Below are 71,442 nucleotides of genomic sequence, written 5' to 3'. Positions count from 1 at the left end.
CTGCAGCTCCTCTTCATCACCGTGCGGGTTGTGAGGACTTGAAGTGAGATGTCATCTGCACGTTCGCAGCTCTCTGCACGCGGCTCCACGCTGGTTGCCAAGTTACAAACTGCAGAGAGACAGTGGATTCCAGTCGCTGTCGGTGGAGACCAGAGACTTTTACATTAGACTTTACCTTCATGATCACTTTATTAGGAACATGTGCCCAGGCTGAATCAGTCCAACATCAATTTACCCAATAATTCTGCTTCTAAGGATTTGCTGAATACTCAGTTTAAAGTTTAAAACCAGCAGCTTCGTTGTTCTTCTGATGTGTGAAGGTGAAGACTCAGAAAGTCGTCTCTGCAAAAGACCACGATAACATGGACCTGACAGAAATGAGAGGCGACAGAGCTGAAACGCAGTCTGACCGAAGGCACTTTGACGCCTGCACTGAACTTGCCTCGTCCCTTTTTGCTCCACGATGCGCTGACGCAAGCGGCTGCATCGCGGTGGAAATGAAGATGAGTCATGTGTCTAATTGCGGCAGAGATCCGACCGACACGTCTCACAAAAAGTTGGCAAAGCCGCTTCATGATAACATAATGAAAAGGCGTTCGCCGCTTCCTCGCCGCGTTTTCATATTCGACGGCGACTGCTCACACGTCGCCCGGTGGAGGTGCGTGTGGGCGGAGGCCGACACCGTGTGCACGTCTCAGGTCTCTCATGCAGCTGATGAGGCTGTTTTAGACGTAACACAGCTGATTTCTGCACAGAAAAGACGTTAAGCTGCATCCAGTTCATTAATAATTAGCTGAAGATGTAAAAGGGGGATGTTTTAGTGGGTGGTGCTTGTCCATCTACACCCCCCCCCTCGCAGGCCATATGTCACGGCTCCGCTTCCTGCACTCTCACACTCAGCACAGTTACGTGCTGCAGCACATATCACCCACAGGTTTCCAGAACGAGCACCAGATGGTGGAGGAGCACGAGGAGCCGCATCTGAGTCTCACTTCTCTGCTTTCCCTCAGTCCTCTCAGCCTCTCACACTACATGTTTTTTCTTGCTGAACATTTTATATTAAACATTTATTTTCTACCGACCGACAGTAAACTGATTCTAAGTAATTTATGTGTACATGTACTAAACGTGTTTTAATAGGACATGCTGTTAAAAGTTAATTGATTTTTCTCCGGCAGCAGCACGAACCTTTTAGTTTCTTTCTCTACTTCTTTGCCGTCTTGTTGTCGGATGAGGAAATTGCAGTTAATTGCATCCCTGGCTGTTCATTAATGTCGTGAAAACTCACCTGGAGCTTTTTAACTCAAGTGAAGTTTAATCAGCTCGGTTTTATTTATGATACATATCAAAAGTCTCATTGAGCTTAATGAGTCTCTGCTCAGCAAAATGTCAGGTTTATTAAATGAATGAAACTCATTAAGCCGAGTGAATTAAATTGGTATTTATTTAAAGCAGCTAAACAGTTTGAAGGGTCCACGTTGCACATTAAGCGCTAACAGCTATCGTTTTTCACCCAAACATTAGAAGGCGGCTGAAGCCACTCAACAACAACCTTCTACCACGCGACGAGATGAAAACGTTTGATCCGATGCTAAACTCACATCATTTGAATTCACAGCTCTCTGTCAGACGCAGCGCGGGCCCAGTTTAACAACAAGCAGTGTCTCAGCGCAGCTGTTCTGTTGGAGCCATTGTCCAGGAAATGATAAACAAGCAGCAGAAAGTCCGAATGTCTGAATACGACGGAGGATTTGAGCGGCACACAAAGGAAAAGCATTGGTTCACAATCACACAGGCAGAATGTAAATGAGTCGCATGCTGGACCTCAGTGGTTAAAGAAGAACAACTACACTGCAGATCCACTTCATGAACGGATTCTAGAAGTTACTTTGCACCTCATATCAGGCACATTATCTATTTATTGATGCAGGTGGACGTGACAATTGATGTCAGATTTGGCGTTTTAGCATTATTAAAGTTCATAAATTTTACTGCCATGACAGTTGATACAAACGGCTTCAAAATGTCATTGACTTTTTCTGAACCCTTTAAACTTTTTTGCTTCCTACAAATGTCAACCAAAATCCACGGCTGAAGGACGTACGAGCAGGAAACACAACACTTTTAGTGATGTAGCAGTAAACGCGCCAACTCAGGTAACGTTTGAGTAAGAAAAAGGCAGAAACAAGTCAAACCTTGAGTGGAAGCTGCGTGTGTGCGTTGGTGACTGTGCTTCTTCACTGTCTTCTCACGACCGCGGCGCCGTTCGGGCCTCCTGAACCTGCAGAGCGACGCCGGCCGAGCCCTAGAAAAGGCCAGTGACACCAGTGAGGGGAGGCGAAGTTAATGTCAATATAGCGAATAGATGGGATTCCAGCAAAACACACACTTTGAGCCGCAGGTACGACGCAGAGCCCACTTTGGGCGATAATTGCATATTGGCTGTGGACGGGAAGGAAGTGGCACGCTGTGAATGGCCGCCTTTAAGGAGGTTGACAGAGCAATCTCCTCTGAAATGCGCTGGCGCGGCGCCGAAGCACGCGCCCGCAGACGCGGGGAGGGAGGACGGGCGCACAACAGCTTGCGAGTGTTGCAGATCAGTTGTGTATTTCCCAGGGCATCGAGTCCCTGCTGTTCTGCTATTGTGCTTCCAGATTAGATCTTGTGAAACAGTTCCTAATGTTTTCTTATTACAAGAACAGAGACTCTCTGCTGCACGTGGATTTGTGGCAATCAAAAGAATTTTGTGGATGAATCTTGGGACTTGAAGCTGCACTAACACACTTCATCCTGTGACTAACAGAAATCCTGCATCACCCGCACAGCATGAGCTGAATCTTTGACAATAATGGCATAATGCAGTAAAAGCATCAAATCCATCTTTAGCACAAACAACTGGGCCTGAACACAAGCGAGACTGCTCCTCTTGCAGCATCACAGGCACAAGTCTAGTAAATAAATGTTCACTTTCCTTTAATGCAAATTGGGAAAGCGAGTTTCAACTTTTCATCTCGATTTCTGTTTTCATGTTTGCATTTCATTAGACTGATCCCATTTCGTAGCTACGATATTAAAACATTGCAGCGACCCAGAACCATCTCAGGACCGGGAGCACTTTCCAGCCGTGAGAGCATTTGGGATGTTTCATTTCACCTCTCGCATCACTGCATGAGCTGCGTGAAGCTGCGGCTCAGGTTTTAGTGGAAGTCTTTAGGGCTGATTAGAGCAGTTGTGACTGTCACAGACTGTGACGGTGTCAGGTACAGAACCAGAACCAGCCTCTGCGGTGTCGGGGAGTCTCAGCTGTTAATCTAAGTCTTTATGATGCATGTTGCAGATTCTATCCTGCTACGTATCAGCGATTAGTCAACAAACGCGTCCAAATGGAGGAGGGCGAAGACAAGTGAAGAGGCTCTGCTAATAGTGTGGTGACCTCTGATCCCTTTGGTCATTGCACACATGCGTGAGTGTGACTGTGTGTGACAGCGAGGGGTTAGGCAAAGAATGCATGAAGTCTGCCGCTGCCTCGGATAATTGAGCCATTTGTTGCAAGGTCACTGCAGAGCGGAGCGCCCCACCCCCAGAACCGGGCTCCTCGGCAGCAGGAACCTCCCCACCATCACTCCCAGTGCAGCGAGCGCTGGTCTCAGCTTCCAGACGAGCATGAAGCAGCCGTAAAGCGCCGGCGGAGCGTTGGTGGGACGGAGGCCCCAGAGCTGCACATGTGTGAAACACATCTGTTACAGCAAAGTCCAACACAGGAACCACACGTTTATTAGACATTATCTTTTGATACGGAAAACCCCTTATTTACACAGATTTTTTCTGCATCCGTCCAATAAATCCTGTTCTACTTCACTCTGGGATTTAACCCACTTTGGATGAAACTATCTGTAATTTCTCCATTTTAGTTTTAACCTGTTTAATTTTGTGCCATGTTGTCAAATTAATAATAGAAACTTTTGTCATTCTCATTCTCAATTTAGGAAAAAAAAACTGAAAACATTTTGGATGAATTTAGGATCAAATGACTTGTTGACAGATGAGTGGGTGAGTTTGGCAACAGTCAATTATCTCCATGAATCTAACAAGTACATTTAGATTTCAGATCTAAACATTACACCATTCATCCTTTAACAGGGGTCTGAACATTGTTCCCACCTTTAGACAAACCAGCAGCTCCGTGAGCTGCTAAATGTTGCGCTCACTAACTAGTCACAAAGTTCAACATAGGAGACACAGCCTCAAGCGTCTGCTCGGTCTGTAGTTCACACCCAGTTTCTACGTTTAGCAGAAAGCAAAGACATGTGGCGTTAAAATGTGCCGTTAGCAGATAAAGCTGTGACATTTTGATGAAATCCAGTTTGTGAGCTGAGGCCTGTTACATGTTTCCATGTGACGGTTACATAACTGAAACAACAGGGAGATATTTTTAAACTCCACCCTGAGCTGAGGAACAGACACCACACACCTCGCTCACCTGCATCTCCTTCACGAGTCGACATCAGTGACTCACTCACTGAGGTGTTCACCTGCTCATGAGTCCACGTCCATGTCCTGGATGTGCTGCTGACATGTAACTGTCAGAAACCTCTCGTCAGAGATCGTTTCTGCATTGTCTGTCAGCTGCTCCACGTTTCTGTTCTTCTCCCAGTTCAGCACCTCAGGGCTCACAGGAAGAGTCCAGTTCTCTCTGCCTCTGACTGCATCCAGGCTCATCGGGTTCAGACAGTGTGTGTTTCACTGTGGATGCCCACGTGACAGCTCAGCTTTTGGAGAGTGCAGTAATTAACATAAGGGCCAGATTAGAATAAGTTTTAATAAATTTCCCTTTTTAATCAAGAACAGACCTCTGAAACTGTCTATGAACATTCATAGAGATGCTCAGAGAGAATCTCACCAAGATGATGATGTCCGGAGGGACTCACGATTCGTTTACCCGACACACTCACTAGTCGAGGAAGTAAAGGTATCGTTGACAGAGACGACGAAGGAAACGACCCCCAGGCGCACGAGGAGGAGCCTCTCCTTTAATGCTCTGCACATATTCACTGTGCTTTTACACACACACACACACACACACACACACACACACACACACACACACACACACACACACACACACACACACACACACACACACACACACACACACACACACACACACACGTTGTCTCTCTCCAGGGAACATAAATATTTCAGAGTTGTTGTTAGTTCCAGTCTGTTGGACTGGAGGTACAGTCGAGTCTGTGCAGAGCAAAGACACGGGTTCATGACCCATATAAGCAAAACAACTCAATATAAGCAATGTAACACAATGATTCTATAGTTTGGTGTGAAATAAAAACCACCAGCCTCCAGTCGGTCGTGTATGAGAACTAATTAACAAATTTTTCCCTTATAGACAAAACGTCTCTTTACTTAAACTTCAAAGAGAAAATATGGCTAAAACGTCTAATTAGTTCTCACAGGTCAAGTTATACGACCTGAAAACACAGTCTTCACCACAGATATCTGTAGAAGGAAACCACAGAGGACAGAGCTTTATACAGGCCAGCGGTTAGTTTTTATGTTAGTTCCTATTCACAGACATTCAGACTAGTCCTTGACTCTTACAGATGCCCTACACTTTTCCTTGACCCTGAACACATCACACGCAGCTTCCCTGCAGAGTCTGCTGGTGTCATCTTAATGGCAGACTTTTGTACACTGGTGAATGACGTCTCTCGGTGGTGATTTCTTCCTGTTGTCTGACCTCTTATTTGGGCCTCTGTGTAACTTTCCTCCCTCGACTATTCAACCAGTTACTCCTCAGTAGACAGGAAGTTCGTCTCTATTCAATCTTTTTCAGATATTTCCTGGGGCTAATGTATCATTAATGCTTGTCGGCCATTTTGTCTAGTTCCAAACACCCCTCCACCATTTTGTCAGGGCTACAGGTCGCTGGTCGCTGGAGTCATATTTGAGCTAACTTTCTCTTAATCCACCTGTAGTTTCCAGTTGCTTCCTCCTTAAAACGTAAACCTTCACACTGACAAGAAGAAAAAAAATCTGAACTGCTGTTGGTTTAATTTGAAATTCACTGAAACTACAAGTTGCTTTTTACTTTCGGTGATTTCTTGAACGTCAACATGTCAATTCATGGAGGAGGATTTAAACCAACTGTAGAAGTTAATAAAAGCATTTCCGAATGCTGATTTATTCATCTTAAATTAAGCGTCAGATCCTAAAAATGCTGAGATTCTTTTCCAGTCCTATTTGTTTCAGAATTCAATTTGTTGAATTGACAAGTAGAATCAATATGAATGCGTAGTCTTCTACTAAAATTGATCAGTCGTGTTTGACTTAAAAGGAAGATTGATGGACGGTTTTGCAAATGGTCTGGTTTCTAATTTAAAAAGCTTGAGCTGCTGAGTTCTGACAGTTTATTTTTCTGCCTTTTCTACCAAAAGTTAAATTGTATCCCAAACTCCTGATATATTTATTCCCACATGTCTCTGATATGAAGAAAGCAGTGCTGTGAAACACAACGCAATTTTCTGCTCTCAAACGCCACGCAGCCTCCAACCTGCCAAGTGTGATCCCTCATTTTCCGAGGGGTCACTCATCTGAATCACGCAGTTCGCCTGTCAACCGCCCGCGTACGAGCCCGAGGATATGGAGCAGGAAAGGCTTGTCCGGTCTGACAGGGAAAAAGAAAATCTCTATTTACCCAAACAGCTCTGGGCTTCAAAGACAAGCAGCACATTCTGGAAACGGACAGGAGCAGAATGAACGGCAACAGGAAGCAGACGTCCTGTATTTAATAACAGAGAAGAAAAGAATGAGTGTAATGAAAACATCGGGACGTGATGGTGTGGACGTCCAGGTTCTATTAGAGCTGGATGATTTGCATGGGTGGAGCTGACAAAGGTGTCAGCTCCCTCACAAATGTCTAAGGCAATAAAAGAAAAGTGCTGAATATGTGTCTGAAGAGCTGGTCGTTCACAAAGAAGAGGTGTTAAAACTGGGCTCAGGTTGATGAGGTCCATCTGTAAAGATATGGGAATGAACTACTGTCAATGCTGCTGAGGCGCATGTCAGGTTTCTCCATTTTCATCCAATTGAACATCTGAACTATTTGAAAACGTCATCACACACACACGCACACACACGCGCACACACGCACGCACACACACGCACACACACACACACACGCACACACGCGCACGCGCACACACACTCACACACACACACACACACACACACACACACACACACACACACACACACACACACACACACACACACACACACACACAGAAAAGAAAAAGTCTTGTGTGATTGCAAATGAGCGATTACAGGCCGGTGGCTCCGGGTTCAGTGATTGCCAATTACGTTTTACTCAGCCTCTATTCAGAGCCTGAATGAAGTGCGGTTGTAACGCCAGCGCGCTCATTGTTCATTTTTACTACATTATAATTCTGAGAGGTGAAATATTGATTATGCATGTCACCGTAGAGAAGCTGTTCTCGTAAATACATCGCACTGTTTGTTCTGCAGGTGTGTGTGTGTGTGTGTGTGTGTGCGGGGGGTGCATTTTTAAAAAGCAGCCCATCCCCCAGCTGTTTGTCCACTCCCCTCGTCTGACAGTCATCAAATGAAACGAGCAGGACCCACACGCTGCTTCCTCACATTTATGCACAGACACACGTAGGCGCCTTTAAATCTCACTATGCTGGTACTGCATTCATTGTATTTTAACCTGCACTGGGTTACGCTACCTCCACCTTTTGTAAGCCACCATTCACCAGTCTCTCTCTCTCTGTTGCCAGAAGTAACAACAATCTTTAAGCCAGTGCTGTAATTTGCAGTGTTAACATGACTACACAAAGACTTAAAGACTTTCAATCGGCGAGTTATTGGTGCTGCTGTTGTGGCTTGTATTTATTGAACACAGACGCCCAGTAGAACCATCTTCAAATGAGCACATTTATTGCTTTAATTATAATCAATAATACCAAACGCATCTTCTTTGCTACAAACAACTGAATTAATTTTAATGAAATAACTAAACTGTTATTTTTAGCTTCTGCTTATTAAAAACACTAAAGCCAATAAGTCGAAGACATAGTTTCCTTATTACACCACCACAGCAGCCAAACCCAGAGAGACAAAGCAGCGACGGCGTCAATTAGACAAACTCGATTGTCTAAAGCAAAGTCAGTTTTCCAAACCCCAAATGTGCGTCATCACAGAAATCACAGTGTGGACTTTATTTCTGATTAGTAAGAAACAGGGTATGATCATGCAGATTCTGCTTCCTGACAACTATGATTTGGGCGAGTTGATATTCAGTTGGCAACGAAGACGAAAAGAAAAATCTACGATTACGTCTGTGTGACTGGGAGTGAATACACAGCAGACAGAGCAACACGGTGCTCAGCTTCTTTCTGTGGGGAGTAATGAGCTTGTGACTTGGCTTCTGCTAATATTAAAGCAGCAGGCACATTGGAGACGCTTTGTGTTTTACTGAGTACGTTTTAACAAGTGGTCACATATGTACAACTGGTATAAAACGCAGCTACGATGCTAGAAGCGTTTGACTCGTTCTGAGTCTGGCACCTTCAAAAACACTGGAGGCGTCATGATCAGGACTGGGACTCGTCCCCGGAAATAAGTAGCAGACACAAGCAAAAATACGAAAGCTGAATTGACTTCAACTGTGTTGCTGCAGTCTGTGGCTTTTGATAATGGAAAACCCGTTGAATGGAAAACCAACCAAATAAGTAGCTGAAGCTTTAAGTAGTACAAGGAATTGACAGAAATGTGAAGAGCAACACTTTGTACTTTACAGACTACTTCTTTTCTCTGTGTATAGTAGAACATGTTTTGATCTGTTGAATATGTAAAAAGTCGTTTATACATCTATTCATCCTTTTAGTGAAACCTGCTAATCTTGTACTTGGCTGCATTGATGATGGAACTTAACATACCTGACAATGGAGTAGGTGAGATACACAATCTGGAAAATTTATTTCCTTTGTTGAGGGGCAGGTAAGAGTCAGTGTTTGTCATATCTATAAAGGGCAGTTCAATATATGGATTTAACATCCTTTCTTTTAGGAGGAAACCTTGACGCTTGAACACATTAAGGCTCATTTTTTATGAAAGATGTTCACGTTCAAATCATGTTTCTTCTGGAGTTCCTCAGAGCTCTGTTCTTGGCCCTCTGCCCTTCTCTGTTTATATTTCATTACTGTATGTCTGCAAATCTGAATTATGCTTTTCTAAGTCTTTTAATGAGAGGACGTTTGAGAGAAGCTCAAAATACTAAAGTCACAAATAATTGAGATTCTGGTCATTAACATTAAAGACAACAGCTCCGTCAAGTTATCTCAGCCAAAAATAATTGTGCTTCATCGAACCTCTCTTTTGGTCAGCGCAGTAAATGTTCAACCCCAGGAAGCTTCTCTTTGTTGCGTCTGCCTGACTCTGAATCTGCATTTCCTGCTGCTTCGTTCTGTAAAATATCAGCCACATTGTAGAACAACGTTTAGGCTCATTGTAAAAGCTCTGTTGGGAATCAGGCTTTGATTGATTATGATTCTTACAGACTTGACAGCAAACAGCTCACATGTACACAGGATTTTGTTGATTCAGACGACTTCCTACTGTTATAATGGTGTTTTCACATCACTGCTATTATCTCTACAGAACTGTTTGCGTTTTGATGAAGCAAAAAACACTTATTTTTTTATATTTCACAAACATTCAGGTCTGTACATGTAGCAATATTGGGGTAATAGATTGTAATTATAGATGCGGTAACAAATGTATCTGACAAGCAAGCGTTTTATATTTTTAGGAAAACTGACTGAAATCAAAGCATAGAGTTCAGCCCTTGAAAGTGAAAATAACACAATTATCTTCAAGCAAACACACACAACATCAGCCAAGTTCAACCTGCTGCTGCTCGAGCACAAAGAACTAGTCTGAGGCAATTCTTCAGGGAGCGATAAATAAGTTGTAAGAGCAGTCTAGAGTTGGATCGACCTGAGAGGCCCACGTGCATCAACACTGGCAGGAAAGAGGCAAACATTTGCTCAAATCTCACCTTGCTCACCTGCAGTATTTCATTTCTTACGTGGCTGCTGTGACTGAATTGATTTCTTTCTGCAGCATTGACTGAAACCAATCACATGCCAGTGTTTTGAGCCTTCGTCTCTGATATCACATGACGTGACAGACCTTCCAACGCAGAACGTTTCCTGTTCTTTTGCGATAAGATAAACCTTCATTGGTTATTCTCAGAAATAACACACACCTGCTGGTCACCAACGACGACAACATCTGGTGTGACAGCTGTGAGCTGCAACAACCTGTAGATAATAATAATAGCATTTGAAACTTTATTGATAAATAATGTAATGTATTATTAACATTGTTTATGTTTAAAGGCTCCTCTGTGTGGAAGTGATTATCTTTGTTATGTCATAACGCAGCCACCACAGTCATATGGGCCAGAACTATAAATGATAAAATATGATATAATACTAAAAATAAAGCTTGTTATCTTCTCATCCGTATTTTAGTCTGCGCTTCCTCTGACTCCCATTATTTACGCCTCATTACTGTACTAATGGCGACAAGACGTTTAAACTCCAACTCCCAACAGGCCGCGCGCGTGTGTGCGCGCGCTCCGCATGCGGAGGGGAGAAACGTCGCGCGCCGGGAGGCGGGGAGTCGCTCGGATCGCCGTGGAGCTGGTTCGGGCAGCGGCAGAACGGAGCTGGTCGACGAGCGGCGGCGACGTCGCTCCAACGCGCATTCACCGCTGAAACCGCGCCGGAGCCGGAGACGGACGTGCGGTCCGTTCGCAGCGTTTGCGTTCAACGTGGATGCGGAGGAGGGAGCCGACTACGGACGGAGCAGCCCGCCTCCCTCCCCCCTGCCCGACAAACAGCGAGAGGGGATCGGCGAGAGGTGAGAGGAACCGTGGAGGTTTGAAACTGGGGCGAAAGCAGCGAAACGCTGCACAAAGGTCTTGATTGAAGTTGCAGGAAGAGTCTCGGAGGAGCGAGACGTGAGGGGCGGCTGCGTCCAGCGCTCCCATTGTCTTTATTTCCTGCTGCGAGCGTGCTCCGCGTGTCGGGGCTGTTTAAAAGCCCCCATAGGTGTAAATTGTATCCCGTGTGTGAGATGGGTGAGGTTCGTGCGGCCACACAAAGAGCCCCGCGTGCCGCCGGAGCGGAGCCCCGTCGCCGGGAACAGCTGAGCCGCGGCGCGTTCCACATCCTCGCCTCGTGAAGCTTCGTGTCGGAGGCAGGAAGCGACGGAGCGCTGCAAATGCGTCGCCGCTCACGTAAAACCTCGGCTGGCGGCGATACAAAGTAACGAGCAACACGAGCGTCTCTCTGCTGGAGAGGCTGCGTCCAATACGGACGACGGGCTGAATGAAATGAAGTTAAAACTTCACTACTTTTAACCACGCATCGCTGCGAGGCCGCTCCGCTTTCTCCTGCTCCGCTTTTAAGCCACTTTGTTGGGGAAACCCTCCACTTCCCACGTAAACGACCCCTGTGAGTGCAGGGACGGAGCGGGGTCTGCGCCCCCCCCCCCTCCCGCAAAGGACGGATGTGGACTGTTTGGGATTTAAAGCCACATAGGAAGGAAGAGGAGATCAGTGCACGCACGAGAGAAACTGGACGAAGCCCTGCCAAGAATGCGCTCGCGAGCGGCAGTGATGTGGGCTGAAAGCGACTTGCCACCTCCTGCAGCTGCAGGAGCAGAGTCAGCCCTTATGTGGTGTAGAGTGTGCATCATATCAGTGGTGTCAGGCCAGTCCAGGCCCAGAGGGTCAATGAATAGGATTCTCTAATTAGAAGATTCGATTGTAGCAGAAAAGCTAACTGTTTGTGTGTGTGTGTGTGTGTGTGTGTGTGTGTGTGTGTGTGTGTGTGTGTGTGTGTGTGTGTTCCAGGAAACAACCAGGCTGTGTGTTCCTGGAGGAACTGACTCTGCACTGGCACTCGCCTCCACGCTAATGTAATGGAAACAGGCCTCGGTCGCCCCCAGTAGCATCTGAGATGCATCAGCGGAAACATGGGCGCAGCTCGCGTGGCTGATTGCATCAGGCGGCGGCGGCTGGAGCGGGCCAGTGGATGCGCTGAGGTCGCGGGGGTCCTGCCGAGCCCCGCGCCATGCTAAAGCAGCACGCTCGGCCCGACCAGCAGCCCGGTTCGAGTGGGACGGGAAAAGTCCGGATTGGAGACTTGACCTAGATATTGAGTAACGCACCAGAGCTCTGCAGCGTCTTCACATCGATCCGCCACAGACCCGCTCTCTGGGAGCATGGGTGTTGGGGTTTGCAGCAGGCCTCGGCTGCCGCTGGCGCCGCGGGGGGCTCGATGACGGGACCCCTGTGAGCAGGTGGAACAGCACAGCAACAAAATGGCCCAAACCAGTCTGCTGCAGGGGAAGCGCTTTTACTGCCGGGAGTGGGTCTTCCACAAGATCCAGCACTGCCTCCAGGAGAAGACCAGCAGCCTCAGCGGCGCCACCAGCGCTCCCAGTAAGCAGCCCGCCGCCGCGCCCGGCGGGGGGGCGCCCGCCCCCGGCAGCCTGACCGCGGGCCCCGCCAAGCCCGGCGGGTCCTGGGGGGTGCTGCTGGTGGGGGGGCCGGGCAGCGGGAAGACGGCCCTGTGCACGGAGCTGCTGTGGCCCACGGCGCCGCAGGGCCCCCACCGGGCGCTGCACCAGCACAGCCTGGCCTTCCACTTCTGCCGCGCCGACGACGCCGACACGCTGTGCGCCGGCGGCTTCGTCCGGGGCCTCGTGGCCCAGATCCGCGGCGGCGGGCGGGTGCCGGGCTACGAGGAGAAGGTGCGCGAGGCGGCCGCGCAGAGCGCCCTGCAGCCGGGGGAGTGCGAGAGGAACCCCACGGAGGCCTTCAAGAGGTAGGAGCGGGCGGCGGCGCCGGCGGTCAAATTGTCAGCAGCTGTGGCGCTTAGTTAGCAAGAAGCGTGAGAATTATCAGTTAAAGATGGCGTTCGATTCAAAGACTAGAAAAAAAAATTAAACAACCGGGTAGATTCTGGTCCATCGATGCCTCCTGCTAATAAAAATAAAAAAAATGAAATGTGGTCTCCTACTATGGTGAACACGAAGCCCCTCCCCCCGCTCTCCACCCCCTGACCCCCCCCTTTAACTGCTGCTCACACTCATCACAGAGCTCCGCCTCGGCCTCTCCACACTTTTGATGTGTGTTGTTGGTTTTCCCCCGCCGCGGCCGTGTGGGCGGGACGTCCCCGCTCAGAGGCTCAGATATTTTTAAGTTGCCGGTCTCAGGTGGCGGGAGGCAACCGCCACTGAGTCACTGCGTGCGCTGCAGGCGCGCCGAGCTCCAGAACGTTGCCCGGACTTGTACGAACAGTCAGACGGGCTGTTATTGTGGGAACGGGCTTTAAAAGGCGCTGCCCGTGCGCATGAGGGTTGCGAGGCGTCTACACAGTGTAGGTCAGTCTGTGCGACGCAGGCTGGAGGAATGCAGCTTGAAAACACACGCTCGCTTCTCGTCCGGCCATCTGCGGCCGCTTATTGCACCATCTCAGCATCACGCACAGGAGAGGAAAGTAGGTCAAATGTTCAGCGAGGTAAATCATTTTTTAAACAGCCCGAGCCCGTTTTTTTTTTTTTTCCTCGTTCCCAAGGAAGCGAGCGCTCCACCTGTCATCTGCTTGTAATCATGGAGCCCGTGACTCGAGTTTGACCCTCTCTGATAAAACGGGAGTTACCGTGGCGACGGGAGCCTGAGCCCGACTGGGACTGACGCTCCTCAGCTCTGCTTCCTGTCACGCTGGATGTCAAGGGCGTCTCTGCTGAGCTCCACCACGTGGAGGAAATGTCCAAAGCACAACCCGACTTCAGGCCCTAAAGCCGTGGACGGCACAGAAGCCCGTCTTATCGGCGCCAGGCAAATAAACGCTCTAGTGAGCGTCTTATCATCTCAGGTGTTAAAACATCACAGATTGCCTAACGGCTCCCCTGCTGATCTGGATACTATCTGCTGTCAGGAAGCCAGGACCGTTGGCTGCGTTTGCCAGCGGTGCCTAACGAAGGCCAAACACCGCGACCAATGGGCGCGTGTGAAGCTTTGTTGTTTCGCTGGATGTTGTTTAACGGATCCTGGGGTAGATGCGACCTCCAACCTCTCCTCTGGGATTCAAACGTTAACGAGTCGGTTGCGGGTTCAGCTCCCGTCTGTGTACTGTGACCAGTGTTTGTAGAGGCCGCCTGTCTTCACTGGTTTATCTGAGCAGTGGAAGTGGACTTACTGCCATAATGTGAAAGTACTTACTAGAGGCGAGCACGGAAAGGATAACAGATTAATGTAGCAGAGGCAGAGCTGGTGTTTTCATTTGGAAGGTAATAAAGTAGAAACCTAATGTAGCAGGAAATGGAAATACTTCACAGACCTACGAGTCCTGGAACAACTGCACCTAAAGACGAGTATTTGCTCTGAGCGTCTTTCTGCACAGTCCACTACTGCGACCTGACGCCTTGTTCAGGTGATGGATGTGGAACCCGTGGTTCAGCGGCTGCCGGACGGTTCCGACCCGTGGCTGCTGCCGCCGTGTTATGGAGGCCTCAGTTTGTAGACTAAACCAAACACATTCCTCCGCCTGCGTCGCCGCTGCACTCGACTGCGAGGCCACGGCCGTGTTTTGTCTGACGCCTGGGTGAACTCGGCCTCTTATCGTCCAACATCCTTCACCTCCGCCTCGGAGAACAAAGCGCGAGGCCGCAGGTCTTTCACCGGGGGACGAGCGGCCTTTAGCTAAAGTGTGACATTATGTGGGTCTGCTCTCGGCCTGTTCTCTGCCGGGTATGAGTTGAGATTAAACTGCCACTGGACGGTTTTCTGCTGTTTATAAAGGGCACAGGCTTCAAAAATGAATAATGACCATGACTTAAATCTGAGAACAAGGCTTTCTTTATTACCCTCGTGTGTCTGTGGAATAAACAGATGCTGCTGTTCGTAGACTTTCTATACGTTAAAAATGTTGCGTGTTGTGATAGGAACATTAATCATGTGTTGTGTTGCCGCACCTGTTGACATGACAACTTCACGTATCCACTCGACAATAACGGTAAAGTCAGATATAAATACATACGTTGGCAAAGACAGCGTCCTGCGATGTAAAGGTTAGCTTTTATTAGACACTCGAGGGGAAATGGTGAGTTTGTGATCGCTTCTTGCATCATTTTGCAAACAAGTGAAATTCTTTGCAGTTGTTGAGGGAGCTTTCTCTCATCTGTTCATGTTTTCGTGTGTTGGCTCCCTGCTCGCTGGGGTGAGGGGACATTTACTGAAAGCGTCCGGCGCCTTTCATGTGGAGCATTTTAGAAACAAAAAAAGGAAAAAGCGCTCCCCATGCGACGCATCAGCTCCAGCTGAGCAGATGAAGAGAAACGGCAGCGCTGGTGCAACTGCAACGATGACTCAGCAATCTGAGGCCACTCATTCTCCCCACCACAGACCGGCGGGGCATGTGTTTAAGCAGTGTCCGTGTGCTTACGCTTCCATATTATTGGTTTTCCATTCTATAAATAAACTGGTGTTGCAGTGGTCAAGCTCATCTCGACATCTAGTCTTCATCTACAGTTTATCAGACATTTGATTGATGGTCTGACCAGCGGAGGAGACAAAGAACAAACAGACCTGAATGAATGGGGTCCAAACCTGGGCTGAGGTGATAACCGTGCCCTGGCCTTTGTTGAATCCATTTGTATTCAAAGCCCTGTCGTGGCTGACCCTGGACCTTTGGAGCTTCACTTGTGTGTGCGCGGTGCAAACCTGGCCAAAGTATTTATTCACACATGCAGGAAGAGAGGCAGCGTTTTTAGAAAGAAGAGGGAGGGAGGGAGGTGCAAGGATGAAATTTCAGATTCCTTTGACGGTATGGGATAGCTGGCCAGGAATGCACACAGTGTCGGGGTATGTGTGCGGTGGCTTTACACCTTTACTAACCATTAGCATGTAATGTTTATATTAAACACACATTATAGAGATAAAGAAGGACTTTAATGAAGTGTTTGGATTTTAGCTGGACGTCCCAAAAACGATGTTCTGGCTGCTCATGATCAGTCCCATGACAGTGCTAAGAAAACATCACAAGACTTATTATGAGGTTGATGCTAAGAGTTGGTTATAACACTTTTTATAAGGCTTCTTCAGATGCCCCTGACCCAAGAGCCTGCAGGACAAGCGCTTAAAGAACCGCAGAAATGAGCGCGTCGTTTTGTCAGGCCACTGATTGACGTCATCAGCATTTAGTGTTTAACACTTCAAGGTCTTTAACCAGAAAATAAATGTAACATCCCACCTGATGATGGTGGACGTCACAGGGTTCAGCCTCTGGGGAACGTGCATTTGCAGTGTCTGTAAATCATTCGCTTTGTAGTTGCTGAGACCTTTGCAAAGGAGAAGAAGAAGAAAAGTATATTGTCATTTCTAGAAACCAAATGTGAAGGCGATTTAAGATTTCTTAGCACTGAAACATGAATTTTCAACATCACTTGGCTCATAACTCAACTCTCACAACCGACTAATAGTGAAAATGTGCGGAGCAGCTTCATTTTAGGCAGACGCTGATGAACTGTGCATCACAAAAAGCGTCGTCATGGCTTCAGGCTTATTTGTGTCGGACACGAGTTGTTCAAGTGTAATAAAGATTTTATTAAATGCACTCAGTCGTTCTGAACAAATGGTCATAATGGCCTCCGTCATTTTCTAAAAGTAACTAATTCGTTGCTGCAATTTGACATCTTCAGAGAGTTTCTGTCTAATGAATGGCTCTCAGCACAAATTAATATAACCATGTCTGTCTGCAGCTTATATAACGGCAGCTCTGCTCCTGTGCAGCCGCTGCACATACACCCTTGCTTTGTAAAAAGCTTCATAAAGAGGCTTTATTCAGCAGCGACGTAAAGAAGCTTTAGAATCGATGTTTATGTCCAATTAGATAGCGATAACAGATTGAGCATATGGTTGATGTAACCGGAGTCAAACCGCCTCCGTCTGGATGCTGGGAGCCTTCGCAGTCCGCAGCAGTCGCTCGCATTGTCCTCATCGGCGCGATTTACTTTGAACAGGATGATTGCAGTCGCGTCGTACATAATAGAGAATCACACAGGAGCGCGAGTGCTGTGGTTTCACTGGATGAGCCGGAGCATGACTCAGCGCTGCGCTGCCCTGACTCTGCAGAGATGCTGCGCGGGCCGTCCTCCCGTGGACGACTGGTGGCCGGTCCAGCGAAGCGGCCGCCCAGGTTTGATGGGTTCTGGCAGAGTGTTGAACACGTCCGAACGCACCTTCAGCGGCGGCCGCTCGCTTTGGCTCAGTGTTTATGTGAGGATGTGGCACGGATTTCAGGCTTGTAACGCGCTGGCCTGTTGCCTGGACATTTTCTCTCTAAAGCTCACACTGAAAGCTTTACTCTGCACGTTGGTGGTGGCAGCGACGGCAAACACAACTTGACAGATGGCGTGTGCATTAGATGCATTTAACCCCTTCCTGTTCCTCACGTTCTGTACTTAAATAGCAGTTGGCTTCAACTTGGGCATATGTTGGGAACCGTGTTTGACTGAATCCCCCTGAATGTTCTGGCTCAGGTATTCTGCAGGTTTATCTGGTTGAACTAACTCGGCTTTTCCAGAGCTCAGCCGCTCTGCATCTCCATGTCCCATGCAGTTTTCTTTGTGTGCGCTCTTCGTCTTTTGACTCTTTGACAGCCTGAAAGTAGCTGAATTGTGAGAGAAGAATGGCTCTTTGTTTTGCCCACTTGCTGTCACTGTGGATTTGATTGTCTCAGTAGGGAACACGGCCCGAGACACAAGCATTCACACACACACACACACTCGCACACAAGTCACCCCTGTGGCTGGACATTCCTTTTGGCGAGGCTCCCAGATGGCTCTGTGGGCTCTCTGTGGGCTGAGGCCATCAGCAGGAGTGATTGACTGGGTTTCTAAAAGGCTCAGAGGCATCAGGGCAGAGCGCGGGGCCCGGAGACGCCGAACTCTGCTTTTCTTTCCTGTCGCAAGGTCAAAAAGGTTTATCCTCTGACTGCTTAGTCAGGAGCTAATGACAAGTTTGAGGATGCAGTTGGTTAGAAGTTACTTAAGCTACTGGATCGTAACTTACAAGAGATGTTGTGTAACAGAACGGTTAGAGCCGGTGCCGTCATGGGGAAAACCATCGGTTTTATCTGTGTGGGAGAGCGCTGCCTGAAAAGCCTCGAGCCATTTCTGCTCTCGAATCAAGTTTTCAAGTCAATTAATTGATTTGTTCAACGTCTTTTAAATGTTTAATTAACCTAGTTCCAGATTAAAATGTCACTAATATGAAACCCCTGCATCCTTCATCACGGCCAGTTGAGCTGGAAGTAATTTTATGAGCGTTGGGCTGTGAAATGTGCCAGACGGATGTTTTAATGCTGCCTGTCGTAGGTTTGTCGCCGAACCGCTGCTGCGTAAATGCACAGCTTGGTTACATCACCGTGTTTAGGTGACGTCCCAGCTTTGACTTGCACGCTTGCAGTTTGTGAGCTTCGTTTTGCTCACACCATGGTCTCATAGTTGAACATTTATATCTGAGGCAAAGTTTCTTGTGGAATAAAACTATGCTATAAATTATAAATGGCTTCCTCTGTTCTGTGAGCGCTCATTGTTTGCAATGGTCTTGTTAACAGTTGCATTCTGTATGGAAGACGTGTTCAAACGCCCACTGTCCCTGCTGAGCTGTGACACACCTGAAGTAGTTTAGGAAAACTGTTGCATCAAACCACCCACGTGGTCGAAAAAGCCTGCTCACAAATGGAGATTTCACAATAGAGAACCCTTTTATTGTATATACACTTCAACTAGTGGCATTCAATGTCAGATTACCATGTTAGCCTGCTTCTTCTTTCTTGTAAATAACTGTTTAGCTCATGGAAGTAGAAGTAGAAGTGACTCATGAAGTTATTAGAAGGTCAAATCATCCATGCCAGCAAATTACTCTCTTGTTTCAGAAGTTAATTATCTGAACAGGCAACTGTCTGAAGGCTGATTTTAATGATGCCAAGAGGACGACTGGCTTTGGGACTTTGCTAGTTTTCCTCTTTGTAAATGTGTTATTTTGGGTATTGGACTGTTTTTTTCAGGCACAAATAAGATGGTGATTTCTATTACTAAGGGTCTTTTATGAATTTGATCTTCGCTATTTGCAAAGGTTTTATAGAGTAAGTGAGAAATGATGATGTTTGTAATGAACATTTTCTCTCTGTCTCCCTGAAGACAGTCACAGTAACGTTCCTCCTTCCTCTCCTTTTTTGAATCCTTCTTTCCTCAGATGTGTCCTGTTGCCTCTATTGAACGTGAAGCCGCCCCAGCAATCCCTGTTCTTGCTGGTGGACTCCATCGATGAAGGCTGCCAGCTGGGTGAGGGGGACCAGAGGTCCTCCCCTGGCTCCCCGAGGACCATCGCGGAGCTCCTGGCCAGTCATCACGAGTTCCTGCCTCCATGGCTGCTGCTCATCTGCTCCGCACGCCGGCAGAACAAGGCCATCACCAAACTCTTCACAGGTGATGATGGCATTTCCATGAACAAATTGCACCGTTGGTCAGCTGAAGTCACGGAATTCTTGTGACTTCTTCTTGATTGAGTGGGGCTGATGTAACATGACAGCTTGTTAGATAAGACAATATCTGCACTTGTTGGTTTGGCTCCATGGCTCTTTCCGCTCAGTTGCAGCTATTTCTCTGTATTAACACGATACAGTTCGCCTTTAATTGCAGTTTCAAACAAAGCCTGTGGCAAAGTTCCCTTTCTGTCGTGGCCGTTTGACTAGCACAGAACGGCTCTCCAACATCACGACAGGCCCAGAGAGTTTTGGGTCACCGCTGCAGCGCCGCCTTGGTGTCCTGTGACTCGGCGCCATACCAGCTGTTGTTACGCCGAGAGGCTGCTCTCTGGCGATGCGCTGGCGTAATATTAATCAAGAATGTGGCTGTGTGGGAGGAAGCACTTCGTGTACCCCCACTACCTTTCCAAAACAGCCGAATGTGGGAGCTTCTAGTGCTCTCGGCTCCCTGTTGAACCGTTATGTAACATCCCAGCAGTCTGAGCAGCCGTTTCTGTACACGCACGAAGGTTCAATAATGAGAGGATGCATCAGCATAGGACGGATCCGTGCTCTCCTCATGTCCCATCATGGTCTCGATCTGTTGTTCCACGTGACCTTGCTTGTGTGTTGTCAGTGTGACGAATGTTGCTGAAGGGCCGAGACCCTAGGTTCCACGTAGGGAGTGTGACACTTACAAGGGATCCCGTTGTCTTTTTGAGCGTGTGGAGATTCAGCTATGACAGTGGTGATTTCCAGCCTCTCAGAGTTTGCCCAACGTTTGACTTTCAGTGGGCGTGCGGCGCATTGTGGCGTGTGTCCAACAGTGATTTGCAGGTCTGCAGTCAGTAGGTGTGTAGGAATGTTTGGGATTTGGTGCAAACATCTACTAAGAAGTAATTATGTGGTAAATGTATTAACTGCTGATGTCTGATGTTTTCCATCAGTGGAAGCTCTTTCTGTCCTTGGTTTTAGAACAAAGGACATCCATCATAGGAATTAGTTTTGAGCCCTGCTTAGTAATGAAAGTCTACTTCTGTATTGACTACATGTAATGACACTCACCTGCTTGTCTGTCTCATTAAAGTTCTGATTGTCTAATTAAATTGTGAATTAGGTGAAACTCAAATGTAGGTATTGACAGTAGCTGTGTGTGTGTTGGGGGGGGGGTCTAAGAGGCTGAGCTTTAGGACATTGAGTCTTCCGTGGCCATCGAGCATTTAATTCATTGAAGCAACTGTGCTGCAAGCTGCCCACTGTCTGATCGCTAAGACTTGCCTCCCACGCCTTCCTCCAAGATGAAAGCTCCTGCGTAGGTGTCCGTGCTTGATTAGATAGTGAATCGGCACCAGAGTCCAGTACGAAGCTTCATCAAAGCGTTTTACAAAAGTTTCAGTTCACAGACAACAGAGAGACGTTTTCCGTTTGATTTGCTTTCAGCAGCAATTTGCATTAAATCCTATTTTCTGGTTCTAGATTTAAACTGTCAGATTGTGTTTGTATTTCACATGAAGTTGACAGTGGAGTCAGCGGGGGAATATATTTGGTTATGTACCAGAGATGTAAATGATAATGGGGAAAATGTTATCGTGAATGTGCTTCAGTCGAACTCATGGACCGCTCTGATTGCCTATTTGCATTTTCTCCGTGTGTTTGTAGCTGAAGAGCTGTCTGTTCCTTTTGTTTTTGATATGGTTTGAAGGGAATTTCATCTTGGAACAATCTGATAAACAGCAGTTATCTTTCTTTTTCTTTTTTTGGACTGCCTCTGTCCCTTTTTACTGCCTCTTTGATGATGGCCAAGCTTTTGTCAAACTCTTACTCCAATTGCTCCTCAATTGGCCAAAGCGAGTCTGTTTTTGAACAGAAAAATGGATCCAAATTCCCAACGTCACAGTTTGAAAGCAGTAAAGGACATATGTGGTGCCGAGTTCCTATTATTTTGGTCAATATGCTTTTCTACATTGAACAGTCTGCGTTGAAGTGCTTTACAGACCCACGGGGCCTTGACCTTCCGTCTTAGCTGATGCTTTTAGCTGCATCTTTGTTTTGTCTGCATTCAGTCTCCTGCTTTTAGCTCACGTCTGGAAATTGTTCTGCAAAACCTTTTCTCTCTCACAGACAGTTGTAAACAACACGTCTGAGTGCATGAGTTTGTGTTTTATGCTCCTTATAAACGTGTCAAACTTAGTAACCGTTGACTTCTATGTTTTTTTTATGTAAATCACAGCTGGTCTGAGTTTAAAACAAAACAATGGAACAGCCATGTATCCACATTTAAACTAGGTCAATCCAGAACCCCTTTTTTTGTGATTTGATGCATGATCCATTTTCGCCTTAGCTGCTGGAGAGGCGGCCTCATTTGTCCTCATAGAGCAGGAGTTCTCCTTGCAACGCTTCCAACACGCTGTTCACGCCCTGTCCTCACTGTACAATGGTAAACTCCAGTGCTCCAAAGCCATGCTCTACACAAAAACCCAATAGAATACAGAGAGCAGCGACTTTTACACACAGCTCTGGACCTGAAATAAACTAAAGGACTTCAGTGTATCAGATTAAGGCCAAGTGTCCCTTGAAAAACTCTGCAGGAAGTTTACAAGCCAGAGAGTCGGAGATGGAGATGGCCGCGACCTGCCAGAAGACAACACCTCAAGCTTAGTGCTGTTTTATATGAGCGGCTGTTTAGTCTGGGCTGAAGGTTGTGTGGGTTTGGTCTGTGGAGGTGAGAACTTGGTGGTTCTGTGAATTTCACGCTGATAGGGTTTGGGAAAAACCTTTAATCCCAAGGTCCCGTTGGAGAAAAGCTGCAGGACCAGTTCTAATGTTAAGCAATCGAAACGACTCACTGATATTTTATTTTACTTTTGGCACATCTAACTCTAACTCTACTACAGATATCTGAAATTAATTGACCAAAGACTGACTCATCAGAATATTTCTCTTTTTAAGCTGGTGACTTTACCCAGAAGAGTGAGACATTGAATTCCTTCTTCCTACTCAACTGTTATTCCTCGTGTCTGTCTCAGAGTGGAATGCGCCTTGGGAAGTTTTCAGCACCTCTGAGACTGAGCAGGAAGAAGGCAGCTTTCTGGCTTTAGCGGCAGAAATCGCTCGCATCCGCTTGGCTGATGCCTCACAAACAAAGGCCGATCTGTCTGAGTAGCGCTACAAGAATCTCTACATGATCACTTGGTCTGTTAAAAAATATTCTTGATTCTGCACATTTGTTAGAAGATCCCACTTGTGTGCTTGTCCTGCGTCCTCTCCGCTCGTACTGTGCAGTCCTTCATATGGAGAATTGCCTTTGACTGGCACACTAATCTAAATGGAGTAATCTCACATGCCAGTTCCAGGTGGAAAGAATTTCCTGCATGCCGACCAACCACAAAGAGGCATTTGCTTAAAAAGTCCTCTTGGCTGCTCGCGGTTCCGCCTGGACACACTCCCCAGCCAGCTGGCAGCGGCTGAGAGTTCTCCTGCTCCACTCCTTCCATGTTCCACCTGGACCAAGATGATAATCAGAAGTAGAAAGCACACAAGTCGGCATGTGGCTATGAATCAAGCGCACCACTCCAGCCACTCATCTCAAATTGCTTCCTCTCTTTGGCTGGAGCCCAGCAGCAGCAGCAGCAGCATATGGGTCGCTCAACAGCAAGGCTCCGTTTTTCAGGCCGTGCTTGTTTTCTGTCGGAGGAGGCTTCGTCGTGCGCGATTGCGAGCGCGTTCCCACCGAGCGCCGCTGGTCTCCACATCCAGGGCTGTTGTTGTGAGCGCTCACCTCATGAGGCTGTGGATCAGAGCAGATTACAGGTTGCTGTTACAGGTTTAACCTTGTTACTGTTGGAAACCGTCCATGCTGTATGTGGCAGAACAGTAAACCTTAATGCCTTTTAGCTTGTGGGCAATTAAACTGTCATGTACGTTTTAGCTCTGCTCATCTAACTTTGTCAGATCTGAGAAAGAGTAATAGACTTTTTGGCCACTACTCTATCATTTCTCAAACTGACAACACAAACTAAACATTCACTTAATTTGATCTTGGTCCAATTGTATCTGGTTGTATTTGTATCTTAAAAAAGTCATTTATAAATGAAGTAGTTTCTAATTATGATATTAAGGCCAGCAAACCTATGGAGCTCACTTGTTTCTGCGTGTGCGTGTGCTGCTGTAAGGCCAGGATCGGCGCAGCAGAGTGGAAACACTTAGGCAGCGATTTTGGTCGGGAGCCGGGGAGAATCTGTGCCAATTTAACAAGGCTTCTGGCAGAAGGCAGCGCGGGGGACGAGGGGAGACAGGGTGGGGTACAGTCGGGAGGCGAGGGGGGTTGGGTGTTTAAGTAGAAGCAGCCTGTCATACATGGACTGTTTAACAGCTCATATATCAGCGCCTCACAGTTGTCCTACTGAGCAAAACATTCTCAAATAAGACTCATTTCGCCGTGTGCCAACTTCATCATATACAGTATTATTCCCCTGAAGGCGTTCATGACACTCTTTCCCTTTGGTTTCCATTAAAAATAATTACAGTCACATTCTAATCAGAAGAGCTCAAAGCATTTGACCCAGCCTAGTGTGTGATCCTGTTACCGTGTGTAGCATCACTGAACTGTAATGCCGACCATCTGCCCTATATTGTCTGTGGTACACGCTTGTCAAAGTCACTGCTTGTCAAAGCATAAGCATGTGAAGGCGTCCTCCTCCGGGCAGGTCGCTCAGCCTCGTATTAATATCACGCTACTGTTTACTCCTCAAACTATGAGCTGCAGCTTTTGGGACTCAGGCTCACGATAGCACGAGTATTATGATAAATACGTTTGCTCCAAGCAGAAATAATTGATCTTCTGTCATCGGTTACTCTAAACGCTCTGCACACGGTTGCCAGGGAGCCGCGTCAGGTCAGGGCTACTGAGCCGAGCTGGGGCTGAAGTTAATTGAATCTGAATAAGTATGAAATCATAATCCTTTTAAATATCTCCAGCCAATTTATCTTTCAACTATTATATATAACAAATCCTGCTTAAAGCATCTGTTGAAACGTACATTTGTGACTCTTCACTTGATTTTCACTTCATGTGGTGCCTCATTTGACTTCGTGACTTTGAGGGATCTGGAAGATTTGTTTTCTGTGATGTTTTCCAGTTAAGGAAACTTTTATAATAGATGCTGCTCTGTGGATTTACCAAACTCCATCTCAGAACCAAGCTAGTTCCCATTTCCAGTTGCAGTATTAAATGTGTGTGATGTTCAAGGCGAACTGGGTCTTTTCTACATTTTAGGACTAATCTGTAAAATGACAATGATGTGAGTTTAACGCAATCTCAGAACCAGACTTTGTCCACGCAACATAAACGATGGATGAGCAAAGGTAGAGAAGCCGTGGATTTGTCAACAGTCCCGGCAGTTATAATAATATAGCACTTATGTTTGACTGGAGCCATGAAAGATAATGCTCCTCTTTAACAACCACATTCATGCTCTGCAGCATTACAGCAATTTCAATTAGATTCATTTCCACTATCATGACACATTATTCTTCAGATTCCTTTCCCAGTTCTACTCTTGGTTTGTCCAATTCATCACAAAAGACATTTAGTCAGATTTAAGGAGATCTAGTACAAGACCTGGAAAATAGCCTTAGAGAACCACACATGAAGCCTCCTGAGTTATGAATCACTGCTGTAATTAGCTGCAGCTACTGTGATGCAGCGTTTGCTCATTTCCTTCCTCAGATGACACATTGCTTTCAAAGCTTTTACCCAAACGCAGCCTGTAGGTCCACTTGCATGACACATGAGGCACAGACAGGCAGATAGAAAGTGCACGGCTACAGGAAGTGAAGTGACTCTGGGGTGGGTCTGTAGCTCTGCTTCCTGTATTTGCATCGCATTGAAGGGTAGCGAGGACCTGAACCGCGTCGCCCGGTTCCGCTCTGCCCACGCTGAATGGAGCTTTCTTCACCCAAAGCCGCCAAGAGACAGAACTGATTTATCACCGATGATCACAAATGGAAAAAGAGCAGCCCCTGTTAAAAGCGCGTCTGTCTGAGCAGCTCTTTGTCCCAGAGCCTGAGCCTGAGTCTGTCACAGGACGGGGCCGTCCCTCCAGAAATGGGTCAACACCGCTCTTAACATCTCCCTGCGTGTGTGTTTTTGTGTATACTTTCTTTCTGGTGCAAAGCGAGACCTCACTGGAGTCACCACGAGATGCTCTGGCCGGCTGACAACACAAACACGCTCGTAAAGCAGCGAGGACGCTTTATTTCTCCTGGGCTACGGACACAAAGATGGCTTTTTTCTTGCCGCAGTAAATTTCATTTTGCCGCATCGTCGAGACGATTGGATGTATAGTCACGCAAAAACAATAAATGACTAAGATTGAATCAGTTTTATGAGCGATCACTTGCCACAGTTTTCATGACCAAACGGGGAAAAGACGCCAAAGCAGTGTTTAAGTCGAAAATGAAGAGCCTTGATTCAATTTGATTTAACTGCTTTCACTTTAAAACAACTCCAAAGCGTTGGGTGGATGCGGCGCCCTTCACCAGGCGGCGGTCCACTTAACCAGAGGCCACGTTCTGCGAAAGCCCCAGACGTCCAAGCGCGACAGAAAGCCGCTGTCCTCGCGTCTCGGCAGAAGCGACAGTGCTTTTGTTTTGCCGCCGCTTGCTTGAAATTAACTTCCACAGACGCGCTGATTTATGTCCACATTCGTGTACGAGTTGTCGTCTGCGAGGCTGCATGTTGAGCCTCACTTTGGATGAGTTGAAGACCATAATCCTCAGTGAATACTGTAATTTACCACCATGCAGTCTGACAGCCGGGCAAATTACAGGTCTGCTGTGTCTGTATCTACAACACCTTTGGATGCGGCACTGCAGTAACATGATTCTGAACACGCTGGACAAACTGGCCTCTGTTCCTCCGACACCAGGCCCTCTGGTATGTGGCACGCCCCTGCCAAAGCTTTATAGACTGGAGAGTTTAGGAGGAGCTAGACGTTTCAGCGTGTTCTTTAATTAAAGGCTGTTTTAATTGAGTCTGGAAATTAACTTCACAGATTTGGTTGAATCATTTTTCACAAAGTAAAGATGGGATATTTATTATTTTATACAGCCCTACCTCTTGACCTGCACGCAAGATGACTGTGCACCTAATTCCACAGCAAGCTACCACAGCTTTGCCCAAGTCCACTATGAGGACGTTTTTCCTGTGAAACACTTCCGAAGCTGGTTCCAGGCTGGTTCCAGGCTAAATCTAGGCTAGGTTCAGGCTGGTTCCAGGCTGGTTTTCAGGCTGGTTTTCAGCCTGGGTCCAGGGTGGTTCTAGGCTGGTTTTCAAGCTTGTTCCAAGCTTGTTCCATGCTTTCCTATAGCTGTGTGGCGACAGTGGACAATGGCTGATTTGACGCGATGGCCAATGGAACGCAACCAGCGGACGACGTGCCAGACAGGGTCGTTTTTTATTCAGGTGAATGGAAACATATGGCAGTGGGGTAAAGTGGGTCATCTGGAGGTCGGCCAGCAGCCCGGGCAATGAGCAGAATAGAAATGAAAAAAATCTGACGCGGAGTAGAGCAAAGACGTTGCGTTAGTACGAAACACTATCTTCAAAAAGAAGTAGTTATTTATAAGTGACACAGATGATTTGGAAGAGTCCACCAGCAGCTTTAGCCTGGTGCATGATATAAACTGGGCTTGTGCCATTTACCTAATACAGCTCCTACTATTTGGGCACCTGTTTGATTTGTGTATTCTTTTAATTTCTCTGAGGTTTTCTGATCTATAATGTGTAGATGTGGGTGAAGGCAGACAATGAATCATGACAATGAGCTGCTGTCGTTTCTTCTACGAGTTACTTATTTGGTGATGGTGTTTCATCACTTGTCAAACACAAACGGAGCGTCCTGTGTTTGAGCCCTGCTTCCCAACCCCCAACCCCGTCAGCCGCCTTCAGCTGCACCACAACAGGTTTGACTGGAAAGCCTTTCACGTCCCTGTTTGAGGTTCAGGGAGAGGCGTGCCTGGGCAGGACTGTTTACCTGTGCGGTGCCTCTGCTCTTGCATTAATTAATTGTTAAAGTCTCATAATCTCCGCGTCTCATCTGCACCTTGTTGTTCAAATTAAATGCAGTCGCCAACGTGGGATGAGTTTCTGTTGGAGCAGCTTAAGGCCCAGCAGCGGGAAGGTCTCCGTACTTTTACACATCTTTGTTATTTTCTAGGTAAATAAGACGCATTAATCCAAGATAAACTAAAACGGGTTATTCCTCTTCATTGGCTGCGGCAGAAAGTGGAGTGCATAGCAGCTAACACGGAGCTCAGCAGTGTTTTACAAAGCTTAAATTGCAGCACACTTTTCAAAGGCCTGTTGTTTGCAGACCGTTGGAGCCGACTCTCATCCACATACTTGTGTTTAGGAGGTTGGCGCTCTCGTGTGTTTTGGAGCCGTGAACGCTGCAGCTGTCGAACAGACGTTTGTGGAGTGCGGGTTTACTGGAGAGTCTGAGCAGAGGGCAGCGAGGCTTGGGTTTCTGTTTTCGTTATGGATCCAGTGACTTAAGATGGTGTCTTGCGAGGAGCGGCCAAATCCGCCGAGCTGCCATTCCGAGACCCCGGTTGGTGAACTCGCACCGCTCGTTTCTGGACAGACACGCACCCGGACCCTCGTCATCTGAAAAAATGAATCTAGAAGGCAAACAGTCGCTCTCTTGTACGGAGGTTGTGTCTCCTGTGGCTGGTGTCCAGTCCTGTAACGAGCAGCAGCTGCCTCAGAGGCCTGTACGGAGCTGCATCCCTCGCCCTGATGAATGTGTCATTTGTTGCCTGTTTAGCAGTCGCTTTTGTTCAGACTCTGGACCGTGCTCTCGAACACATACATAAATAGCCCGTGCACACACAATAGTCAGCTGCAGTTTCTGTGGCCTACTTACATCAGGCCTTCATGAGAGGCTTCTGGAAAGAAGGAGCATGGTTCTTGGAAAAAAAAAGCCAGAGTTCTTGAATTTTGTCGTGCTACAGCCATCAGCTACAGGTTGAATGGAAATTCCCGTTTTTATTTTTGTGCTTTTTCTGATTAATGGTGTTGTGAATCTCCAGCTGACATCCAAACATAATGAAGCGATGAGTTGGTGACTAAAGTGGAAACCGTTGCTCATCTTCCTCCGTGTGCAATAACGGACGGAAAGAAAATGTCCTTTTTGGCTTGTTCTGACTGGAGGCCTGTGGTGGTTTTATTTTTTTTATTTCTTTCTTTGCAGAAATTGATTTTTTTAAAAGCTCGTTTTATTTATTTCACGCTGGCTGCAGTGAGACATTTTTCTCCACCTCCCTCCAGCTCCACTAGTCACTGTATCTTCATAATTGTTGTGTCAGTGACCGTGGAATGTAGGAGAAACTGTTTATCATAAACTCCAGCACAGAAGCATTTGTCTTTTGTTCCCTTAAGAAAATACTGATGATAGAGTAGCATCTCCTGAATTTGGCTGTAATGCATACTCAATGTTTTTCTTGGTCCCCCGGTGAAGAGAAAAAAAATCAGACTCATCAAGACTAAATAATAAATGTCACACTTTGTTGAAGCCACAGGCTGGTTGAAAGAATGCAGATTTTTTTCTTTCTTTTTAGTTTGTAAAGTATTTTTGGACTACTTGTTTTTCCCCTTTCATGGCCTCATTCCCTTCCTCAGCTGGTGGATTTCCTGTCCCAATTGGAGCAAACCCAGAATGTCCAAAGAAGGCCAGGGTTTAGGAGGAGGCAGTGACACAGTCCCAGAGAGCTGTTCATAGGCAGGAAATCAAAAGGGCCATCAGAGGTTTCTCTTCAGACATGAGGCATTAGTAAGATGACACGATGGACTGTGGATTCTGGCACCTGAAGACAAGATGGTAGCACGATGGCCTAAAACTCGATCGTTGTGCTCCAGGTTTAAGCAGAGAAGTACTGAGGACACAGAGTATGAGAATCCACATGAGGATCATGTGGTGCTTTCAAGTGTCTTTTGCTCTAAGCCTGACAGTAGCCAACCCACACTAACAATAACCCATTAGAGGTCTGTCCTGTCAAAATAAGTTATCAGTCCTGTTTTTGGAGCATTCAAGGTATTTAATGGTTTGTAGATGCTGAAGGTAGAAGTGCTTCGGTGCTTTTACTAACCTCTGGCTCCTTTGTCTGCCTACCATGAGTCTGACTCTTATGTCTGTGACTCATGCAACACTGAAGTGGGAGCTGGTGCAGGAGGTTTTTAAAGGGAAGAGGGTGAAGTGAGCAGGAAAAGCACACAGCCACTAAAACCCAAAACCAAGCTGCTGTGAATATTGAGCAGTGACGCTGCAGAGAACGTTTTTAGCCCAATTATTTAAAAGCCTTCATGCAGCTGCTGTAATCAGGCTGTAGACATGAATGTGACTTTTTGTTGTTTCACATGAACCTCAGGTTCATTCTAGATTAGATGGAACATCTTTGTCCATTTGATCCCAGTCACATAAAGTCACTGGTCTAAGATCAGTTAAACAACATCTAACTAACTTGTACTAACTAGTACTTGAAACAAAGGCAAACTAAAAACTCCAAAGTTTTCTTCTGTCTATGTATCGAATCACAATCATACAGTCATTATCTAAAGTGCACATTCTTTAATTGAACTGTTTTCTAAGAGCTTGTATTTTAAATAAAACCTCAAAGAAAAAGTTAAAGGCGAGTATTGTTGAGTGCTTTTAGTGGGAATGAGCTTATCTTGAACAAACTCCAAAGCAGCTGATAAAAGAAAACCTCTCACACCAGGTTTGTTACTGGAGTCCAGGTGTTGACATCCAGGATTTCACAGCCTTCTCTCCCCCCGACAGCAGTCTGTTGAAGTGCCTCAGGACTGAGCACAGGCTCTGATTCACAGGGAGACGTTGGGTCACTTAAAGCAACACTCTTGTTGTTATTTCAAAAATCTTTATGCTAATGGAATCTTATTTATCTTAGCATCCAAAAATATTTAACTGCTTTTCCCATAGAAAGAGTCTGGCATTTCCCCAGTAACCCAGAGAACCATGGGAACTGTAAACCAACGCATGTAGAAATGCTTCCCTCGCCCTTGGGTTGAAGGCTGCACAGACCATGAGCGTTGTTTAAACATAGCGGGAGGTTCACGTCGTACCCATTAGCCCAGGCCATAATGGAGCCATTTCTCAATGTGTCTGAGAGCTGCACACACTGAAGATCACTCATTAGGACCCACTCTGATCATTTTCCATTTTTCCAGAAAGATTCCTGACAGTCTGTGCAGAGAGCACGTAGCAGGATAATAAGCGCTGATGTGCTAAGGCAAGGAAATGATGTCTTTTTTTTTTAATTCTTACTTCCTCACAGGTTTCCCCTCACTGATTAAGTGCTAATAACCTGTACAGTCAAGAGTTGATTAACCAATTAAGTGTATTTTACTGCGACTGGGACTGGACTGGAGGTAGTGGCTAAAGTTTCTTCTTGTGTTTCTTATTTTTATCTCTGCTTCTAGAAATTGTTTCCCCCTTTATATTTGTGTTTTGTAGCAGCACATTTTTATGCTTTTTTTTAACTTCACACTTACACAAACTCATACAGAAACACTTATACAGATCTTACACTTTTTATCAAACACAATTGCGCAGTAAGTGGCATAATTCTGTTTTCTTTCTTGTTATGGACTAAACTAAACTCCTGCTTATCGTGACTGCTTGGCAGCCAGAGGGGTTACGCACCCAATTCCTTTGAAAGGTTTTTTTCCTGTAGCATCACGGCTTCACTGTTAATTATCCTGCTCCATGGGAAATTAAAGGTTGACTTAATCTTATTATCGTAAGGTACAAGATCAGTGAGTAAATACTCTCAAGGTTATTCGCTGTATTGATGATCATTAACTATGAAGTATTTCCGTTCACATGTATCGAAGTTGTCTTTAGAATGCATTTACTTTACACATCTGTCATCCAACTTATAACATTTCTTTCTACAATGCATCTTTTTTTTCAGGTTTTCGCAAAATCAGCCTGGATGATCTGCGCAAGGCCTACATCGTCAAGGATGTACAGCAGTACATCCTGCACAGGCTGGACCAGGAGGAGGCCCTGAGGCAGCACCTTACTAAGGAGACGGCGGAGATGCTTAACCAGCTCCACATTAAGAGCAGTGGCTGTTTCCTCTACCTGGAGCGTGTGCTGGATGGTGTGGTGGAGAACTTCATCATGCTTCGCGAGATCCGCGACATCCCGGGAACTCTGAACGGCCTCTACCTGTGGCTCTGCCAGAGACTGTTTGTCAGGAAACAATTTGCCAAAGTTCAACCGATTCTTAATGTAATCCTGGCAACTTGCAGGCCGCTCACGATAAAAGAACTGTACCATGCAGTCTGGACTAAGAACATGACTCTGACAATGGAAGAGTTTCAGAAAAAGATGGACATTCTCACCAAGTTGTTGGTTGACGGCCTTGGGAATACTAAGATTCTTTTTCACTACAGTTTTGCAGAGTGGCTCCTGGATGTTAAGCACTGTACCCAGAAGTACTTGTGCAATGCAGCTGAAGGACACAGGATGTTGGCAATGAGTTACACCTGTCGGGCAAAGCAACTCAAACCACTTGAAGTGCAAGAATTTGCGCTTCATCTTGTCAATTCCAATCTGCAGATTGAGCCATTCAACCTGGCTCTTTGGATGGTTTGGAATGGAACTCCTGCAAAAGACTCCCTGACCACCTCCATACCCAGAGAACAGGAGGTTCTTCAACTGTTGGTGAAAGCTGGAGCTCATGTTAACAATGAGGATGATCACGCTTCATGCATTGTGCAACAAGCCCTAGAAAGAGAGGACTCGATACGGACACTGCTCGACAACGGGGCATCCGTGAACCAATATGACTCAAGTGGGAGAACTTTGCTGGCCAATGCTGCATACAGTGGAAACCTTGATGTGGTCAACTTGCTCGTATCCAGAGGGGCAAACATGGAGTTAGAGGACAACCACGGACAAACGGCACTTACCCTTGCTGCAAGGCAGGGCCACACCAAAGTGGTTAACTGCCTAATCGGCTGCGAGGCCAACATAAACCACACAGATCATGATGGATGGACAGCCCTGCGCTCAGCAGCCTGGGGTGGACATTCAGAAGTTGTCTCTGCCCTGCTTTATGCCGGTGCCAAGGTCGACTGCGCCGATGCTGATGGTAGAACCGCTTTAAGAGCTGCAGCCTGGGGGGGTCACGAAGACATAGTGTTGAACCTTCTTCAGCACGGAGCTGAGGTCAACAAAGCAGACAATGAAGGAAGAACTGCACTCATTGCTGCAGCCTACATGGGACACAGAGAAATCGTTGAGCATCTGCTAGACCATGGGGCTGAAGTGAATCATGAAGATGTGGATGGGAGGACTGCTCTCTCAGTAGCTGCTCTCTGCATCCCAGCGAGTAAAGGCCATGCATCTGTGGTGAGCCTTCTGATCGACAGGGGAGCAGAGGTTGACCACTGTGACAAAGACTGCATGACACCACTGCTTGTGGCTGGCTATGAAGGACATGTCGATGTAGTCGACCTGCTTTTGGAAGGTGGTGCTGATGTTGATCACACAGACAACAACGGCCGCACCCCTCTTCTCGCAGCCGCATCAATGGGCCACGCGTCTGTTGTCAACACGTTGCTTTTTTGGGGCGCAGCTGTTGATAGCATTGACAGCGAGGGGAGGACTGTGCTGAGCATAGCCTCTGCTCAGGGTAACGTGGAGGTGGTCAGAACTCTGCTGGACAGAGGTCTTGATGAGAATCACAGGGATGATGCAGGCTGGACCCCGCTACACATGGCTTCATTTGAGGGCCACCGCCAAGTGTGCAATGCCCTTATTGAGCAAGGCGCTCGTTGTACAGAGGTGGACAACGATGGTCGAATACCTCTGATATTAGCTGCACAAGAAGGACATTATGACTGTGTGCAAATTCTTCTGGAAAACAAGTCATGCATAGATCAGAGGGGATATGATGGTAGGAATGCTCTCAGGGTGGCAGCACTGGAAGGCCACAGGGATATTGTTGAACTGCTACTGAGCCATGGTGCTGATATAGATTACAAAGACGCTGATGGACGCCCAACACTCTATATTCTGGCACTCGAAAATCAGCTGGCCATGACGGAGTACTTCCTTGAGAATGAAGCCAATGTGGAAGCATGTGACACTGAGGGCAGAACGGCTCTTCACGTGTCCTGTTGGCAGGGGCACGTCGAGATGGTGAGGCTGCTGATCAACTACCACGCCGACGTGAACGCCTGCGACAACGAGAAGCGATCGGCCCTGCAGTCTGCGGCGTGGCAAGGCCACACCAAGGTTGTGCAGTTCTTGATTGAGAACGGGACGCATGTGGACCACACATGCAACCAGGGAGCGACGGCACTGGGCATCGCTGCACAGGAGGGACACATCGACGTCGTGCAAATCCTTCTAGAAAACGGTGCTGACCCCAACCACGCCGATCAGTTTGGGCGCACAGCGATGAGAGTGGCAGCAAAAGGTGGCCATGCGATGATCATAAAGCTTCTGGAAAAATACGGAGCCTCAACTTTAAATGGCTGCAACCCCTCCCCGGTACACACTATGGACGACAAAAACCCATTGGCTGTGACTGGTAAACTGCAGTCACTCACAATTAAGTCGAGTAGTTCTGGTAGCACTGGTGCAGGAGACATGCAGTCATCTGGACGCGGTGTGCCCAATGGACCTGTCCACGCATTCAGTTCCCCATCAGAATCTCCTGATTCCACTGTAGATAGAAAGAAATCCTCGTTGTCAAATAACTCCCTCAAGAGTTCAAAGAACTCCTCGTTGAGAACCACGTCGTCCACAGCCACAGCACAGACGGTGCCCATAGACAGTTTTCATGGGTTGACATTCACAGAACAAATCCAGCAGCACTCGCTGCCTCGGAGCCGGAGTAGGCAGTCTATTGTTTCCCCTTCTTCCACAACTAAGTCCATCGGTCAACAGCCGTCATCTCCATCCAATGACTTTGACTGGTCTCAATTAAAACCTGGTCTCAAATCAGCAAAGGGAAGTAAGGGCGGAAACGGGACATCAAACGGAAAAGGTGGAGATAAGAAAAAAACGAAGAACAGTGGATCAAGCCAAGGACAGATTCTGGAGTACGAAATGACACAGTTTGACAAGAGAATTGCCCTCAACAAGTCAGTGGCGAACATCGCTGTGAAGGATCCTCATTGCAAGATCATGATTGGTGGTTCAATTCAGCAGGAACGGGCTCAAGATCAATTCCTCATCCAGCAGCAGAGCTGCGCCGAGAAGAAAAGGAACGGCATCATGACCAACCCCAACTATCATCTACAGAGTAATCAGGTGTTCCTGGGCAGAGTATCAGTTCCTCGGACTGCACAGAACAGAGGCCACCAGGATGTTCTGGAGAACTATCCCATAGGGGAAACCGAGCTAAGCCTTAAACAAGCCCTGAAACTACAGATTGAAGGATCAGACGCCGGGTTTAACTACAAAAAAGAGACTCCCTTATAGCTGGTAAGAGAAACCTGTTCTCTGGCTCATGCTTCTTTTTATTTACAGTAACTAAACAAGGGCAAATACACCATTAGCTAGTTGCTCCACAGACACAGATTTCTTCTTAACCTTAATCTTAACACTTGCATTAAGAACGCTTCGAGGATAAGCAGACGGTTTCTTCCCAAACTAAGCATTAACCCAAATCCTTGCTGTATTGTTTCAGATGTCTTGAATGTCATTCGTCATGCGGGCGGTGGAGGGAACGTGCCAAAGCAACTGTTGTCATCTGCATAAAAATCCAATTAAAAATTCAATACATAGATGTTTTGCAGTGGGAGACCTCAGACTGATACTTAGGGAAAGATTATCGTTGCTGCCCAAGGCTTATGTGAACTGATACTTCGACGTGCCTACATCTGTTACAGCCTTTTCATCTATTCATGCAAACTATTATTTTAATTTAATGTAATGCTATTTAATAAACAGTGTATGCACTTTTAAACGACGGCCCATCCATGTTTTACCACCATAATGGTTTGAGAAAATCATACCAACGCTTTTTTTAATTATTGTATTGTTTTGTTCTGTTCTTTTTCACATTGACAGCAATGTACCACTGAGAACATTGTCACGAACCAGAGGACAACATAAATTGAATTGCATCGATAGTCTGCCTTTCTAGAGACCCCAAATAATCTGTGTTAACCTTGATTCATGTGCAGAGCCTGTGTTTGTGTGTAATATGTTCATAGTCATGGCAATTTACTTCAAGTGTAATACGAGCATATTTATTTTTGGAAAAAAAGCCACTTCTGCTGCATTTTGTGTTGTATTACGATCTACCATGGTGCTGTGTTCAAAAGTTGCCTGCCGTTATTTTGGACAACCAATTTTGTTGGCTTTTGTGCATTTGTGTATTATAAATATCAAAGCCCGAGGGAGGTTCAGTGAAAATGTAAAAAAAATAGTAATAATTTTATCCCTATGGGATTTTTCAGTTGTTTGTGCATTATGTTTTGTGTGCGCATAAAAAAAATAATTAAACAAAAACTCATCATGTACCGTCAGCAAACGTCTGGTGCTAAACGCAGCAACTTAACGTGAAAACAAGCATCTTTCTGCAGAATTACATGTTTAACCTACAGCAATGGAAGAAACAAACCCGAGCTTTGTTTCCTTGTCGTCATGTGGTTTGTTTGTCCAACTCCTGCTGGACGATTCAGAGGCACAACACAAAATGGCTCCAAAAAGTGTCCAGCCATTAAAGCATCTAATAGTTGATGTTGCTTGAATGCAGACTTAAAGCCAAAGTCAAACAGCGTCGTCTGCCCCCCCTCCTCCCTGAGAGGACCTGACTCAGAGGAGCTGCATGGAAGGACTTGAACATCTGTTTCTCATGAACTATATGAAGCTGCGCTAGCGTTTACAGGCCGTGTCCTTTCTGCAGGCTTCTCATAATGTTAACAGTGAGCTATTTTTGCCAAGCAGTCAGATTGAGGAGGGAGCCCACAATGATCGCATGCACATCATTTACAAGCCCTAGTGAAAGCTCTCCGCTCTGCAGCGCCACAGTAGCTCTAATGGATGCCATGAAGGGTCATGGAAGGATTCCAGTCAGGGCTGCGTCCAGAACAGTGTATAGTCTTACTAAGCAGTTGTCCCGTTCGTCTTGACTGTGTTTGTCCGTCACCTTTGATTTGTCAGTAAGTGATTGGATTGTAAATAGCTTCCCATGTACATTCATTTCATTTAAAATAATTCCTGTATCATATGAAGTGGGATTTTCTGATGTATATTAAAGTGCTTAATAAACATACTTGCTTTAATGCTGAAATTGAAATATTTTGCCAATTTATTTGCATAAAGTGAATGTAAACAAACTAGAGCTGATCATTTACTGCCAGCACAGGCCAATGCATTTTCATTAAAGAAAGACGGTATTTAATATGTTGAAAGTTTATATTTCCGACGTCTAAACTCTGAAGTGTGTGGGTCAGAAATGCTTGTGTTTGCACTGATGCTCTGTTAAGCTTTTAAAGATGGCTCCGTTCCTCCCTCAGCTACGTCTTGTTCTCTTTGGGTGCACAGGCAGCTTTTAGTCACTGAAGTCTTGTTTTCCCCTCACCGAGGCTGTAAAACCACACGCAACGCTGTTAATACATACTTCACTGTCAGCGCGCGGGGCCGAACCAGGACACTGCAGGCATCACAACACATGGATCACGCTGAAGTGGAACGGGAGAGCGTGCCAACCCGTGCGACGCCCCCCTCCTCCCAGTTCACTCGGTTCATTTCAGTCAAACAGGAACTGGAAGAGATTAAAAGATAGCAGCAAATGAAGGTTTTCACTTTACATGCACATTTCACGTACTCCGACCTAAACTTGTTAACCAGCATTTAAGCTTTGGCCCAATGAGTGAGGCTGCAAAAGGCATTATTATTTAGGCATTATAGTGGTTGATGAGGCCATAATACAAAAGTTCATTAAGGAGATCCGGCCACAGAGGAGCGACGGCATTCAGCTGTGCGTGTATTTGGAGGGTGGGTGCTAATGAGGAAACCATCTGGTCCTGATGTCATGCTATGCTCAGTCCAAGCTTGGACGATCTCCTTGAGCTGCATCTGCCAGTGGCCACATCTGGTTCCTCTCCACCCATGCCCTTGTTTTGGATACAGTGCTAACAAGCTCCCACACAACATGGCCACAGTTGCATCCTACTCATTCCAGGAGCTTTTTTTTTTAAATTATCACGTCAAGAAATGCTTCTGCTTCTCACGTCCTTGGGTGAAACATTTTTCTCAGTAACTTCACAATAATCTGAAGTGAAAATATTTCTTGTTGAGTTTGGCAAAGCTTTCTTGGTGTCTTACATCCAAGAAAGTCCGTGTGATCACATTTGCTTTCTTATTTCAGTAATTAGTTTACATTCCGTGCACATTGCATGGACACGCTGACACCTGAGACGTGGACAACTCAGGATCACTGAGCAAAAATTAACAAAATAAAAGCGCTTAATGTGATTAACCTTGTTTCTGCTTCTCATGTCCCTGTTTGAACAGAGCAACTGTATGAGGAAGCAGCATGGACTCGATTTAATGAAGTCTATTAATCACTGTAATTAGATGATCGATACACAACTGCACATAGATCTGAGGATAAAATATCAGGAGAATTGTTTGGGAAATGGATGCATTCTCCAGCTGCCTAAGTACAAATACATGCAACCGGTAACTGCTGCTGGAAACTGGCTGTTCACAGTTGACGGACGTCTGGAGACCAGTGAAAGCATTGAATCACTGAGGAAGCAGCAGATTTAGGGAGAATCACTTAGTATTTAAATCTGTTCCCTTCTCGGTGACACAAGTTCAATCCAAGTGTGATCCAGAGCCAGACCTGATCCCAGGTCCTCAGTGAAGCTGTCTGAGCTGCCAGTTTGAGACGGCTTCCAAATTCACAGCCATCAATTGACAACGCAGACGAGAAAATTGCAGCGATTTAAGCACTTTTAAAAGGAACTTGTGTCTTAGCTGAGGTCAAGGACCTTAACTGGCAAAGCTAATGCAGATGTGCTTTTTTTATAAAGAGGCTCAGTAACTTTCAACTATCCACTGTATATACTATACAATGTACACTATCAAGAAGATGCCTGTGACATCATTACCCATGGTGCCTTGCGTCTCTTTGAGCTTGGCATTAGCCCTGCTTCACAGAACTACAGACCTTTATTTCAGTGAGTCTGACGTAGCAGCGTTGAGTCATTGGTATTGATTTCGAACGCGTCACCCACTTGCAGATACATTATGGTTACTTTGTGCTTCGGAGCTTCATAAATCTTCCTCGGCTCCTGTTCTGACCTAATGCCAGCGTCAGTAATAACATTTTCAAACTGCCAAACTTTCAGGTGAGCTGCTCTAGTGTGGATTTGTGTCACTGCAGCAGCAGGTGGAGGCTTCTCAGCATTTAAAACATGGCTTAACAGACCTTTACAGCGCTCCCAGCTCTTCATACACGACCCACACGTCTATCAAGGGCCTGAATGAACATTCATGAATGTGAATTCAACAAAAGGAGGAATTTCAAAGAGCCTTTTCCTATAATTATAGCTCGCTATCTGTTGCAGTGCAGCGTCACCTGAGAAGTTGAATTCAGGCTTTTGGAAGGAAGCCTGTGCTTTAATACAGACACCTTTGAAAGCAGCCTCCGCTCAGCAACAATGAAGCAACTCATGGCCAACAAAGCTGGAAAATGAGAGATTATACAGACTTTATGCCTCTTTGTTGCCTGTTTACATAATCCCTGCAGTCTTTCATCAAGGAGCGTGGATGAAAAGCTTTCATCAACCCACCGAGGAAAACCTGCTTTCTTCTTTGAAGCTCAACACAGTGGCCCAACATGCTCACAGGTGTTCCACTTTCACTAAACGCTGAGCGGCAGAACACACCTGACTGGATCTGAGGCTCCAACGCCAGCCGCTGGCGACGACGAGGCCCGAAGCGCGGCTCAGAGGGAGAGCTGGGAAAGCGTCCTCATGCCACGCGCCATTAATCATTACGGCCGAAGCCAAGCGCTATAAATGGACCCAATGAAGGAACCGCGGCTTCACAGAGCAGAATATGCAGGTGTGAAAACCTTCGACAGAGCGCAGCATTTTATAGCTTGACTGCCTCAGTTTAAGAGGAAACTCTTGTACCAGTAGATGCTTCTTCACAGCATGAAGACATTAAATCAGTGTGGAGAAATGGGACTTTTATAAAGGTTCAACATGTTAAACTGGAAGTGATTACATTCATCATCCTCTTTCTCACAATTGTTATGACGCTGCTCAAAAACACGGCTGATAGTTTATTAAATCAAAGTTTACAAGTGAATTTTGAATCCAATCACAACTTTGCCGCAAGCTGCCATTTAGTTTGTTTGCATTCAAACAGTAGTTATGGCTCAGGAACCTCACCAGCTGTAATGAATCCAGCGCGGTTATGAAGAAACTAATGGCGCTCATCAGCGTCAGCAGTGGTTCGAGGGTCATTTCTACTTATCGGGGGGTTGATGTGAAGCAGCAGCAGCAGCATGTCGGCCGTCAGGAGGCATCATGTGTAACCGTGGCGATGACGGCTGACGCTGTGGTCGCCGGGTCCACGCCCTGCGGCCGTCACAGTGGGCGGAGCCTGCTGCTCCACTGCTGCCGAGCTGCTCCATCGCCTGATGACGAGAGATGAGAGGTGCGACTGCGACCGCTGATCTCCAGCTGCAGCTTCTTCTCTCGCGCGTCCTCAGTTCACTTCCTTCCTGTCATTGGTCTGATTTGTTTGCGCTGCCTGTCAGTCAGTCTGTCAGTGTTCAGCTCCGTCCTCTCTAATAGTTCACTCCTGGACTCTTCTCTGTTCTCTGTCCCTCTGTCTCTGACGCCTTCTCTTCAGTTTCCACTCCTCTTCTTTCCTTTCTCTTCGTCTCTTGGTTGTTTTTCACCTCGAGTCGCTCACTCGTGCACTGTTTCTTCTGTTCTGGTGGAATTAAACGTTCATTTTTCATCGCCGCCTCCTTTTACTCTTATTTGTCACGTCCTTCTTTGTTGCTCCTCTCTCTTTGTCTGCTCTCTGCCCTCCCTCCCTCTCCTGGCTGTCGTCAGTCAGTGGTGAGCAGCCGTCACAGCGGCTGCTGCAGAGTTCATCCCAGGACAGAACCCTACACGCACACACGAACAGAAACACACACACACACACACACACACACACACACACACACACACACACACACACACACACCCGAACACATACACAGAACACACACACACACACACACACACACACACACACACACACACACACACACACACACGCACACACACACACACACACACACACACACACACACACACACACACACACACACACACAAACACACACACACACACACGCCCAAACACATACACAGAACACACACACACACACACACACACACACACGCACAAACACATACACAGAACACACACACACACACACACACACACACACACACACATACACACACACACACACACACACGCAGACACACACACAGCTGGATGAAAGTCTTGGGTGTAACAGGGCCTGGGGACACATGCAAATATGGAAGAGTCTCATTGACGTGGAGTCAAAAGACCGTAAACTGAAGCCAACAATCCGAAGCTGCACAATCAGTAGATGCGAAGATTCTACCAAAAAAAATAAACCAAACCTGGGTTTGGGTCTCAGTTCTTGATGGTTGTGCTCCATCGTGCTCCTGCCAGTGTTTAAATGCATTGACCTGATGTAACGCTACTAATGGCCGATCTCCACAGCTCTCTGAGCATCAGCTCAACCTGCACTGTAACAGAGGGGAAAATGAAAAGACGCGCGTCCAGGTGGCAGTTCGGGGACTAATCACTCACTTTTATTTCAACCAATAACCTGCAATAAGATAAAAGGAAATAACTGTGCTGCAAAATCAGCACCACTGGCCTTTTAATACCGGCTCCTAGAACAGTGAGCTCGGCCACGTGTGCAGCCTTTCTGGAGGACCTGCTGGATCGTGGACAGTCCGTCACCGTCAGCTCGGAGCGTTTTGATGACTGTCGAGGATCCAGATCATGACAAGCTGTGCAGCATCATTAAAGTGATGCATGATTCAGACTCGCAGCGCCGTGGAGTAATTTGATCATTTATGACATCTCTAATGCACCTTTGCCTCCACGTCATGTGCTCCTCTGTGTGCGTGATCACAAATCTGGACAAAACTGGATCAGATGATCGATGTTAGCATGTTTAGCATGTTGATCTATTTAACTTGACTCCAGTGTTTTTGAGATGAAGTGTTGGAGGGAAAGATCAACATTTAACATGCTGTTTCACAGCAGGGGGGCTGTGGAAACACAAAGGTCCCGTCCTTTAACACCATGTTTGCTTTTTGCAGCTTTTCCGTCGCTCACATTTGACACAGATCCTCGGTGGAACCAGCGTTCACGTGACGTCGGACAGTGAAGGACAGAGGAGCTTCACCGTCAGTTTAAAGCTCTTAGTCTCGTGACACATTTGCATGTGAAAGCCCACTTTGCTGCACTCTTGCTGTGAGGTGCTACAGTCCTGGTAACAGCTGACGGCTGGGCCGTCTATTGTTGCCGTGGACGCTCATTCACCGCTGTTCAAATCTCTGAACAAGCTTCAGTGTGTCGCAGCAAAGTAGCTGCTTTTCAGTGCATGACTTCTCAAATCCTCACTGCCCTAAATGGAATTAGGCCTGACCTGGCAACCCTGAACGTCTCCTCACATCTTGCTGTCACTCTTACTCCTCATTAGCACCAACCCTATTGCAAGCCATTAGAGAACCCCCCCTCATACACACACACACACACACACACACACACACACACACACACACACACACACACACACACGCACACACACACACACACACACACACACACGTGCGCTCGCTCGCCCCTCTCTCCCCCTCCTCCACCACGTTTGGCACACTTCGTCTTCCTGCGACTCTCTGCCTTTGTCCCGTTTGCTTTATGCCTGACTCTCCCATACACAGAGGCATAATGACACACATGTTGGTAATCAGGACAGCCAAGCAGGCAGCATTGTGACCTCATTAGGAAACACGGCAGCCAGCCAGGCGAGACTGGGGATGAATGGCCGAGGCAACTGGAGAGGGAGCAGGGTGGACTGATCTGCAGAGCGGCACGGGAGGATCTGAGAGGAGCTCCCTGTGTGGCAGCGCTGCCTCAAAGTCCACTTCTGATTATGGCCGTGGATTCACGTAGAGTAAATCCATTCTATTCAACCTAACGCGCATTCGCAGGGACACATCAGGCAGAGTTGCAGGGCTGAGGAGAAGCCTTGCAGCCCACAAGCATGTGTGCTGTGGCAAACAATAACGAAACAGTTCAGTGACACATCATTGGCTGACCCAGTTTTCAACTGACAGCTGAGAAAAACTCACACAGAGCTCACCCTGACACTGACAAAACCCAGATGGAGGTAAGAAGAGCCGTTATATTCAATGTGCGAAGCCAGGAACGCTGCCGAGCTCACACACAGCTGCTGGGTTCAAGAGGCAGGAAGTCAGGGGGTCCTGGGCCCGGCTGAACATGGGGGGGGGGGGTTCACGCACATGTTCACGCTCGGCTGCAGCTGTGGTGGATGACAACTTGTTGTTTGTTCGGGCCTGAATAAAACATCAGATATCTCCAGAATTATGACGAAAGCTCTAAAAGTGATTAAAGTGTCACTCACGCTGTTTCCTTCCCTGACATTTAAATGACATACAACCTGAAGTGATATGATCCAACACCACCAGCCTGAACCATCACTCCTCCTTTACCCGCCTCTCAGGAACGCTCGTGCTTTAGCAGCCAGTGAAACGTCACAGATCCAGAATTAAAGCGTGCGCTCGTCAATCACGCACGTGCACAGGGACCTCATGAAGAACTCCCCCGAGCCGCGAGGCCGCTTTAAATTCAACACATACTTTACAGGTAGTCCTCTAAATAAACGGCGGCGTCGTAATGGTTGAAGGGTGGACGAGCGGCCGAACCTCACAGATGATGGATGGCACCAGGATGTAAAGCCTCGCACCACCAACGCCAACCAAGGTCCTCACACAGATTAACATATAAATGAAACTACAGGCGAGAGCCATTTCATCCAGAAACACGGTGATGTGCAGACAGAGCGTCTGGAGCAGACGGGATCCTGCATCACACGTGGAGCCTCTGGATCATAATAGGAAACAATGCTCTAAAATGAAAGGATGCATCACCTGAACACTAACGCAGATCAGTGACAGAGGTACTTTGTCTTATTTCTTGTTTTGCCACAAAAGAGGAATATGTTTATTTCCTGGAGCGCTAAAAATATGTCCCAACTTTTCTTGAGAGGAAAAACAAACGGATAATTAATACACTGCGCAGACTTATCAGACGGCTCCAGGATTAATTCCTGAATAAACTCTGCGAGCTGAAGCTGTGTTCATTTCATTAAATGGGGTTTGGCATTCAGGATGTTATGCAAGTGAGGGAGATGAATGCACACGGCCTCAAAATGCTGTACAAAGTCATTTAATCCCTTATTAAATAAACAATCTGCTTTGCAAATGAATTTCTTTGTGCATGAAAAATGATTTCACCTCACAGATACACAGAAGCAGATAATAAAACGCCAGCATCATGCGCAGCCAAGTAATTGGATGATGAGGACTCGTTGCAGTCCTAATTAGCTGATCTCTATAGCGGCGTTCGTTGAGGCAACTGTGCAGAGTCGCTGTGAACCCCGTGTTTTGCCTTCACACATGCGACGCCGTAAACAACACAACCGAATCGCTGCGTAATTGCACGCTGCATCAGCGGAGCTGCTGCTATTTTCATCAGCTCACTTAAGTAAACAGTGTTTAGGGGATCCACACGGAACCACAGCGTCAGGACATGTGTCCACTGAACCACAGCGTTTCTACTTCTCCATTATGGATGCAGAGCAGCATCTGACCAGACTTCATGCTACTAGAACATTTCCTACAAACAATGTTTGGAAGTCTGTGCTCCGTTATCAGCTGCGTGTGAAGCCACTCGGGTTTAGTTCAGGTGAATGTACACAAAGACGGCTGAGCTCAAGGCAGTGGAGCCCTGGCACCGACCAGCAGGTTTGGAGTTTTCTATGATAAAAATAATCCAGGAGTAATGAACAGGTACAGGTTTAAGGTCAAGGCCAAAAAGAATAAAGTCTAATTGTGACTAAAGCTTCCAGCAGAAAGCAGCTTCTTCCCTCAGCGGCGTGAGTGGTGCAGCGTGTAACAACAGCAGCGGGGTGAATGAGCAGAATGAGTCATCACAGGGGGGTGAGGAGCAGCTGAGGGCCCCCCTGAGAGCAGACCACCCACTCATGCCCCCCATTAAGACCACTGGTGGTTCACACAACACCCTGCAGCAGTTTAGTGCTCAGCGTCGTAACGAGACGCGGGTCAATGAGATGTCACGACAGGACAATGGATTGTAATTCCAGCGTTAAACGTGACAGAAGGAAAGTAACAATGCCTCCACGTATAAAAGCAGCTAAAGAGAAGTATTTTAACATGGCCGAGCCATAAGCCGCTCATGCTCTTTCACTCCGCCCCCCCGCCTGCAGCACCGGCCCAGTGCAGAGAAGCCTCTGGAGCCTCCTCATGGACTCAGCGCAGTGACCTGTGCAGAAGCTTCATGTCGGCCACAATGTGCTGCCGCTCCAGTCACTGCAGCCTCAGCGCTGCCTTGCCTCCTGGCACCAAGGAAGCCACGGGCGTGATGGGCAGACGCCGGCGCTGCTGCGGAGCCGCGTTAAAAGGTCACTGTTTATGTCTCAGGGACTCAATGCTGCCGCTTCCACAGCGCTGTTGCTCCGTGGAGAGCGTTTATGGAGCGTTCAGACTGAGACTAGTGCATGAAGGCTGTCTAGTAAAGTCCCTGAGCGCCTTCTGAAATCTGATTTACAGCGTCGGGTTCAGACGTTTCAAAACGGGTTTGGACCACATCGATCCAGACAGATGGTTTCACAACTGTGCTGGATGCTGCATGCGGTTAGTGAAACACGGCCTGGCTCCGGTCCATCACGGTTGAACTGACGTTACTCCATGCAGCCGAAGCAGTGCTTCAGTAAACACAGTAAAATATAAGTAAATACAGATAAGCACAGTTCATGTGCTGTGTGAACGCGGTGGAACTAAGCTGATTTAGATTTGACCTTTAGCTGCAGCTCAGTGACACGTATGAAGGTTCTGAGAATGAATATTAATATCTCACAGTGTCAAACTTTGTTTCCTGAGAGTAGAAAATGACATCACTGTGCAACTGCATCATGTCAAAAACAGTTTGATCCTCACTTCAACACACTGACCCCCAACGTACAGTAAGAGTCACTGTAAGATCAGTGTTTGGAGTAGCTGATATGATGTAAGGACTCACATCAGCTGCTTGGGGATCAGTTTGGCTAAATAGTCTTAAATAAGGAAGTACAGAACATGAAGTTAAACATTTCCTTCAGTCGTTTGACTATAACTCATCTCTAATAACCATTAACAGACATGATTTGTATTCAGGCACTGGACTTTTAATAAGTTTTGCATTTCACAGCTGAGGAAGTGAAATGTGATGAATGGATGCACTCAGCGGTCGCCTTAATCTGCAGAATACTAATAAACAACAGGGAGCGAAGTGAGGCCTGGAAGCGCCTGCAGCAGGCGGGCGCTGAAGCCAAGACGCTCGCGGCAGAAGGGCTGACGCGAAGCTCGACCCGATGAGACCAAGCGATAGATCCATTCACGAGTCACAGCTGGCGCCACCGTCTGAGGAAAAACCATGAGGCGTGTGTTCTGTGTGAAATAGAACAGCTCAGAATCGATTCTGCTCTCAGTTCTTCACATGGGGACAAACATGTGTCCAGTCACAGAGACGTAATTAACTGTTACATAATTAATAAACAGGTACGAGCTGAAAATATGTCAGTATCTGTGTATTTGCAGTTCTAAGTATCTAAGTAGGAGTTTTATGTCAGCACATCCTCATTTTATTGAGATTAGTTTGTTGATGCCCCAACAAAATATTAACTGCCATCGTAACATCATATTGTCTCTATAAAGCTTTTACAGGGATATTAATATTTGTTGTGATGCCAGTTATTTACATCAGTTAGCAGCAGTGGATGGAGCCTTAAATCAAGTGGTGCAGCTCAGCAACAGCCTCTGTCTAATAACTGAGCTAATCAATATCCTGGTGGAGATAAAAACGTGTTGCAAAGGTCTCCTCAGTGGCATCTAGGACAGTTTACACACGCACACACACACACACACACAGGCACAGACGCACACACACGCACGCACGCACGCACGCGCGCACGCACGCGCGCGCGCACGCACGCACGCACGCACACACACACACACACACACACACACACACACTCACAGTGTTTGCCGTCCAGGCAATGCTGCAGCTAAAGGAAGCACAAAGCGTGAGGCAGGACACGAGGCCCATCAGCGTATTCATTACCTGAGCACAAAGCTCCGGGATTTGTGCTCAAGACATTTAAGGCATCTGTGATCAGTCGACACCTGGAAGAAGGGAAACGGAGCAGCGCCTCGGGTCTGAGCTCCATCAGGGACGCGCCGAGGCTCCAGCGGCTGCTGACGCATCAGCTTCCTGTCCGCGCTGCGTTCGAGGGCCTCCGTTCTCTCTCCTGGCCTTGCAAATTGAATTTCCCTCAGGACAATGGCTGGTGCCGCGTCCTGAATGTGATGAGCTCCCAGGCGGCCTCTGGAGCAGCGGCGGCTGCGCTCCGCTGCGCATTGATTTGTGTTTTGCTGAGTCTGAGGGAGGCTCGTCTCAATCATTTAGCCGCCGCCAGTTGAACATTGAAACATCAATGCAGAGCGTCCTCATGTCCCAGCGCGGATGGATCGAGTCCAGAGGCACGTTGTGCGTTAGGTTTGATTTCAGTTTGTGTTCTTTTATTTAGAGCTTTATGCTGCCACATCTTTTTTATGCTTCTCTTTTAAACTGCCTGTAAAAGGTGTTGATCATGTTTCCATCACTGCATGAAGAGGATGGAGCAGCTCCGTCACTCAGAGGTCACAGACGGTCCAAACATTGATTCCTCCTCATGTTCGGCTGCGGCTGCAGGGAAACGGTGACGGCTCCGCTTCCTAATGCAGACTGTGTCATAAACGCCGCAGTGCTTCACATCACTGTGCTGCTAATATTTGCTCAAGCTGATTGTGAGCGCGTGGAAGCGGCGGCGCTTTGCTGAGGACGGATGCCGGCGTTGACAGAAAGCGATTACTCCGGCTCGGACCGAGCGTCTGGGCGTGACTCCTTCATTCGTCTTACTCTCTCTCCCTCCACGTCTGATCGGCGCCGCTCGTTAAGGACGGGGGTGGGGACGCATCGGAGGGGGGCGGGGTTGACAGGTGCAGCCAGTGGGATGGCGTCCTCTGATCAATTATGGCGCGGCTGAGGCTCGGCGTCTATACATATTTCATGAGACACACGCACACACACACACACACACACACACACACACACACACACACACACACACACACACACACACACACACACACACACACACACACACACACACACACACACACACACACACACACACACACACACACCCTCCTCCCCCCAGGGCCCAGATGAAAGCAGGGTTTGACTTGTTAGCACCTGACAGCAGTGAGCTCCGGCCAGTGGAGGGGGGCACAGCAGGGGGTCCTGGCCGCTGAGCGGTGGGGGCTCGTGGTTAGCGTTTGCCTGCAGTGGGTGTGTCTGGGGCGGCGGCGCGGGGCTCAGTCTGGAGCTACAGGACGCTGCAGTCTGGGTTCTGCTGCGACACAGCACTGCTTCATTTTGGCCCATGACAAAGCCAATCGCCCTTCATGCACCACATCCTCCTGCAATCTGCTACATTACATTTGCTTCTCCTCTCGCTTTTTGATTTTGTCTATGATTATAAAACGACACGCTGTGGATGGAGGTCATTTTGGTCGATCGGTGAAAGGCTCTACAATTATGGCGGCGGGGGTTGAGCGGCTGTTGGCCAGGAGCCGCAGGGTTAATGCTTTGGAGTCTGTTTCTGATCCAGAGGGCAAATTTTGGACAAAATAACATGTTCACTGTGAAGTAGTGGAGTGTTGCTCACATACATTTTCACTCCTCAACATGTTCATGACGACAAAAGTGCTCAGTTCTCTGGAGATCAGGTTCGTTCATGCAGATTGGTGAAACAGATTGAGTCTCGCCTATGAAACGTCCAGATGTTTTTCTGATGAAGAACGAAATGGGTTAACATATGGCGACACACACACACACACACACACACACACACACACACACACACACACACACACACACACACACACACACACACACACACACACACACACACACACACACACACACACACACACACACTCTGGAGTTCTCATTACTGCTGTCACGCCACAGGACTGTTGTGTCTCTGCTCTTCATCAGAGGTCAGAGCGCGTCGTTTCACCCTGTGAAGAAGCTGCTGGAGGTCGGACGCATGAATTTTCATTTTCAACATGTCACCGACTGATGATGGACCTCTGGGGGAAAAAACGCTCTCCACAACAGGAAGTGTGAATCTCATAAAACGGGGGAGCGTATGCTGCTGCTGCTTCGGACTCACATTAGCAACAACTAGAATCACTTCGACACCGAACACTGACGGAGCCACAAACGAGGAGGCTTCAAAGGCTTTTGATGAGATCCTCATTAAGAGGCGACGCTTGAGAGTGAAGTCGCTCGTTGTGTCGGAGCTGCACCACATTCATCGGGCTCCGTTTACAGGACGTTAAACCCTGAGGGCGCGTTCGAGGCAGCACAAAGGGAAGACGCAGGCTTTACAGCGTTATCTGACCTCCTCGGTTTGTTTGCTCCGACACGGGTGAACCTGCGCTTCCACAGTCAGCAGCAGCGTTGTCTCTGGGACGACCCTGTGGATAATCCTGATAACAGTGATGTGATAATAACAGTGTGCTCATCACATTTCTGTCAGTTCAACTAACCACAGCCTGTGAAACCAGGACGCTCCAGAGCAGCGGCCTGTGAGTGTGACAGAAGCAGGATCCGCCTGGTAATAATAATACATAATAAACAATAATACATATTCACGACCGTTCCAACATTTAGCTGCTTATTTAATATCAGAGATTGGTGCATTTTCTTTTTTTTAGCATAAATAAAAAAATAAGTGCTGAGACGGCTCCGTCCTCTTTGATGTTTTGCCTCCTGCTGTGAAGTCTCTGCTCAGCACCCAGTGATCACCAGCGGATCAGAACCCGGCGCTTCCCCGTTCAGGCTGATGCACGGACGCGTCAGCAGCTTTGGAACGAGGCAGCCGCCGCTTTACTTTGCTGCAAACGATGTGAGAGACGCACGAGGCGGTTTGTTTCCAGCTCGGAGCTTCTACAGGTCACAAGTTCAGTGTGTCGGTAACGAGCGTTTACAGGCGCTGGATTTCACTGCAGGCTGTTTGTGCCTCAAGTGATGGGTTTGATGCCTCAGACAGACGGAAAAAAGCCATGAGGCACCTGAGGCTTCAGGTCACTCCATGTATTCTCTGGCTTCTTCTCTAACAACTGCTTTTTGCATTTATTAGTGTGAGGCGTTACGTTGCAGCTCACGCGTGCGTCTCCTTTGGCCTCACAGACGAAACGGTGCAGCGGTGCGAGAGAGACGTAACGTAGAGTCCTTCATAAGTGGACACACGGGGAGCTGCTGACACCACGTGTGTGTGTGTGGGGGGGGGCGTTCTCCACAGACGTTCTCTTCAGACGAGCACACGTGCAGCGGCCGGCGTGTGGTCCCACGGTGAATGAAGACGCAGCAGACACAGAACCACAGGCAGCGTCTTCATCAACAGCTGCGGTTTAATTGAACCACGATGTCAATAATGAATTTCACTCACTCTAATGGGTGCTTTGGGGGGGTCATCGAACAATCAGCAGGAACCCAGAGTCCTGGTTTAGTCTGAGTGCAGCACAGATGAAACTAAGGCGTCAGGAGGAAACCGTCGCTCCATTGAACCTAAAGTGACTCGCTAAGTTTCTGCAGTTCTGGGAAAATCTCTTTTGGCATAAGAAGCATTGTGATCCATAAAATCCTGAGTCTCACAGGGAGTGAGAAGATGGCGGCTTCCAGGGTGTTCAGGGTGTTCAGGGTGTTCAGGGTGGTAAAGGACAGTGTTTCCACTAAGCGTGGGCTCGTGGCCTCCTCCCTTAGTCTCTTCGCCCTCGCTCCCTCCTGGAAGGAGCTGGAGACGTTCCCAAGAGGCGCATTTACGGGTCAGAACCAGGCCGGCGTAAGTGGAGCTGCTCGCTAAGACAGAGGCTTCACCCCCCGCGAGGCCGAGATGTGGAGGTGAAACAGGGGCCAGTACTGAGAAATGAAGGAAGACAGAACCTGAAGCACAGACTTCACAGACAGAATTATTGGCACCAACGTGGGAGCATCGTGAAGGAGCCAGCGTGACTGCTCGGAACCAGAGCAGACGCTGATGTAGCGGCTGCTGTCACGCAGGTCGTAGACAGAGATTAGAGAGCGCTGCGGTGCGAACATCGATTCCACTGATGGCAGATAAACAGGGACTGCTTTGGTGCCGCATCCGTCATAAAGAGGGCGATTATTCCGCGAGTGTTATGGCAAAAATTGTCTCTTCCTTATTTCTATGTCTCTTCCTTATTTCTATGCAGTTATTATACGAGTTATGACTTATGTTCTGCAATTAATATCTTATGTTTTGTCTTACTGTATGCATTTGACATTTCACCTAGATTGTTCAATGGTTGTCTCTGCCTGATAGACTCTCAACTCTAGCTCCCAAACCCAAGGTCGGGGAGTTGTGTCTCTGTCTGTTGAGACTTGGTGCTCCTTTCTCACAGATAGCTGGACGTCAGCGATGCAGGTGTGAGAAAGTAAAAATCTTCACACACACTGCGACAGGGAGGAGATGGTGCATGTAATTTGATTGGGTTGGAAAGACATTCCACCCTAGTCGGACAGAGAAGCTAAAAGGCAGAAGCAACTTGAGGATCGTGGGCTCTTTGCATCACACCTTCGTGGTGTGTGCACTGATCTCCCCAGCTGGTTTTTGGTTTGTTGATGTGCACGATCAACATCCATGCTTTTTATTTGCTTTCCCCATTATTTTTATTTTCTTTATTATTTCAATAAATCGCACAAAAGGACAACTCTCTCTCATCTACTTCTTTATGGAAAATTTCCACCACAGAAATTGGCGTTGTCGGCAGGATCCCGCGGCAGGTCGTCTGGACGGTGTGACCAGGGACGATAGTCCTGAGGACTAGGGTCGCTCAGCCTCCAAACCTCTACAGACATTCAGAGCTGGGAGGACTGCTCACCCGTCTGGATCGCCTCTGACGAGATCCACGAACTCAGATTCAAACTCAAATCCTAATTTGGCTCGGCGAGAGAGATTCCTTTTGATTCGGGAAAAAACAAAAAGATTGGAACTTTTATTTTTAATTTAGCTGAAACATTTCAATTGGTTGAAAAAAAAGGAAAGAAATCTTCTGTTTGGTTGAAACACTAAATTTGATTAGGAAAATTAATTAGATCGAGAAAAAAAATCCCAATATTATAATATCTTAATTAGGTGAAAGTCTGCTCTGGGTGGTGAGACGTCGGTTGCTAAGGGTTGGCTCGTGGAACCGAGCTTCCGTCTGTACTGAGGATACAGACATGTTTTTTTGATCTGTGCGTGGTCCACACATGGGGGACTGAGTATAAAAGACGGCTTCTGAAAGATGGAGTGCGTTCGCAGAGTGAAGTATTTTCAAGATACGAGGGACCCGGGCCTAGAGGGGCCTAACGTTGAGGAAATACTTCGGGAAAGGCTCTGTCGCCAGATCAGGTTGGTTCCCTTTTTACGGAGACGTCCGATAAAAAGGCATTTTGGGAAGGTTCCGGCCGGAACACACAAAAAATCTAAGGCAGAAAACCGCTGGACTCTGAAAGACGGGTTCGGGGCAATTTGAGTCTTCACCACCAGACAGCAACCGTACAAAACTAAAGGTAATTAAAAGTAAAAAGTAAATATGGTTATTAGTGCGTTTTATGTTTCCATGAGTGGGAAACTGGTTATGGGTTCAAAAGGAGAATCGCTTTGTGTAAGGACATACGCACCTTAAAAGAAAAATTAGAGACAAAAGAAAATACTTGAAAAAGGAAAACTATCAAAACTAAAGCCCTAAAAGAAACGAAAGATGAGAGTAACAGGAAAAAAGGAGATAACAACTCTGGGGAAGAATTGTTTGCACTCTGCCACACCACACACACACCACACACACACCACACACACACCACACACACATATCATGCCAAGAGCAAATGCTCCCATTGTTTCTGCTCTCTATTCTAATGCAGAACCGAGCGCGATGAGGGTAAATCCGGATCTGGACTCCTTTCCCACCATCAGCAGAAGAACCGAAGGAGAAGAAGCGCCGACCCACAACCAGAACGGGGTGGAAGCTCTGACACCACAGCAGCTGGAGGACACAGACCACAGCATGGACGCCTCACAGACTCCCACAACGTCTGCAGCCATCACGTTCTGGGCTCATCAGATGAACCAGCTACTACAAGCGTGTGTGTCTGACACAGACACCTGCTTATGACAATCAGCAAAGGAAAACAAGGACAGAGCAACAGCAGAGAAGACATGCTCTGACACAGACACTGGTTGAAACAACAGGAGAGGCTTCAGACGTGATCGGCCCAAAAGAGCTGCATCTGAGGATCCAGGAAAGGTCTGTCATCGAGGAACAACTGTCCCATTGAAAGGCTTCACCCGCTGGCGCTCACATCAGACTGATGGTTGGGGAAGGAGGAAGGTGACGGTTCCTTTTCACGTGACGTACAAGACGGTACCGCAAACACACACACACACACATTCATACATGCAATGAAGAAACACGCTTACAGCTGATACACGCTCAAATTCATGTTCATGCTTATCTGCTCGCAATGAAGAATCGCTTTTTGCTCAAAAAAATCCCACAGAGTGATTTTCAAATGATGACAAACAGCTAAATGACAACTGCTGCATGACTTTACAGTCTGATGGGTTCAAACTATTTTAACTTGCAACAAATTCAGTAATAAAATCCTCTATGTTTCTAAAAGGGTTTGTGCACAATATAGGTTTGTCTGGCCAGACTAGAAGACTATAGGAAACAAAACAGACTATAGAGAAAACAAAACAGACGGTAGAAAAACGAAACTGACTGAGACTGACTGAAACAGACTATTAATGACTATTAAAGGGAAGACGACTATTAGAGAGAAGTAATAATAATTACTGTACGTACCAGACTATTAAAGAAAACTTACTGTTTCACTGTCTTGTGCAACATCTGACAGCAAGACACCTTAACATTCATTTTTGCTTTCAAACTTGTGTCCAGTTAAATTTTTAGGAAGACATCTGATGTGTAGTTTAGGTATTTGATTGATTTCCACTCCAGACGGAGTGCAGGTTACATCTACAGACATTCTAAATAATCCCTCTTTTGTTGGTGTTAACTTCAGCTCAGCTGTGCTCTTATCATTGGCTGCTGAGGGGGGGCTGTAACTGAGGCCCTCACACAGGCTGCATCACGGCTTGTTTATGATTTCACACACACACACAAACTGACCTCAACTTCCCTCTTTTGGGATGAACACAGGTCTGCGCTTGCGATTTCTTTTACTAACGAACAAAAAGATTTTTGATGTTTATTCTACAGCTCCACACGTCCCTCTGTGAAAACATGATGGAGACAGATGCAGGACGTGGGTCCTTTCGTGAACAGATGTCAACGGGGTGGAGACTGGTGAACGACTTCTGACCCCATGTGACGTATTTACCTACTTTGCATACTTTAGAAAACTTTTTTTTTATTCTGCCTGTCATGTGCAGCAAACAGTGAACTGGGTACCTCCACATTCTAATGACACACATTACACGCTTTCGTTTTTATTTTTATTTTTCAGAGGACGCTCTGACCCAACACTCAGCCTTACAGGAAGCCCTGCTTCCCTGTGGCTCACACACATATGATGTAGGTTTGATCAGAGGATGTGAACTAGTGGTCATCACACCTAAATCTGACCACAGACCATGTAAACAACAACACCATCTTAAAGGAGCCATACAGTAGATGGCGTTACTGCAGACACCACTAAGCTACTGAAACATTGGATGCTACAGGCCACAAAGAGAGCCTGTTTAAATTACACTTTGTTCAGACAAAGGTTATTTTCTGGGTCATTGTAATTACAGCTGATGGCAAATCCATCTCACCCAACAGATTTGAAGCAATTTGAAACCTGCCTAAACCGTGCACGTATAAACAGCTGATGTTTTTTCTAGGTCTTTGTTCTTATTGTAGGACTTTCATTCCTAACTTTACTGTCTTTGAGGCCCCACTCAGGGTTCTGATGCAGACGTCTTCATCGTCCACTTCTTGTCTCACGTGGACGTCTGAGGCTGAACAACGTTCACTAACCTCATGCTTGCTCTTCAGTTGGCTCCTACTTTGGGTCTTCCTGATCTGACCCTACGTGACCTTTCACTCAAACAGTGGATGAGAAATCAGGTTGTACGACTTCTGTTCTTTTGTCCTCATACTGTGTCTTTGATTCTTTTGGAAAACATCACATCTTTCTACAGCCCGATGGCTTAGATGCAACACCACTTTGCTCAACATGCTGAACGTTACTATCAAGAGGCCGTCTTGAAGTCTGGCTCTTTGCTAAGACACTACTCTGCTCAGGCTGCAGAGTTGATCGCGTTGACTGAAGCTAGTAAACTAGCAGAAGGAGAGACTGTTACCATCTACAGACTCCACAGATGCTTGTCACACGTTGGTTCTCTGTGGAAGCATGGGAAGCTTTGAAGTCTGATTGCAAACCTATCTTACATCATGATTAGTTTCTGCTTTGCTGGACGCTGTCCTGCTGCCTACAGCTAATGCTGTTTGTAACTGTCCAACATCAGTGACGACTTTGTTTCTGCCGACATGCAGCTGCAGACGCTGCTGCGAAGGTCGCTGCCCAACAACCCCTCCCTCTCCTGATCCTCGTTTCCTCTCCTCATCCTTGTTCCCTCTCTCCAACTCTCTCTATCCTTTCCTTCCTCTCTCCCTGTGCTTTAAACATTTTGTACCTCACAGGAACGCAGACTCTGGCTGACGAATGGTTCCACCTGTAGCCATGGAGTCTGGTTTGGGCCTGATGACACGCCGTGCCGCCCAAACACCTTTTCCCCACAATTCAGATTTCCCAACAGGTGAAAACAGGCGACAGGACCATTACACCATCCAACCAGGGCACGGGCGATCGTTAAGGAGTTCAGGAGGAAGCACTGGACCTCCAAACGGTGGCGAGGCCCCTTCCAGGTCCTTCTGACGACCCACACGGCTGTAAAGATCGCAGAGAGAGCGACTTGGACCAACTCCATCCAGGAAGGTCCCGGATCCGACAGACAACCCTCCATCTACACCACACGGAGAAAACCACCACTGACATAAAGAACTGAGAAGGACGACCCTCGCTGTGCTCACACACGCACTGAGGCGAGGCTGCGTTGACCGTTCAGCTAAAGGTGTGAGCCAAGCGCCGCCTGAAGCTGCGCCGGTGAATCACACTATCAGACCATACATCTACACACACGCTCCTGAGAAAACACACACACGAGCAGCCTTGAGTTGCCGACGCTGGACGACGTGTAGACTCTTCACATCACGGGAGTGACAGTGACTCAGACGACATTGGGAGGAAACCTGGCGGTGATAACGAACCCCAAGTGTCTCTGTGATCAGCTGATCACAACCTGAAGAACTCCAACGAACTGACAATACTTCAACACACAGGTTGGAAACAATCTAACGCTACTGTTCAACAGGAAGAAGCAGATTGTTACAAGACATCAATTGTAACCTTGTTTTGTTAAACTTCATTTTATGTTACATGGATTGTTGTCTTTATCATATGATGTTTCTATGTAACTTTACACACTACTTTTGAATGAGAAAATTTCACATAATTCACAACACTGAGTTTAAATATCCTAAAGTTGATTTGGTGTTTAATTTGCTCACAATCACTTATTCACTGCTACAATTAGTTTTTATCCTTCATCTACAGATGACAGAGGTTATGAGACAAAACGCATCATCATTCTGGTTAAATCCCTGAATCTCCTATTCGCTCTAGACGCAAATGTACAATTAAAGATCCGAAAGCATGAAATCTATCTTAAGATTATATGAAACAGAACCCCACCGGAAACGTATGGCTATCATACATTAATTGTCTTTATTACATTACAATTGAATGGCCGTAGACACGTTGTTAGCAGAGAAAAGAGGCGGTTGTGTTGTGTTTGGAGACGCATATTGTACTTACATCCTGAATAACACTGATTCTAATGGTATTGTGGCGAAGGCGCTACACGGCCTTCAAAATCCCAGCTAACTCTGGTATAGGTTCTTCCTCTTGGAATTGGCTAGACGAAATGTCTGGAAAATGGAAATCTGTTCTCATGTCCACAGCTGTTTCCTTTATAATTGAGATGGCTGTGATTCTCTTGTTTGGTTTTTGCGTTATCCCACTGGTTAGAGGTCTCATCATGCGTGCGACCTCAGCAACACTCTCGTATCAAATGACACAAGGCACTATGTTCAAAAACCCCAACTCTAATTCACATAATGACTTTGACAATGGTCTTAGGCTATTTGATCACAAAATATAATCTGATACAAATATGATTATGAGCTTATTTTCTTCGCATGCCAATACAGAGGTTATTCTTGTTTAACTACCCACCAAAAACAGCTCCCAACCTTTTGTCCCTTAGTTACTTCCATTTTATGTGAAGGTGTATTTTGAATCTTGATGAGTTAATACCCTTATTGTTTCATTTGCAAGGATCTTTTATTATTACAGAATGTGATGTTGACAATTTTTCTTCTTAGTGGTTGATTAATGTGTAATCAAAAGGGGGGAGTGTTATGGCAAAAATTGTCTCTTCCTTATTTCTATGTCTCTTCCTTATTTCTATGCAGTTATTATACGAGTTATGACTTATGTTCTGCAATTAATATCTTATGTTTTGTCTTACTGTATGCATTTGACATTTCACCTAGATTGTTCAATGGTTGTCTCTGCCTGATAGACTCTCAACTCTAGCTCCCAAACCCAAGGTCGGGGAGTTGTGTCTCTGTCTGTTGAGACTTGGTGCTCCTTTCTCACAGATAGCTGGACGTCAGCGATGCAGGTGTGAGAAAGTAAAAATCTTCACACACACTGCGACAGGGAGGAGATGGTGCATGTAATTTGATTGGGTTGGAAAGACATTCCACCCTAGTCGGACAGAGAAGCTAAAAGGCAGAAGCAACTTGAGGATCGTGGGCTCTTTGCATCACACCTTCGTGGTGTGTGCACTGATCTCCCCAGCTGGTTTTTGGTTTGTTGATGTGCACGATCAACATCCATGCTTTTTATTTGCTTTCCCCATTATTTTTATTTTCTTTATTATTTCAATAAATCGCACAAAAGGACAACTCTCTCTCATCTACTTCTTTATGGAAAATTTCCACCACAGCGACGCACAGGGAACGAGGCCCTTTAGTTTCCTTCAGGCTCTCTGGATGTTGAGTGTTGGTCTTCATCCCAGGTTCTGGGACATTTGGCTCCGAGCTGCTTGGAGCAGCATTCAGATCCTGGAGCTGTCGGCTGCTGAGCAGCTGCAGTGGAACAGGTGGTGGGTTCAAGCTTCTCCACAGCTCCAGTCGAGCTGTTTTTTCCTCCAGGGAAATGAAAAAAAGTCTTAACTTGCAAAAAGACACAAAAAACACTCATCGCTGATGCTTTTAGTCACAGCTTTTGTTATAGCTGTGAAATCTTGTGCACTTTTGTGTCTGTCACAAGAATCAGCAGCGTGAGCGTCAAATTGACGACAGATGGAACCTGTCAGCGTTTTTTATATACAGGAACGAGATGTTTAGGTGATTTCAGCTGAAAGGCGAGTATTGCTCCTCCACAATAACTACGTCCACCTTTGGTTCCGTTCACACAGAGACGGAGGTGCGGAGCCCAGCAGATTTAACCCCAAACGCTCTGAATGCTTCAGTGTCAGGTTTCTACAATTTGTGTGAAGTCACCAACAACAGCTGCGGCCGTTTGCAGCAAACAGGACACGAACCTTGGTGCATTGTGTGACTGACAGACGACGTAGAAGCAACGTGAGATTAAAAACATCAAAAAATGCCAAGATAAAAAGGAACGCAAGGCCGACCTGTGCAGTGCAACCAGCCCGTCAAGGCTGCAGCAGAGAGAGACACTCAGTCAGTCAGCTTCAGTCATGATCACAGTTCAAGGCCGCGCTGAAACACCGCAGCGGGGAAGCCTTTAATATTTAGACCACGATGGGAATGTAAATGCCTGATGTCACTGGGGAGGAGGTGGAAGATGCACGAAGACGAGCCGAGCGCGGCCGCGGTGCGAAGTCGGAGTCAGGAGTGCGAAGACTGAATAAGTGCATGATGGGATGTGAGAAAAATGCCTGACATAGAAGAGCAGCGAGCACAGAGGCGCATGTGGGAAGTGGATTAGTGCCAGAACGTTCATCAAATTCATAGACAGTTTCTCTTTGAACCGAAATGGGAGCGACACAAAGCAGCAGCGACCTGCAACGGTTGTTGTCTTTATTTTAAATGAGGGACTGGTGAGAAAATCCTCCCATCGTCGACTCTTTAAACTCAGGAGAGCTTCAGAGCTCCCTCAACCAGAGAAGCACCTACTGCAGAAACCACGTGTGGCTGAGGAAACACCACCGGCCTGAAAGCTGTAAACCTTCAGTTAAACCTCTCATTTATTAGCATCCTCCAGCCACAGACGCCTCTTTGACCTCCGGTGCGTCGCTGTTTTACTCTCTGACCACGGCTCCGACCCTTTGAGGCTGCGTCGTGTCCTTGAGAAGCAGACAAATGCAAGTGAACTGCGCTTTGATCAAACTCCCGGCTCCAAAGCTTGTTACTCGCTCACATTCCTTTTAGCCCAGGATTCAGCCTGTTGTGACTCCAGATGTTGGCCGGGCGTCACAGAGCATGTGAAGCAGCGTGACCCGGACCTGTAGCTCCAGTCGTGACCGATATCTCTGACTGTGGACCTGTAGACGCACTGGACCCACTCACACACTGGACCCACTCACACACTGGACCTGCTCACACACACTGAACCTGCAGACACACACTGGACCTGCAGACACACACTGTACCTGCAGACACACACTGGACCCGCTCACACACACTGTACCTGCAGACACACACTGGACCTGCAGACACACACTGTACCTGCAGACACACACTGGACCCGCTCACACACACTGGACCTGCAGACACACACTGGACCTGCAGACACACACTGGACCTGCAGACACACACTGGACCCGCTCACACACACTGTACCTGCTCACACACACTGGACCCGCTCACACACACTGAACCTGCTCACACACACTGTACCTGCAGACACACACTGTACCTGCAGACACACACTGGACCTGCTCACACACACTGGACCTGCAGACACACACTGTACCTGCAGACACACACTGGACCTGCTCACACACACTGGACCCGCTCACACACACTGGACCCGCTCACACACACTGTACCTGCAGACACACACTGAACCTGCAGACACACACTGGACCTGCAGACACACACTGAACCTGCTCACACACACGGGACCTGCTCACACACACACTGGACCTGTTCACACACTGGACCTGCTCACACACACTGGACCTGCAGACACACACTGTACCTGCAGACACACACTGTACCTGCTCACACACACTGTACCTGCTCACACACACTGGACCCGCTCACACACACTGGACCCGCTCACACACACTGGACCCGCTCACACACACTGTACCTGCAGACACACACTGTACCTGCTCACACACACTGGACCCGCTCACACACACTGGACCCGCTCACACACACTGTACCTGCAGACACACACTGGACCCGCTCACACACACGGGACCTGCTCACACACACACACTGGACCTGCTCACACACACTGGACCCGCTCACACACACTGGACCCGCTCACACACTGGACCTGCTCACACACACTGAACCTGCAGACACACACTGGACCTGCAGACACACACTGTACCTGCAGACACACACTGGACCCGCTCACACACACTGTACCTGCAGACACACACTGGACCTGCAGACACACACTGTACCTGCAGACACACACTGGACCCGCTCACACACACTGGACCTGCAGACACACACTGGACCTGCAGACACACACTGGACCCGCTCACACACACTGTACCTGCTCACACACACTGGACCCGCTCACACACACTGAACCTGCTCACACACACTGTACCTGCAGACACACACTGTACCTGCAGACACACACTGGACCTGCTCACACACACTGGACCTGCAGACACACACTGTACCTGCAGACACACACTGGACCTGCTCACACACACTGGACCCGCTCACACACACTGGACCCGCTCACACACACTGTACCTGCAGACACACACTGAACCTGCAGACACACACTGGACCTGCAGACACACACTGAACCTGCTCACACACACGGGACCTGCTCACACACACACTGGACCTGTTCACACACTGGACCTGCTCACACACACTGTACCTGCAGACACACACTGTACCTGCAGACACACACTGTACCTGCTCACACACACTGTACCTGCTCACACACACTGGACCCGCTCACACACACTGGACCCGCTCACACACACTGGACCCGCTCACACACACTGTACCTGCAGACACACACTGTACCTGCAGACACACACTGTACCTGCTCACACACACTGGACCCGCTCACACACACTGGACCCGCTCACACACACTGTACCTGCAGACACACACTGGACCCGCTCACACACACGGGACCTGCTCACACACACACACTGGACCTGCTCACACACACTGGACCCGCTCACACACACTGGACCCGCTCACACACACTGGACCCGCTCACACACACTGAACCCGCTCACACACACTGGACCTGCTCACACACACTGAACCTGCTCACACACACTGAACCTGCTCACACACACTGAACCTGCTCACACACACTGGACCCGCTCACACACACTGTACCTGCTCACACACACTGTACCTGCAGACACACACTGTACCTGCAGACACACACCGGACCTGCTCACACACACTGGACCTGCAGACACACACTGTACCTGCAGACACACACTGGACCTGCTCACACACACTGGACCCGCTCACACACACTGGACCCGCTCACACACACTGTACCTGCAGACACACACTGGACCCGCTCACACACACTGAACCTGCAGACACACACTGGACCCGCTCACACACACGGGACCTGCTCACACACACTGTACCTGCAGACACACACTGGACCTGCAGACACACACTGGACCCGCTCACACACACTGTACCTGCTCACACACACTGGACCCGCTCACACACACTGAACCTGCTCACACACACTGTACCTGCAGACACACACTGTACCTGCAGACACACACTGTACCTGCAGACACACACTGGACCTGCTCACACACACTGGACCCGCTCACACACACTGGACCCGCTCACACACACTGAACCTGCTCACACACACTGGACCTGCTCACACACACTGAACCTGCTCACACACACTGGACCTGCTCACACACACTGAACCTGCTCACACAAACTGTACCTGCTCACACACACTGTACCTGCAGACACACACTGTACCTGCAGACACACACTGGACCTGCTCACACACACTGGACCTGCAGACACACACTGGACCTGCTCACACACACTGGACCCGCTCACACACACTGGACCCGCTCACACACACTGGACCCGCTCACACACACACACTGTACCTGCAGATACACACTGGACCCGCTCACACACACGGGACCTGCTCACACACACTGGACCTGCTCACACACACTGGACCCGCTCACACACACTGGACCCGCTCACACACACTGGACCCGCTCACACACACACACTGTACCTGCAGATACACACTGGACCCGCTCACACACACTGAACCTGCAGACACACACTGGACCCGCTCACACACACGGGACCTGCTCACACACACTGGACCCGCTCACACACACTGGACCCGCTCACACACACTGTACCTGCAGACACACACTGTACCTGCAGACACACACTGGACCTGCTCACACACACTGGACCCGCTCACACACACTGTACCTGCAGACACACACTGTACCCGCTCACACACACTGGACCCGCTCACACACACTGTACCTGCAGATACACACTGGACCTGCTCACACACACTGGACCTGCAGACACACACTGTACCTGCAGACACACACTGGACCCGCTCACACACACTGGACCCGCTCACACACACTGTACCTGCAGACACACACTGTACCCACTCACACACACTGGACCCGCTCACACACACACACTGTACCTGCAGATACACACTGGACCTGCTCACACACACTGTACCTGCAGACACACACTGTACCTGCAGACACACACTGGACCTGCTCACACACACTGGACCTGCAGACACACACTGTACCTGCAGACACACACTGGACCCGCTCACACACACGGGACCTGCTCACACACACACTGGACCTGTTCACACACTGGACCTGCTCACACACACTGGACCTGCTCACACACACGGGACCTGCTCACACACACACTGGACCTGTTCACACACTGGACCTGCTCACACACACTGGACCTGCTGATGGGCGGTGGAAGCTGGAGCACACACAGACTCACTGCAGTTTTATCCTGTGGACAGATCCCTATCAACCCCCCACTAAACTAACTAAGGAGCATTTTCAGGCTCAGAGCAAAAACAAAGCTATGATAATAAATTAATCTAAAGCATGAAAAGAACCAATTCATTCTATTAGTCTGAGGGAATTTGTGAAGCTTTTAACTACACGGAGTAAATGTGAGGTAATAATAATTCACTAGTAATCACTGGCCGTTAAAAGGAAATGCTGTGACTGTGTTCAAAGTAGAACTGATGAAGGGGAACGAACAGTTGAGTTTAAAGTTAAAAACTAAAGCTTTGTTTCAACAACAACAACGGAAAATTACTCAAACCCACCTAAAGTGTGTAACACCTGTATGATGCAACATCTGGGATGCTTCATCATCATCATCAGCAGCAGCAGCAGCATCGGAGTAAATAATCCACGTACGTGTGACATCAGCAGGCGCCGCCTCCACCGGCTGCTGCAATGAACAGAGGCGTGAACGCATCAACGCAACAGGAGCAAACGCTCCAACGGGTTCACGCACAAATTAAAGCCACAGGCGCTTTCCATTCGACTCGCAGCGAGAGCGGAGACAGAGCTGCGTTCGTCCTGGTGACGGCGCGTCTGAGTGACGGCGGCGCCATTTAAAGATAAGACACAATTACACAGCGCACACAATGAGTCATTAAGATCCTCTGGACAAAGCTCACAAAGCTCTGTTTAATCTTCATCTCTTTGAGCAGCCATTAATACCTCACCGCCCTCTGATGATATGTTTACATTAATTAGCACCTGGAGCTCACGACACCGCGTGGGGACCGTGGGGACCGTGTGGACGGTGACCCCCCCCCCACGCTGAGGGGGGTCCAGAGAGCATGTCACCCCCCCCCCCCTCCAGCACACAGGCTTCACTTCACACCTTTTGTGCAGCCAGCCGCCCCCCAGCGCCTCCGGCTACAGGAACTGTTCATTACAGACGAGCCAGACTGCTCGGTGCGCGAGCTCGCAGAGCGTTTGACACGTTTCTCTGTGGGTGTAATTGTGTTTCCTTTGTCCCTGTTGTTTCATTTCAGGAAAATGCCAGCGCTCCCCTAATTAAACCCAGGGTGCCGGGTGTTCATTCAGTACCTGGCTCGGTCTAGTCAGTAATGCAGAGACACGGCCATACGTTAGAACCAGCACCTGCAGCCGGACCGGACCGGGTCCAGCTGTTCTGTGGTGCAGCTTCCCAAGCTGCAGTTAACAAGGATGCACAATTAATTGTTATTCTGAGGGCTCTTCGATAACAATATGCTCCTTCAGGCTCTTGGAAGCAAGCGAGCAATAGATTATGCTTTAATGAGTTGATTAAAATTTTATCTTTCAATGCATTCCCTTTGATTCTATGAAAATTGGAAGGGCTCCGTCGGGGGTGATGGGCCAAAGCACCACAGCGCCGCTTACACAAAGCCCACTTCCTTAATACGCACACATATTCAAGAACCTCCACACGTACAGCAGGTCTAGTGAACCCAGGTCAAGGCGTCTCCAGCCACAGGTCCTGGAAGATCAAATATGAACTCCATCAAAAAGCTTCCAGGGCAGAACGCCGGGCTTCAGCTACTTGGCCGGGTTTTGATTTCTTTACACGAGGTCGGGGCGGCGCTTTTCTGTGTGAATCCGCTGGCACACCGGACCGAGCCGCTTCTAATTAGCGAGCACAAAGGCCCGCGCCAACCGAACAGGGCCGGTCCGATGGAAGCTGGGCATGAGCGGGTCCGGATGAAAAGCATTCCATCACTGGAGCCCAGAACCGGGTCAGGAGGGAAGAGAGCAGGCTGAGGTCGCTGTGCTGTTAGTGTGTGTGTGTGTGTGTGTGTGTGTGTACAGGCGACGCCTTTAAACGCTGCTCTCCTGGACACATCAGGATAAATGAATCCTTCACCTCCACGGGGGCCGACGAGCTGTCACACGGCTGCCATCACTGACGGACGTGTTAATAACACGGGTCAGCGTGTTATTAACACGCGTGAAGGGCCCGGATGAATCTGCCGCCTCATAATTGAATTGGAGCTGGACTCACGGCTGAAATGTGGACCCGCCGGGTTCCTGCTGCAGGTCAGGTCCAAACAGCTTCTCTGCGTTTACTACTGTCAACTAACAGAAATCCTCCTCCTCCTCCTGGCGACAAAATCAACCTCAGAATAAAACTAGTTAAAACCTGGTCATGGCTTCACATCAACTGCAGCAGCGCCGGGTCCTTCACAGACAGTAACGTACTGCACGTGGCCCCACATCACCCGGCCTTTGCTGACAATAGCAGGAACAGAGCCCTCGCAGGCGGCCCGCGTGCTCTTTGACTCTGCTTTTCCATTACCGCGTGGCGCTGGTCCAATCCCACAGGGCGGCGCGGGCGCGTCCCCGGGGGCGGGGCTTCGCAGCGGTGGGAGGAGCTGCACAGCAGCGGTGGGAGGCGGTTCTTGTGCGATTATTGAAGCGTGTGCAGGAACGCGTGGGCGTCGCGTGAAGGCAGCGCGCTGGACCTCGCTCACGAGGAGAACAGCACCGCGCTGAACTGGATCACAGGTAACACACACAGTAACAGAGGCTCAAAAAAACCCTTTAAATACACTCAGCTGTCGGGTAAAAAATTTATAGCATCTATCAGCAAAATAAGGGTTTTTGCATCAGACAGGCTGATCCAGGATCTGTTCCCTCGTCCTAATGGACCATGTGAGACACCCTCTGTCCTGACCACAGTCATCGGCCTCAGAAAATATTCATTGTATCAAAAAGTGACATAAAACATTCATAAACAATGTGTGGGTGAACTCTGTGTTCCCCGGCGACGGCTGCTGAGCGCTACTTCATAATTTATCCTGATGGATTGGGGTTCGCTTGTCTTTGAACTCTCCTGGCAACTCTGAGGGAGAATTCTAATGCAGCTCATTAACATACGGGTTAAAGAAGCGCGGGAGCCCGGCGGTACCGGGTTCACTATAGTTTAAACTAAACCAAGTACAGGCACAGCGACCTCTGACCTGTGCAGCAAGGCCTTGTGGGTAGGAAGAGACGCGCCAGCAGCGGATGGGAAACCTGAGGGTGAGACTGATCTCAGCTCAGCGCTGACGCACGTAGGCTCCATATACATGATTCTTCGTGTACAGATTCCATGTAAATGCTGCCCCTGTAACAAACTCACATCCTGCCAGGATCAATAAGTCTAATAAGCAGCAAGGACTGAATCTGCTCCCTCACGCGGAGCGTAATGAATATTCAGAACTCAAAGGCGACCGACCGGCTGCAGGCCTTTCGCTGTGCTTTAACAGCAGATCAGGGATCAGAGAGCGGCCTGGTTCTGACCAGGAGCTTCGCAGCGTGACTGAATCCACACCAGCACCAGAACCAGGTCCAGCTGCAGCTTCAGCCCAGGTCACGTCACCGGTTCAAACTCCCCCGCGCTCGCGTTGCTGTGCCGCCGCCACAGGCCCTCGACTCCCCCCTCCTCCCCCACCGCCGGGGGAGGCGCCTCCTGACACGTTAGCGGGTGTCAGGATGCGGAGCTGATCCAGGCGCTGCGGGAAGTGAGGGGAGAGCGATTGGAGCCGACGCGCGATGATGTGCCTGGCAACGCGTCGCTTTCTGTGCAAGCGATATGAAGCCGGGTGTCACGGCCGCTCGCGTCACTGTCGCCGCTGAGCGCGAGTCTGGTGGAGACGGACGGAGCGGCTGAAAACCCGCGAGGACGTGTGAGGAGGCCGAGTCGCCGCCGTGACGCCGGGTCACGCGGTGCTGAGGCCTGTCCTCCCCCTCCCAGGGGGGACACCAGGGGGGAGGACAGGCCGGGCTTTGTCTTCTGCCTGGATGTGCAGTAATTAGAGAAACTCAAGGGCCGCTCAATAGGAAGCTTGTCTCCTGAGTGGACAGAGGCCTTCAGTCTGCGCGGGCACGAGACAGGGGCGCTCGTCGCGACGGCGCAAAATGAATAACAGTAACGTGCTGTGCTGAGAGTGTGCGTCTGTGGCCGGCGCTGGGATCAGCTCACATCGGACCTCGTTGGGCATTATTCAGCGTTCTGCCGCCCTTGAAGATTCTATTACAGAATCCATTTGGTGAGTGAAACGGCCTATTCCCCGAAGCCGCTGAAGCCCGGCCGCCGCCGTCTCCCACTCAGACCTGGTGACAGGCACCCGGTGCAAAGTGACGGGTCGGCCCCTCGTGGAGACGGGGGAGACGCTGACGTCTTGTTGCCGCGGCGCCGTCGGAGGCAGATGCATCGACGCTGCATCACCAGCGTCGACAGATGACGGGGTCACGGATGAAGACGCAGGTTAAAAGAGCTTCATTAAACTTGTACAGCGTCAGAAATACAGCTTCTAATTACACACAATGGATCCGTCACAAGCGTTTCCTTTAGGGTTTGTCTTTATTGAAGCGGCTGCAGATTTAAACGTCCTGGGGCTCCGTGGATAAAACTGCTGCTCTTGAATTTACGAGGCCGGACTCAGACCTGAGTCGTATTTATTTGCAGCAGCCACTTACAGGTTATTGCTGAACTTCTGCTGCCGTTGCTCAGAGACAACGACAACGACAACATGAGCTCAGATTCAAAGCAGCGTCCACGCAGTTCACTCAAACATAGACTGAATGAGGCGATTCGCGTTTACCAGCGATAGAGATGGACGCGAAAGCGTTTCTGCAGTGTTTTCTGACATTAACACAAACACATGCGACACATACGTGCTCATTCAGAGCTGCTGTTTGGGACGTGTGACGTCAGGAGCGACGACAGCCGTCACACAAAGGGTCTGCATGGACCAACACACAGCTGAGCAGCACGACCACAGGTCACAGAGAGGAGCGTCTCCAGTCACTCATGAACAACCAGTATCCATGGAGTCCATTCATCCCAGTGAGGTCGTCTGACAGCTGGACCGAACAGGACACGGGCTTGAACCCACGTTGGATCGAAGCCTAAACCCGGTCCAGAGGCGTCTGTGCCTCATTCAGCCATTCAACCAGGACATTTCTGAATGATTAGGGTAAAAAGCTCACATGTTCTGTACATTCACGTTAACAGCGTTTGTGTGGAAAGCTGTGAACAAAGCGTCAGAGAGCTGAATGTCCCAACAGGCCAAACAAACAGTGACCTGCATCACTTGGCTTCACCAACGTTTGAAATTCCTCCATGTCAGAAGAATGTAAAGCTTCCTCTTCTGCTTCCGCTCGTCTGCTGACGGTCGCTTCATCTGTGTTTGTGACCCTTGTACAGCTGTTGCCCCTGCGTTGTCTTCAGGAAACCCTGTATAAAGAAGCCCTGTGCAGCAGCGAACACTCACGCCCAACATCTGTAAACATCTGCTCACAGCTGCAACTGGAAACGGGCTCTTATATGGTTAAATCAGGCATTTTGCCGCTGCGGACCATTTATCATTCTCACTGTGCAAACCTGCGTCGCCGCCACAGTTCGATGGGCTCACGTTTGATGTGGTTCCTCAGCAAACGGGTCAAAGCAGGGGAAAATAGCTGCCTGCACTCTGGAGGCACCCTTCAGATTCCATCTTCCTAATGTCGTGTAAACATCAGCCGGGCAGAAACACTCACACTCAGTTACAGGACAGAACCCGTGCAGGGGAACCGCACACACTCCCGAGGTTCTGCCGGACCCGGACCCGGACCAGCGATCCAGCGTGGAGGAGGCCTCGCGTCGGCGCGGAGCCGTCCAGATTCAGATTCACAGTCTGACACCCTGAAATGAATCAAGCACTGGAGCAAACTGGAGCTCTGCTTCCAATCATGTTCTGTTTTCCTGCCGTGGCTGTTTTAAAGATGGAAAATATCTGGTGATCTCACTCTCACAGGCAGCGACAGAGTGCGATACGAAGCCCCCGCTGATTTATCCTTTGTAATTCGTGTATTTTATGGCACACTTGGGTTTAACTGCAGCCTTGTTGTGACTGGTCAAGCGATGCCACCTCCTCTGCACCACTCGCTGGCACCGGCTCTTTGCAGCAGCGTGAGGTCCAACACGCTGCTCCATAACCAAAAACCAGATGAATTATGCACGCAGCCGACTGGCAGAGCTTGAGCTCCCTCTCCCTCACTGCCATTGGCTCCTATGAAACATTCAAACACACCATAAATATATAATCTTATCAAAAGCCCAAGAAGCTGGACGCTGTGTTTTGTAGGAGCTGCTTGTACTCGTTTGGGACAATTCTCACATCCTTAAACATTTACTACCAGCGGCTGCAGCAGACAGTGACTGTGCTCATGGTAACAAAGGTCTGAGTCACTGATGTGTACAAACACACACTAAAGGTTCACCTTCATTCAAACATCTTGTGTGATGCTGGTTGCAGCTGTTGTGCAGGTTTATCATTCTCCTCATGTTAAAGCCCCCGACTCAGTAACGGTCACATTAGCATAAAAAGATAAAACCGCTAAGAGCCAGAAATACGCTGGTTTTAAATCAGAAAGTCAAGCTGAACAAGCTGATTAGCGAAACTAGCAGCACGAGCGTTCTCACAACCGATATAATCACCGGGAGCCTTTTCACAAAGCAACCGCGGACCTTGTCTCAATGAATTTCAGCCTGCCGCTATTATCATCCCATTCATCACATTCAACAGGCGCCGCTGATTGTAATGAGTCCCTGCGTAAAGACGGAGTGAAGCCCATCTCATTGAGTCCGCGCTGTGAGTCAGCCTTATTTTCCTCCTCTGCCCGTGTAATGGAATCAAACTGGGCTGAGATAATGCCTGAGCTGGCAGCCAGGCCCAGCGCCCACGTCCTCGGTCCAGGAAGTCAGAGCCAGCGGCGGCGGCGCTCTTCTGCCATCTGCTGGAGGCGAGCTGAAGCAGAGGCGAGGCCCGCGGCCCCCTGCTGCTCCCAGAGGCCCCTGCTTCTCCCGGCGGGCCCCGACGGTCCCTGGCTGCTCTCGGCGGTCCCTGGCTTCTCCCAGAGGCCCCCTGGCTGCTCCCGGCGTTCCCTACTGCTCCAAGAGGCCCCCTGCTGCTCCCAGGGGCCCCGGCTGCTCCCAGAGGCCTCTGCTGCTCCTGGCGGTCCCTGCTGCTCCCAGCAGTCCCTGCTGCTCCCAGGGGCCCCTGGCTGCTCCCGGCAGTCCCTGCTGCTCCCAGCCGGCCCCTGGCTGCTCTCGGCGGTCCCTGGCTTCTCCCAGAGGCCCCCTGCTGCTCCCAGAGGCCCCCTGCTGCTCCCGACGGTCCCTGCTGCTCCCAGCCGGCCCCTGGCTGCTCTCGGCGGTCCCTGGCTTCTCCCAGAGGCCCCCTGCTGCTCCAAGAGGCCCCCTGCTGCTCCCAGAGGCCCCTGCTTCTCCCGGCGGGCCCCGACGGTCCCTGGCTGCTCCCGGCGGTCCCTGCTGCTCCCAGAGGTCCCTGCTGCTCCCAGGGGCCCCTGGCTGCTCTCGGCGGTCCCTGGCTTCTCCCAGAGGCCCCCTGGCTGCTCCCGGCGGTCCCTACTGCTCCAAGAGGCCCCCTGCTGCTCCCAGGGGCCCCGGCTGCTCCCAGAGGCCTCTGCTGCTCCTGGTGGTCCCTGCTGCTCCCAGCAGTCCCTGCTGCTCCCAGGGGCCCCTGGCTGCTCCCGGCAGTCCCTGCTGCTCCCAGCCGGCCCCTGGCTGCTCTCGGCGGTCCCTGGCTTCTCCCAGAGGCCCCCTGCTGCTCCCAGAGGCCCCCTGCTGCTCCCGACGGTCCCTGCTGCTCCCGACGGTCCCTGGCTGCTCCCGGCGGTCCCTACTGCTCCAAGAGGCCCCCTGCTGCTCCCAGGGGCCCCTGGCTGCTCCCGGCGGGCCCTGACGGTCCCTGGCTGCTCCCGGCGGTCCCTACTGCTCCCAGAGGGCCCCGGCTGCTCCCAGCGGTCCCTGCTGCTCCCGGCGGTCCCTACTGCTCCCA

The 71,442-nt window shown here is 48.5% G+C and overlaps 1 protein-coding gene and 2 long non-coding RNA genes across 3 annotated transcripts; 2 read left to right on the top strand and 1 right to left on the bottom strand.

The window, feature by feature from the left end:
* Positions 1–10,705: 10,705 nt before the first annotated feature.
* Positions 10,706–36,992, top strand: ankrd50 (ankyrin repeat domain 50). The gene is made up of 5 exons (XM_029164816.3): positions 10,706–10,965; positions 11,963–12,938; positions 19,376–19,608; positions 31,638–35,170; positions 35,376–36,992. The coding sequence occupies exons 2-4, from the start codon at positions 12,433–12,435 to the stop codon at positions 35,165–35,167; spliced, it is 4,269 nt and encodes a 1,422-aa protein (XP_029020649.1). The 5' UTR covers positions 10,706–10,965; positions 11,963–12,432; the 3' UTR covers positions 35,168–35,170; positions 35,376–36,992.
* On the bottom strand, positions 21,182–41,075 carry LOC129604796 (uncharacterized). Its single transcript, XR_008696017.1, has 3 exons — positions 40,105–41,075; positions 37,317–37,460; positions 21,182–23,433 (listed from the first exon to the last, which is right to left on the bottom strand). It is a non-coding gene; the product is annotated as an uncharacterized LOC129604796 (long non-coding RNA).
* An 11,950-nt stretch (positions 41,076–53,025) lies between these two features.
* LOC129604797 (uncharacterized) lies at positions 53,026–58,280 on the top strand. The gene is made up of 2 exons (XR_008696018.1): positions 53,026–53,600; positions 54,462–58,280. It is a non-coding gene; the product is annotated as an uncharacterized LOC129604797 (long non-coding RNA).
* Positions 58,281–71,442: the final 13,162 nt, after the last annotated feature.

This window comes from Betta splendens, chromosome 10, assembly GCF_900634795.4.
Source record: "Betta splendens chromosome 10, fBetSpl5.4, whole genome shotgun sequence".
Taxonomy (NCBI): domain Eukaryota; kingdom Metazoa; phylum Chordata; class Actinopteri; order Anabantiformes; family Osphronemidae; genus Betta; species Betta splendens.
This window is presented reverse-complemented; position numbering and strand designations above follow the sequence as displayed.

What these genes read in the sequence shown, in the direction of transcription:
- ankrd50 (XM_029164816.3), top strand. Translation starts at nt 12,433, where the DNA reads ATGGCCCAAACCAGTCTGCTGCAGGGGAAGCGCTTTTACTGCCGGGAG. An exon ending in CCCACGGAGGCCTTCAAGAG is followed by an intron (nt 12,939 to 19,375) that starts GTAGGAGCGGGC and finishes TTCTTTCCTCAG; the next exon opens with ATGTGTCCTGTTGCCTCTAT. An exon ending in CATCACCAAACTCTTCACAG is followed by an intron (nt 19,609 to 31,637) that starts GTGATGATGGCA and finishes CTTTTTTTTCAG; the next exon opens with GTTTTCGCAAAATCAGCCTG.